At 40.2% G+C, this 63122-nt stretch overlaps 1 protein-coding gene across 3 annotated transcripts; it reads left to right on the top strand.

Moving 5' to 3' along the window:
- The first annotated feature begins 10929 nt into the window (after positions 1–10929).
- On the top strand, positions 10930–43370 carry kita (KIT proto-oncogene, receptor tyrosine kinase a). 3 transcript variants are annotated; one of them, XM_017456259.3, is made up of 21 exons: positions 10930–11177; positions 16725–16985; positions 17558–17842; positions 18029–18168; positions 18660–18828; positions 19352–19538; positions 19673–19788; positions 20134–20248; positions 24057–24241; positions 27686–27792; positions 28911–29037; positions 29408–29512; positions 30064–30174; positions 30548–30686; positions 30825–30904; positions 32380–32513; positions 34313–34435; positions 37241–37352; positions 37905–38004; positions 39448–39553; positions 39653–43370. In XM_017456259.3, exons 1-21 carry the CDS (start codon positions 11123–11125, stop codon positions 39824–39826), a joined length of 2931 nt encoding a protein of 976 aa, XP_017311748.1. In that variant the 5' UTR covers positions 10930–11122; the 3' UTR covers positions 39827–43370. The 3 variants fall into 3 exon arrangements, with proteins under 3 accessions (XP_017311748.1, XP_017311747.1, XP_017311746.1); XM_017456258.3 differs by having other exon boundaries at positions 17555–17842; XM_017456257.3 differs by having other exon boundaries at positions 17543–17842.
- The last annotated feature ends 19752 nt before the right edge of the window (positions 43371–63122 follow it).

Raw genomic sequence — 63122 nt, 5'->3', positions numbered from 1 at the left:
TCTAACATGTTAGGTTATTTACCACTAGTAAATAATATTCAACCTAGCATCCTAGGTTAAATTAACAATCCATATTGATGTGTTAAATGAATGCAGAGTGTGTTCCGTCCATTAGTTACCCAGCCCTTACTAAAATTACTCTTCCTCACTTCCTGCATTATTGGGCCACTCTTCAATATGATCTAACTCATCCTCACTTTAAGACTAACCAATGTCATACTCTTTATACGCTGACCATAATACATCTCCATGTCCATGTTCTGAACAAAGAACATGTTATCTATAATTATGAAAGCTTAAAAAAATTCTTCTTTAGAACAATTACAAACGCAATGGAAGTCATATCAGTCTCATGCAAATGAAAAGTTTTTTTCTGTTGACTTCACTGCGAATGCTGCCACAAGAGCACAAGTGAGATCAGGCACCGATGTTGGGTGAGGAGGCCTGGGGTGCAGTCTGTGTTCCAGTTCATCCCAAAGGTGTTTTAGTCAGGTTGACTAATTGACATTGTTGGTAAACCATGTTTTCATGGACCTTGCTTTGTGCACAGGTAACTGTTTGGGAACGAACCACATATGGGAGTGATGGTCAAGTGTACAAATACCTTTGGCTATATAGTGTATGTATTTTACCAAATAAAAATTATTTTACAAAAATAAGATCCTAACAATCAAAACATTCTTTAGGTCCCAGAAACGTTTTGCATGCAGCAAAAAGTCAAGAAATTTGGAGAGTTTTTATGAGGTTAGTTCAAAATGATGTTCAGTGTGGGGAAAGGTGGGGACTGGGGGATTTAAATGTCTTTAAACAATCTGTCTTCATTCAAGTATGTAATTGGTACAATTAAACCCACCTATTATAAAAAGACCAATCGAGATAAAGACCAGTTGAGATAACAGTTGTAAGTAGTCACATGGCAACAACAAGCACTAGAGAGTTAATGGCAACATGGGCTTTAACATTGCCACACCACTCCCAGTAGCCTATCCTATTACTCTGTGGCTGTTATCTTCAAGAAGAAAGCACAAATTGACCAAACATTGAGCACTTTTTTTTTTTTTTATTCGAGGACTCCAAATACAAAAATTAAAAGCATGAATAAAGTAAATCGTGTGCAATTTCATGACCTTTATTTAGTATTAAAATCACAATTAGTACATCTTGCACATCCTGTACTTTTCAGGGCTCTGTAACTACGAAAAGAAACAGGCAATATATTTCTCTCAGTAGAGTGCCCTGGTGAATAGATGTGTTATTCAGTCATAAAGACATTTTTACACTGATAAGGGACATCCTCATTTCTACCTGAACATTTGGAAATCCCCACTGTTTAATGTGTGACTTTCATACCTTTGGCACCATGAGATATGACAACAAGGTCTACACATGTGAATCTTAGTGAAACCACCATGGTTGGCATGCCATGATGTTGTTATAGATTCTGTTCTAGTTTGACTTGAAAGATGAGGTGAAAGATGGAGGAAGCAACTTATAGCTAATGTTAGCTACATTTGCCTTCTCTAACCACTCGGTAGTCCTAGCAGTGAGCTTGTGGGTGACTGTTTAGCAAGCTTGCATTTTAATTTTGTTATTATATGTGATAAAATTAGCCTTGAATTTGTATTTCAATAATACCTAGATGAATTTATCTATACTCTGATACTACCTAGCTAGCTAACAATAATTACCAAAATTGAATTCAAGCAAAAATGCTAACTAAAAATAAATAGCAAAAAATCCACGCAATGCCCATTAAGAAAACAGGTAGCTTGACTATTTATTTAACAAGTTAACAAGCTGATGTTATCTAAGTTGACCCTACTCATTATTTTCTATACTTCTGCATACATGTGACAACATGTAAAACATCATCAGATTTTCACACAAGTCCTAAAAGTAGACAAAGACAATCAAATTAAACAAACGAGACAAAAAATATTATACTGGGTCATTTATTTATTAAGGAAAACGATCCAAGATGACATATCTGTGAGTGGTAAAAGTATTCACAAACTTTCAAGCACCACTGTACGATTTTCTCTATTGTGATTTTGTATTATATCATGATTACACTCACATGGAACAGGCTTTTTTGGTTTCTGAGTTGTTTTTACATTCCAGTGGAAGCAATAAATCATATGATGGTCTAATATAATATGTAATATAATATAAACAAATGACCCAACCTGCTCAAACAAGCAGATGGATTATGTAAACAACCCGTGCAGCTGTAAAAGTAACATGGTACAGAGAGTGTGTATGGTAGAGAATAAATGCAGTATAATATTAGCAGCAGCATGTAATTGACAATACAGCCTGTATATTGTCAATTTCATGCTGCTGCTAATATTATACTGTATTTATTCTCTACTGTATACACCCTCTGTAAGATTGTAAGCGTTGTAATGATGACCATGTCAGAAACGTCTTAACTGAATAAATAGTCAATTATTAACTAGACTCTCTTTGTTGATGGCAACTATAGCAAGAGATGTTTTTCAGCTAATCTGCAGTCATTTATTTCATCACCGCGGAGCAGAGCAGCAAAAAAATAAAAAAAAAAATCTAACTATAAACTGATATCTTATTCAGAGATCTCATTATGCTCAACATTCTCTTAGTGTTTTCACACTAGTAGCAGCTTTATTGGCATGAATTGTAGCAACTGCTGATAAAGCATTGAGTGGGATAACAAAACAAAAATATAGCTAATAATAGTATTTGAAGAAAAAATTAATACATAGGTAGAAAATCAAACAAATAACAAACAAATGTATACAAATGCAAATGTGTATATATTACATGAATGTGAACTCTATTTACACATTGCTGTTCTATAACATAATTCCATTACAGTTCACATGGGATTAGCGCCTACTTTATTCTTCTCGCTCGTATTTTGGCAGTTATTTACATAATCTGTTGATAATCAATGAACTCTGGGACTAATTTGGTATGGTGTAATGGTGTATGTTTAGCGTGTTGAGAAAATCTCATCTGATGGTTGTGTATTTAGTACAAAAGAAAGTGTTGTTCTTGTTTCTATTTGTCCTGTGCTGCCTCTTCTTATATTGTCCCATTTCTATCTCTAGTCTGAGTGTGGTTCAGTTGGGTTTTGTTTTATTTTTACTTTAGTCAGGTAATCAGCTAGGCTGTCTTGTCTGTTTTACGGGCGGTAACATTCTAGTTTATTTATTTTGAGAATATTGTGACAGTAAGAACTCCACAGAGACAGTAACTTGAGCTCAGAATCAAACCAGGCACCGTGTAGCTGTGAGATGGCAATGCAGTGCCACCCATGCTCAGTAGTGAGCTTCTTAAATTCATAATAATTATTTGCTGCTATGTATGGAATGTTTCACTATTAGATCAAGACGACAGTGCAATGCTAAGTGTAATTTGAGATTTGAGTTGAATTATAACAGAACACAATTCTGATACATTTAGATTTTTTAAAAATAATACTATGCTTAGGCCTGTAGGGTTTTTTGTGTTTGTTTTTTGTTTGTTTGTTTTTGGGGTTTTTTTGGTAATAAAATTTTGTTCATATTAGGTAAATTAATATTTAACTAAGATAATCCAGTCATGCTTATTTGCATTATGTCTCACTGAAAAGCAACTGTAGTAGCCTCATTATCAAAACACAACAACCACCTTTCGTAAACAGTTGCGCAATATTACATGTGGGCATTCAAATAAAGCTTGCAAACAACTTCAGCTGAAAACATCTAACTGATTCTTCCTTCTATCACTCTCTGCCCAGCTTTCCAAATTCTAACAATTTCAAAGACATAAGCATCTTAATGGACCATACACACACACACACACACACACACACACACACACACACACACACACACACACACACACACACACAGGTATTTGGACAGCAGACATAAAACAATGGGGTGTCTTCATGTTCTCTGGGTCTGGGAGAAACGAAGGGACAGTGCTGGCTTTGGGCGATGTTTACAAAATCACATGCACTAGTCTTATAAAGAGGCAGTTAACTGAAAGCCAACTTCACCCTCAAAGTTAAAAAATAGTCTAACGTTATTTTTCTTTTATTAATGCTACTGGGTGTAAGAATTTGAAACTCTCTGGAAGAAAAAAAATGCTATTGTGAGTGTAAAAAGGGAACTGTGTGTGTAATTAATCTCTCGACAGTACACACATTCACTGAGAATTCATGAATTGTGATCTGAACATCATACTACATGCTAATTAGTGTGATAAAAATACAATATAGAAGACAACATGATCATGTCTGTTTACTAAATGATTGGCAGATAAAATAAGAATGAGAATGAGAACAAATATATGAGCAAGAAAAATATCTATACCTCCATCATGCCTGCATTTTCCGCTTATTGGTTATACAATACCAGAGGTGGGTAGCCAAAAGTTTTACCCAAATACAAGTAAAACTGTAAACGTAATAATGTTAATAATGATTGAGTAAGAGTAATAAAATATCCAATGAGAAGACTACTCAAGTAGCAAGTTACTAGTTACTTCAGATCTGATTAAAACAAAGGGAAAATCCTGAATCTCGGACTACATGGAGAACTGTAAGTCACACCTCTCCTTGAAAGTTCTATTTAAATGATAGAAAACCTGGGTTCAAGATGAAGCAGCCTTTCCCAGTCCTGTGATGGGTACAATAACACAACCTGTCATTTTCAATATAAAATCTCTCTCACACACACACACACACACACACACACCAAAAAGCAAACATTTTCACAATTTTCATGTTAACAATACAAACTTGTCAGCATCTGCATTTAAACAAGACAACAGAGAACAAAAGTAGACACCATGGAAAGTGTGTGTAGAGAGAGAGAGAGTGTTTGTGTGTGTTAGTATGTTTGCTTGCTTCTTCTCCCTCTCCAGGACTGGGGCGTTAAAAAAGTGAGCAGTTGTCCAGACCACTGCAGAGTACAGCGAGACTTGTGACCTCATTATACGTGATATAAACGAATTATTAAAACTACATTTATTAATAGTAACGGAAGAACGCCACCGAATGTGGCGACGTAAAAGTACATTTCTGTGATCAGAAATGAGTAAGTGTATAAGTACGGCCAGTTAAACCTACTCTTACGAGTACATTCTTTTCAAAAAGTTACTCAAGTAAATGTAACGCCTCTGTACAATACTCTCTGTGTTACTTTGTCCTACCCCTGATTGGCCACCATGTAGTCTGATTTCTTTCAGGTTTAAAGTTGGGGCATCTGAACTGCCGTACTACGTCCAGTATATATACAAATACCTTGTCTATTCTGCACCAACACCATGGAGTGTGAATTTTATGATTGTGAATTAAAATGTATTTATTTCTTTATTTATTCTTTTTCATTTTTATCATAACCCTTTCACACAGTATGCTTTAACTTATCAATCACCAGGAAATACCAACCTGCAACAGGTTAATTTAATTTGATAATGATAAAATAATGATAATCATAATGAAGAAGCCACACCTGAGTCTACTGAAAGCCAAGATCAACTGAGCAAACCGGTTGAATCAGGTGTGGCTCCTGCTTGATTGGAATGAAAACCACACCGGTCCCTTGTGGATCAGAATAGACACCCCTTCTATAAAATATATGGGGGGACCGTGGCTAGTTGGTTAGCACTGTTACTTCTCACCTACAGGGTTGGGGGTTTGAATCCCACCTCTTCCATGTGCGTGTGGAGTTTGCACGTTCTACCCGTGCTTCGGGGGGTATCCTCCGGGTACTCCAGTTTCCTCCCCCATTCTGAAAACATTCGTTATAGGTTGACTGGCATTTCCAGATTGTCCATAGTGTGTGAATGGATGTGTGAGTGTGTGTGTGATTGTGCTCTGTGATGGGTTGGCCCCCACCTCGTGCCCCGAGTCCCCTGAAATAGGATTCAGACTCCCCGTGACCCTGTGTTGGATAAGCAGTACAGAAAATAGATGGATGATGGATACTATAGAATATATTGAATATTAATACTGTTCATTGGATGAACTTATTTTACTGCCTTTAAATGTGTTTAACGTATGATAGTAAATCTGTGGAAGATTTCATATAGAATTTGATTCTAATGAAGAGTGTTTTAGCATATTTGTGAAGTTGTGCTTATATTAGTTGGCACCAGACTCCTAGCTGAACAGCTGGCAACAAAGAGAATACACATACTCACTGGAGTGTGCGTACACAGCGAGGTCATGTGTCATGTGATTGAGATGATAAAACAGAGCAAAAATAGTTTTTCTTTCTGTTCTTTGCCTGCAGACATGTATAGGGTGGCGTCTCACAGAGTGCACACAGAGGCTCTTGTTTTCTGAGGCTGCTAGTAGGCATGCGTACACGCATACACACACACACACACACACACTCATCTATTCTCTCGGAGCTGAGCAGGCTAGATTATCAATCTGGCCCAATAACACAACCCTACAAACATGTACAAAGAACCAAGCTGTTGTTTTTTTTAAATACAATTTTTTTTTTTTTAACCACAGTTTTGCACTCAAGTCTCCATCAGTGAACAGTGGAGAAGTTCTACAAAACAGACTTCATGTGAACACTATAATGAATTTTCCTGGTTACACAACTGCACTATTTGACCATGTAGTATTAGCACACTTATAAACACGCACTATCCAGTGTTATCCAGATGAATATGGGTTCCCTTTGGAGTCTGGTTCCTCTCAAGGTTTCTTCCTCATATCGTCTCAGGGAGTTTTTCCTCACTATCGTCGTCTCTCGCTTGTTCATTAGGGACAAATTCATACATTTAAAATTTATATTCCGAATTTATATATTCTGTAAAGCTGCTTTGGGACAGTGTCCATTGTTAAAGGTGCTATACAAATACAACTGAATTGTGATTGTGATTCCTCAAACTACTGAGAGATGGAACACAATGTATTCAATGTTCCAAGTGCACATGAAGCTGCTACAGTAATATGATGGATCACTGTTACCTCAGAAGCTTTTTTTCCCCTGGGTAGGATATGTTTTGCTTAAATGCCAGGCTCTTGTACTAGATTGGAGAATGAGTAGCTTAGAGCATGAGAATCGATCAGAGGCTTTATGAGAGGATATTTATGTTTCTTGTTAATCATTTGAATTGGTCTGATTTAATTGACATTGGGATCATGTTTCTCTTAAGGCTAACCACCTGACCTCTTTATTGAACAGATATTTCCAAAAGCATCTGTGAGATATATGAGCTGTGGGTGTATGTGTCCTGTAAAGTTTGAAGTATTCCAGGTTGTGTTGAGGACTTCAAATGTTCCTGTCAATGTACTTTACATTTCAGATAAAAGAAAAAGTAACGCATACAATCATGACAAATAATTGGGGCTAGATGCTCTCCTTGCTACTTTGTTGCATTGTGAAGTAGGGGTTTTTAACAAACCACACAAACAAAACATATGAACATGGAGGGGCAATAGATCATTCAACCTGATCATTACACCCATATGTGGTTCTTCCACAAACTATTGCCACAAACTTGGACTCACACAACTGTATAAAATGTCTTTGTATGCTATAGCATTACAATTACTAAGAGGCCCAAACCTGTTCCAGTATGACGATGCCCCTGTGTGTGTCCTGAGTGAGTCCTGCACAGAGTCCTGACCTCAACCTTACTGAACATCCTTGGGATGAACTGGAAGTCCAACTGCACCCCAGACCTCCTCACACAACACACAACATCAGTACCTGTCCTCACTAATTCTCTTGTAGGTGAATGAACACAAATCCCCACAACGACACCCCAAAATCTAGTGGAAAGCCTTCCCAGAAGAGTGGAGCTATAGTGTAGATAGATTGAACATCTATGGGAGATTTTGAAGCAATATGATAGACAGCACTCACCACCATCATCATCAAAACAACACCCTGGTGAATATCATTTTGAAGAACAGACCTTCATCCTTCATTTTGTTAAATATAGCAATTATCTGGATCATTCATTCATCCATCTTCAGGATCTGCTTTATCCTGGTCAGGGTCTCAGAGCCTATCCTGGGACACTGGGTGGACAAGGAACACAACCTGAATGGGAGACCAATCCATCACTGCAGCATTTTTTAAATATAAAGTATACTCAATCTAGACTACATAAAAGCACAAGATCACAGAACACAGTAGAGATTGTTCACACATAATTTTCAAATATTTTTCAGTCTTCAAGGAGAAATGTCTGCCAGTATTCACCACTGTTCTCTCTCCAGCATGCTGCCATCAAAGTGTAATGTACTGCAGATTATTTAAGTTACAGTAGATATAAAAATGTCTACACATCCCCATTAAACTTGCATGGTTTTGTAATGTAACGTTAAGCAAAAATATATCATTTCAGATCTTTCCCCACCTTTAATATGACATAACATGCAACAAAATTCAAATGAAAAAATTTTTTTTTCTGAAAAACAAGAAAAACAAACACTAACAATAACCTGGTTGTATAAGTGTGCACACCCTTTAACTAATACTTTGTTATAGTCCCTTTTGCTTGTAATACAGCATTCAGTGTTTTTGGGTAATAGTCTACCAAGTTAGCACATCTCATTTATATTGATTAACATATACTGTTATGGGAAAAATAAAGTAGATACTCCATCAATTCTAGCTGCTCACCAGCTTTTATAAACAAACAAAAAACCTCAGGTGACACACAAAAAAACACAACAGATTTCAATATGTTTTGAACAGCTATTTTTCCCATAACACAAACCAAAATTGAGAAGTTTCTGAAAAAACTCAATCCAGCCCATCTGGTACCAACAACCATGCCATGGCTAAAATCACAGAGATCACACTTTTTCTCCATTAAGGTGTTTGAGGTGAACATTATCTGAAGCTGTATGACCTATATCTCCATTATTTTATGCATTGTGCTGCTGTCACATGATTGGCTGATTGGGATTACTTCATAAATGACCAGGTGTACGGGTGTTCCCGTTAAAGTGGATGGTGAGTGCTTGTGTATCGTGTTGCTGTTCTTGCTGTTCATTTATTTAAATTATTTTTATTATAAGCACAATACAAATAAAGGTAGATGCAATTATGCAATATAAACTAAGGGAAAATAATTGAATCATTTAAGCAACACAAATATTATAGTTATGATATTGCTAACTGGCTGTAAGAAAATGAAGAATGAAGAGCTGTTTGGAAGCTGAAAAGGCTGTTCTTACTAGTGAACTGAGACGACTGATATGGTTCACTGAAGCGAGCTGGAATTTCCATCACTATTGATGGTTGCTTAGCAACCTAGCACACAACATGAACAGAGCTGATTGGAAATCATAAACTATAGCAATAGGCCCATTCTAATCACTGGGATGCAACAGGTTAGGGAATGGAAGGTGGAAATTAAGCTCCCTGGTGTTCCCCTGGCTGGAACTTGAGTGGATCACTGTTGTTTTTGTCTCCAGATAGTGTATGGTTGGTGTGTTAGGGGTTTCTCCCATACCCTTTTCCATACTAGTCACTGGATACAGGCACTGCAGTGCCAGGGAAGAAATGGCAGCTGATAACCCAGTATACATTGAAATGTTCCCTGGGATACGCTCCAGGCTCCCCTGTAGGATAAGCGGTATGGAAAATGGATGGATGGGTGTATGGATGGATGGATGGATGGATGGATGGATGGATGGGTGGGTGGATGGATGGATGGATGGATGGATAGTGGATGGATGGGTTGATGGATGGATGGATGGGTAGATGGATGGATGGATGGGTGGATGGATGGATGGTGGATGGATGGTGGATGGATGGGTGGATGGATGGATGGATTTTGGATGGATGGGTGGATGGATGGGTTGATGGATGGATGGGTGGATGGATGGGTTGATGAATGGATGGATGTTGGATGGATGGGTGGATGGATGGATGGATGGATGGATGGATGGATGGATGGATGGGTTGATGGATGGATGGGTGTATGGATGGATGGATGGATGGATGGTGGATGGATGGGTGGATGGATGGATGGATTTTGGATGGATGGGTGGATGGATGGGTGGATGGATGGGTTGATGGATGGACGGATGGACGAGTGGATGGATGGACGGGTGGATGGTGGATGGGTGGGTTGATGGGTGGATGGAAGGACGGATGGACGAGTGGATGGATGGACGGGTGGATGGTGGATGGGTGGGTTGATGGGTGGATGGAAGGGCATCTATTTACCGTTTGGTCGAGATATAGGAAAAAGCGTATGGTTTAGGAATGTGGGAAACTAGTAACACAGAGAGATTGTTTTGAGATGTCCTTTGATACATTACATCACATTATTTAATAAAAATCTATTTTAAAAATAGACAAGCACTACTTCAGCAGTAATTTAAATGTCATAATAGAGAAAAGTATCAAAATAAATGTAAGACCATTTATTTTTATATCATTTCGGTGGGTTTAACATGAGGTTATGCAATATTCAATATAGAACAGAACATATAAATAGTATTATTATTTATTACCATTATTATTACTAGACTTTTTATCAAACTGACCACATTTTCTGTCATAACTGAATTCTGTCTTAATGTAACTGTGTCTGTCAGAGGAGATTGACCTCGATGTTTATAAATACGCTTTAACAACAGTACGTACAAACTTTATTTAAAAAAAGACCTTGAAGAGCTATAATCACACTAATATGAGGCGTAAATAAGATCCTATAATTGTGGCTCTGTGAGTAGTCATTATGGAGTGGATTTAATTATCAGCCGTCGCACTTTCCGCAGAATGAAAGCAGACGCTCAGGGGTATTTTTGACACTTAGTAATTTATGCGTGTCAGAACTCAGCTATGACAAGGCACTTCAAAACACACACGCGCGCTTTATTATTGTAGACGCGGGCGCCCCGCCTACTTTCCTGAAGACTCATAACGTTACGCGCGGCCTTTGTTGCGCAGAAAACAGCGCGGCTCCTTTAAGAGCGCAACACGCCTCGCTCCAGAGTAACAGAGCCACACTACTGTGGCATTACTGAGTACCCAGGATACCGAGCGGACACACACGTGCACACACACACACACACACACATACGCGCGCGCGCGCACACATATACATACATACACAAAAACACACACCTAAAAGAAATATAGATGGAATTATAACAATGGAATACCACTGGGTTCTGTTTCCTGTCGTGTTACAGTTTCTCTTCCGACCAGGTAAGCTGCTGCTTTTTAATCAGTTATACCTGCTGCTTTATAAAGTCAAAAACAAAAAAGAAGGAAGGGAGAAGGAAAGAAAGAAAAAGAAAGAAAGTTCATACGCATGAACATGTTGCACGCTCTCACAGTTCTGTGCGTAAAAATGATTGCGATGCGTAAACTGTGTACCAGTTGAGTCTGTGTGATCAGGCTGGAGATTAAGAGTGTGTGAGAGAGGTTCTGTGCGCGTGTTGTACTCGGTGTGTTTATTTGTTCATGTGCCTCTGTAACATGCGCTCCTCTAGCTGTGGGAATGAGTTTTATTTGTCTGGAAACTTCGAGTCTCTCCGTTACTTCACCATTACGAGCTTTTGCACCTGAGCGCTCTCTCTCTCTCTCTCTCTCTCTCTCTCTCTCTCTCTCAGCACCAAAGTGATGATGAACGCACAACTATAGCTCAGATAAACGGCAAAGTGGAATTAGCACCCACTTGTAAGTGTTGATTGAACTTGACCTTTGTGCCAGAGAAACATTTAACACTGTGCTTTGGCTGATCAGACACTTGTTGCAATAAAAAAAAAAGCACATTTTCTCCTCTCTCTCTCTCTCTCTCTCTCTCTCTCTCTCTCTCTCTCTCTCTGTGCTTTGAGCCTGTGTGTTGAGTAGTTACTGGAGGAGATCGGAGAAACCGGATATTGGCGTGCTTAGCCGCGGGGTGAAAACGTAACGCAGGGCGGCTCGCGCGGCTTTCAGTAAATAATTCATGGCGCGCGCCCATGTCCGCTCCGTGCATCACAGCGGAAATAAACATAGTGTCGTTCTGAAATGAACAGTTAGTTAAGAGTGAGCTTAACACGTTAATGCTGACGGGTAGCTACTAATAGGTTCTGTAGCTTATTCGATGTAGAGAGTCTTAATAGGTTACAGGTTATTAGTTATATAGCCTACAGTAGTTTATGGAGCCAATCAAACAAACAAAAACAGGCGGATGGTGAGGGTAAGAGAAGCAGTGCTGTCAGGTGAACGACCTCATGATTTGTTATTATCGGACTGCTATCTCGACACGAGTGGACACACCTCGGTGTCCCTTTATTTTGCAGTCTGTACTTATACTCAGGATGACCTTGTAGCTTTGAAAACAGTGTTTTAAGTGGGTCTATCATCTGGTCTGAAGCACCGCCAAAATCCTTGTAGACTCTCAGAAACAAAGGCTACTAAAGCTTGCTGCTGGCGTGGTACCCTTATACAAGCATGGATTACTGAACGGGTCTACCATGCAGAGTCCCAGGGGTCCAAATAACTCTGGAGGCCCCAAAGCCAGAGCCTTTTGAGCCAGAGCCTTTTGACTACCCAAAGTAGTCAATGATCCAAACGTCTCCCTGAAAAACTGAAGAAATACCCTACACATGATCTTTAAAGATGCCAAGAGAGAGAGAGAGAGAGAGAGAGAGAGAGAAACCCCCCATCATTACACATTTAAATTGAGTGTTTATAATTTTAGTTCTCAGTAGGACTTTGGGAGCTGAATTGTTATCGATGCCGTTCAACATAGGGGACTTTTGTGCGTCCGTGCCCAGGGGCCCATTGTCTCAGAATCTGTTCCTGAGCTTCTGTATCTTTCACCTGGAAATGTGGGTGTGGTGCACCTTTAAGAGATTCAAAGCGCATACTTTTTAGAGTAAAACTTGAAATATACACCTTTTAGGTAAAAAGGTACATAGTGTAAAGGCACAAAAGCAAAAGTGTACGCTTGAGGGTACCACCACACCGTGACAAGGCATGGTACAGTTCAGTACAATTTCTATACCCTGCTGAAAACAAACAAACAATAGAAAACATCAAAGAAACTATAATGGTTTCCACTACAAATACAAACCATCAGCTAACCATTAAAACCATTACCATTATTGGCCCTTAATGGTATCCACTAGACGTAACATGCAATCAATAGAAAGGAACAAATGACCAGTAGAGACCTACAGGGGCCATTAAAACCAATACTATTCCCAGTATAACCATTAAAACCATGACAAATTCTATGAGGGTTTATATTGTTTTTTTCAGCAGGGTGTTTTTTTTTTTGGCAACTGTTTTAGTTCATGCCACATTAAACAAACAACAACAACAAATGCATAATTGCTAAGCTGATTAGATAAGATGATTGGCCATTTTGTAGCAACAGTAACACAAATAAGTAAATATAGAGTGAAGTTTTCTTTTTGGAACCAAACTGGTTCTTCTGAAGCACCTTTTCTGGCATGTTTATTATCCAGAATGCAGTCAGGTAAGCCGCAGGCTGCGTTATAATGACTTCAAGATAAATGGGATGAAATGGGATGTGCTTTAATAGTTGGAGGTTGTTCAAGAAAGCAGTGCGTTGTTGTATTGCAGAACACAGGGTGCACACCAAGTGAAACAGGTTGTTTATGGCTGTACCACCTTCTCACTCAAACGACGACATTAAGACTGGTATTACCGGATGAAAGGAGGCGTGACAGATCGCAGACTACTTCCAGACTCTTCACGCTTAAAAATTAAATAAGTAATTAGATAATTATAAAACTTCCAGACATATATAAACCGGTGCAGGCAAATCAGCTATTTATAAACTCAATTGAACCAACCAGCCTAAAGCGCTTTCACAGACCAACTGGCCGATTGTGGCTTGGAAACTGAGGTCACGCGAAGGCCATGTAGTTTAATTGAACAGTGAAAAAGTGAGTGAAAAACCATTACGCAAAAGATACATATAATTTTTAAGCTTTTAATATTTAGTGAGCTGCTGTCTAATTTGCATGCATCTTATTGAAGAGCTACGTTCCATACCGCATACCTGCACACTAAATAATAGTTTCTTATATTTTTCACTTGTCTGTTTAGCTTTTGGGTGCATGCACTCAGTGCCACCCGAAAAACCAGCGTGAGCGCACACGGGATAACGCAGACAGTGCGCATTTTTAATCTGACACTTATCCTGGGTGTTTCTATTCCTTCAGATCAGAAACTAATGCTGTTGGTGGCATGTAGGCTAGTGTTATACTAGGCAGTGCATAAAATCAGAAAATAGAAATGTAGCCAATTAGTTGGATGTAAAAAAAAATTTTTTTTTAAGTCTATAGACCTGGTCTCACACTTGCACCTTTGTATAAAACGTAACAAAGGTTCGCATCTGTACATGCTACTTTATTTACATCAAAATCACACCAGATTAAAACATACACTATAAGGTCGAAGAGTTTTGGACACCTGACCATCTCACCCATATTTGTCTTTTCACTAAACTGTTGCCACAAATTTGGAAGCATACAGTTTGTGTAGAATGTCCCTGTATATTGTAGAATTAATATTTTCCTTTGCTGGAACTAAGAGGTCCAAACCTGTTCCTTCCTTACAGTGCCTCTGTGGACAAACTGTGGTAAAAAAAAAAAAAAAAAAAAGTCAGGGCTTGTTAAGGTTGGAGTGGAAGAACTTGAGAGCCCTGACCTCAACCCCACTGAACACCTTTGAGATGAACTGGAACACCGACTGCACCCCAGACCCCCTCACACAACATCAGTATCTGATCTCACTAATGCTCTTGTATCTGAATGATCACAAATCCCCACAGCCACGCCCTAAAATCTAGTGGAAAACCTTCCCAGAAGAGTGGAGCTTATTATAACAGTAAAGGGGAATTAAATTTGTAATGGGATGTTCAACAAGCACAACCATGATGATCAGCTGTCCAAATATTTTTGACCACATCGCGTATTTATTCGTTTATTTATTTACTTATTTTCACCTATGAAATAGCACCGATTATATCTCTAGTCTCTGTGAGTACAGGGAGAGAGTCTTCCTTTAGAAGCATGAGATTCATCAGTGACATGGTTAGTTGTCCAGATCCTATAGTTTTGATGTGGTTGCCAACTTCAGGGGTATTTTACTATCTGTTGGGTACTAAAAGCCATCACTCAGTGGTGTATCCACTGAAAAAGAGAAAAAAAAGCACCGAACAGGAACCCAATCAAATCTCACAAGAGAGCCATTTACTTTAAACCAGGAACCTCTAAACCAAAGTAAACATGCCGGTAGCAGATAATCCCAAAGCATACACACTCATGTATCTGGTGACATATTTAGTGTTGACTGTCTTTCTCACTACCTCATGCGTACACATACACACACACACACACACACACACACACACACACACACACACACACGTCCACAAAGCAGTGAGCCATTATTCAACAACTTGGCTTATATCCTTATCTTTATTTTCATCTTCCTCTTGCTTCACCTCGTGATTACAATAATTACGAATAAATACTAACTAGACATGTTCACACATTAGAGATGATGTACTTGAGAACCATTTAAACACTAAAAGTACTGGATATAGAAGCAAATGACAGAGCTTTTTTTGACCGTTTATAAATGTTGGCACAAATTCAGGATGAGAAAGTTTCACATATGAAGGCTAATTTCTTTTGGCTGGTAGTTTTCTGCAATAATCACCTCACACTAGCTTTTGCGCTGGACAGAATTACTGGTTGCCAGAACGTGCACAATCAATCAACACAATTTGAATAAAATTAAGACCTGTTTAATTGGTTTCCACACTCGATGTTCAAGTGTAACCGTGTGACTGTTTGCTCTGTACGTGTGGTAGCTGTTTATTTTTGCACCATATCGTGAAAAAAAAAAAAAGTTACAGTATGCCATGCTGTCCTTCCGTGCAAATCCTTGTGCAAACATTTGTATCCGTGTTATGACTCTTTCTGCTTGTTTGTCAGTCACATACAAAGAGGATTCAGAAGACGAGTTGAACACTCGAGCAGTTTACTACAGATTCACAGAAATGACTCCAGACACACTTTAGAAGGCAGAATAAACGCGTATTTCATGATGAGCATGTTGATTAGTAAAAGGTGTTCAGAGTTGTGAAGGAGGAACAAGGCATGGCATTTTTGCATTCTTACTTTGCCAGACATGTTTGTAAGCTACTTAAACCGGTGCATGTCATGACAAGGTAATTTGTCATAACATGCAAGAGGAGCTTCTGTCAAATAAGGAAAATGCACATACACACGGTAGTGATCATGTTAGAAATAAAAGTGTGATGATTGATGGAATTTAGAAATGGCTGGACGAAATTCTTGGGGAAATATAAAAGAAGCTGGTATGTAAGCATGTCTGCTCCCCAACTTGGCTTAGGTGAGATTGACTATGATGAATTGCAGCATGGAGCTATAAACGCTACAAACATCTTTTATGAAACCTCTAAGACTCCAGAGGGAAGAACAGATCTGGGCATGTGGTATGTTGTACATGAAATAAAATAAGTTTTATTCTAGTTGTGTCTTTCCAGGTAACCTCACAGAACTCTTGCATTATTCAGTTATTAGTGGGTTGCCAATAAGGTGCTCTAGAGTATGTGTTGTTGTTGTTGTTGTTGTTTTACCCCACTTTCTTCCTCTTGTAAAGACAATTTTAGTTCTGGACTGGTGTACTGCCTATAGGACAGTGTTTTTTTGCCCAATGGACCTATTTGTGTGTGTGTTTTTTTTCTTTTTTAATCAGGCAGTACCAAGCCCGTAATTTCACCAGACGGATCCCAGATCGCGGTGCAGCTGAATGGCAACCTCGTTCTTCGTTGCCATGGCGATTCACCAGTGCGTTGGTTTCGGGAAGAACGTCCGAGCCGAATACTAAGGGATGAGCAGAGGGACCACCAACTGTCAACTATCAATATGACCAAAGCGAAGCCACAGGATCAGGGCAAATACATTTGCATGGAGGAGTCCTCAGGAGAGAAGAGCTCCATTTATGTTTATGTTACAGGTAGGTGAAGCTCATAGTATTTGTGTGTTTGGAAAAAAAGCAGAGAGATATGTCTGAATAGCTAAATAGTAGATGTAGTAGTAGTAGTGTTCTTTAGCTGATTCAAAAGCCTGCTGATGCATGAGTGCATGGACAGATGTGTGTCATATATAGCTCTTCACTTTACATATTATGGTTCCCAACATGTTCTTAAACAGTGACCATCTACTGATTGCTATGGAATGACGTACACAGACTCACACACACACACTTTACTGTTTTTTTGTTGTATAAGCCATCATACAGAACCTACAGTGTATTGTGTACAAGGGTGTCTGCTCTATCTTTTTTATCTGTCCTATTTTGTTTCCCTCCTCGCTCTTTGTCTCTAACAATTCGCTCTGCCTCTCTCAAGCTGGTGCGTTTTCTCTCTCTCTCTCTCTCTCTCTCTCTCTCTCTCTCTCTCTCTCTCTCTCTCTCTCTCTCTCTCTCTCTGTCTGTCTGTCTCTCTCTCTCATACAGCAATGTCATGTCTTAATCTAAGACCCTTGGTTGTGTTTCATTGGTTCTTGATTTAGCCTTCCTCTTAGCAGATCCTGTAAACGCCTTCAGGAAGTCCATGATCCCAGATATCATGGCCGGGGCAGGCGACATCGCCACTATCCCCTGCCTAGCCACCGACCCCAGAATGGTCGACCTGCACCTGGAGACCTGCGACGGACAACAACTGCCCACTGGGATGAGGTACAGCGCTAGTACCGAGACAGGCATTTCCATGTTGAATGTCCAGCCCACCTACAAGGGATGCTATGTCTGCGTGGGATTTCTGAAAGAGAAGATGGCCCGATCTATGGAATATAAGCTTAATGTGCGACTGGGTGAGAGACACAGACAGAGAGAGAAAGACACTGTTTTCTCACCTTATCTTATTATTTTCATCATCTGTATTCTCTGCAATACACTTGTACTTATTACTACTATTTATATAAATCCTGTAAACACTACTTAGCAATCTATGTAGATTATTTGTTCAGTTAACTTTCTTTGTACTGTTCGGCTTTCAGTTCCAGATGCACCGCCCCGTATTTCACTTCAGGAGCATAACAGAGTGCTCCTAACCCAAGGCCAGAGGCTCACGCTCAGCTGTTCCACTTCCAATGTCAACAGTGAGATCAAGATTAACTGGCTCCCACCTCATGGTGTGGTAAGAATGCAGGCAAATTCATCTGTGCACACCTGTGCCATATTCTGTGCACGCATACACACACACGCACACAAGTTTTTTGTAACGGCCCATTTACACTTTGCATAATAACTGCATGATTACTACATGGCACAAAATGAGAGTGAGCACCAGTTTGTGATAGCTCTTTGGTTGCTTTTGATTTGTAGCTCTTAAAAGAGCACATTTCAGCATGTAAATTTTCGAGAACTAGGAGTGTAAAGCTTTTTATGATGCAAGATGTTGCAACTTAATATGTTTCAATATGTAATACAGTGGATTACAGTGTAACCTGTTTTGTTATCACATTGTTATTTGATTCTAAGGGCGCCTTGAGCAGTAGTGGCTCGGAAAAGCGAATCGATGACATGTAAACATAAGCATCACGTGACTTAATGTTATTATCCGTCATCTTTTCTTTACCAAGTCTTTCTGACTGACTCGGGGAATATGTTCCTGCTCTATTTGTACAGAAAGCATCCGTGCAGCAAAGCTCACAACTTTTCACCGAGCCAGTCCTGCACAAACGTACAGCCACCCTCCAAATAGAAGCCGTGACAACCCAGGATTCGGGGAGCTACTACTGTAACGCAGAGAACTACAGAGGAACCAGTACCGAGAGAGTCTGGGTGGATGTCTACAGTAAGGCCACCTGTCATATGACACATAAGATACAGTACAAAATGTCACTTTTAATTTCGCTTTCGTAAGACATCTTGCAGTCAGGTGTGTGTACAGTATTTCAAGTGAATTCTGCTTCACTGACATTAAGACAAATTGATTTGTGGGGGTTTTTTTGCCCCGAATGTGTGTATATGTGGCTTTTGACATTCAAACCTCAGAAACTACTGGATTTCACAGAAGTAGTGCAGTTTATTTTTACACCTCACTGTACGTGAAATGATAGCCTCAAGTCTGTGACTTTCAGACCGGTGGCTTTCAGAAATTCCAATAAAATGAAAACAAAATATTCTTTCTTCTTTCTTTCTTTTTTTTTTTAAACCTCAAGCTGCTTTTTAAAAGTTGATCAGTTGAAACCAAGTAAAGTTGTATTTCAGACTTGGTTTATATGTCAATAGAATTCTATTTTCCATGATGTTTGTTTTGTTTTGTCTACCTTTGATTGTTTCTCCACTTATATGAATTTAATGTGTGTCTGTCTTAGGCAAAGGATTTATGAACCTGACCCATGTAGATAACAGGACATGGAGAGTGCGAGAAGGAGAGAGTCTGTCCCTGCGTGTGGATATGGAAGCCTACCCTAAACCACATGTCTTCTCCTGGAGCTACAATCGAAAAAATCTCACGAACACAACTGACCACGTTATAACCACACACTCACAGGCACACAGGTATGCACACACATGTATGTACATGTTTTCACTTATCAGCGTTTCTTTGTGCTGATAGTGGTGTTGGTTTGTTTGTTTTCTACACATGGACATGGAGATATTTTATTGTTGTTGGGGTTTTTTTTCCTTTACAGTTATCAAAGTCAGTTAAAGCTTGTGCGTTTAAAAGTATCAGAGAGCGGTGTCTACACCTTTCTGGCCTCCAACGGTGACGCTAGTATCCACCTGACATTTGAAGTTCATGTCCTAAGTAAGTTTCTAGGAAATATAGTTGTGTTTTGTGAGAGGAACCAGTGCCGAATTGTTTGTGCTTTATTAATCATGTGACTCACAGCGGTATGTTACTCAGTTGTTACTACAGTGTGAAATAGCACAGAGCAAACAGAAGTATATACAAACTTTGCAAATGAGATTGATTTGTTGCACCATTGACTGTTTAGTTCCTCATCACATTACTGATCGAATGTTGTTCCACTTTCAGATCGTTCAAGGATGTACAATAGTTTATTATAGTGTATTTTGGCTGTAGGTATGAAAATAATGAAATATTAGGTTAAACTGTTTTCTCTCAACACTTACTTTGTTTGATCTCTAGGTAAACCAGCAATTGTATCTCATGAAGGTCCAGTTGATGGGCAAGTGCGCTGTGTGGCTGAAGGTTATCCCCCACCTCAGATCACATGGTACTACTGCGACCAACCCCATGCCAGGTAAGCATGCTCATAGGTTGCCAATTATTCAAACCTTTGGTGCACTGCAAGCTCCTTTACAGTGTAACACAAGATTTGAAAGTATGAACTATGTTGTGACAGTAACAAACTTAAGCCAAATGTGGCATATAATTGGTGTACCAAAGCTATATCCTACAGGTAGAGGGATCCAGAAAGTCTAGAGATGTGATCTAGAAGAATGCCTTGTGCTGGCAGTGTTTAAGCTTAGTGCTGCATGTACAATACATAGTGTGTACAGATAAAATGCTACCACACAGAGCAGAACTCTCCCAATCCAACCAATGTACATATTTATAGTCACAATACATTAATTAAGTGGCCACTACAGTACGGTCATATTTACTGTAACAATTTAATATCACCATAAAAATTAATGTTTACACAATATAGTTGGATCTGGAGGATGTGGTTAATGTGATGCTTGAGGTTATTGTTGCATGTTGACGTAAACACAAGCTGTACTTTCACCGATAGGGGCAATGCCACTATCTGTATCTGTTTAAGTTTTGTCCTCCAAATATGCGTATCTGTATCTGGATTTGGGTTCAACCCAAAGTGGTCATGGAACAGTGATTTGTTTTCTTTTGTTTTCTTTTTTTTTCTTTCAACCCTACCACTATGCCCCTTGGAAACAGTGGAAAAAAACTCTATGTCAAAAATAAATTCTGTAAACACTTCATGCAACATGGTCTTTGTTCTGTGAGCTTCATATTTGAGCTTTCACTTGTGCCCATCCCACTCAGTCCCAATGCAGAGCTTTAGTCTTACTTAGATGCCCTGTGAACCTTTCTGGTGAGCTTTCTTTAAAAAAAAAAAAAAACCCAATCAAACAAATTAATAAAAAAATAATAGTGCACCTCATATCTGTTTCTATATTTATATCCATTTCTTCCATCAGAATACTATATTTGTAATCAGTTACATCCCTGTTCACCACTCAACCTGCTGATGCTGATACTGAGTCTGAGCCACTAGAGAGTGAAGGAAAACCACTGCAAAAATGATAATTGAATTATTACATGAAGGGTTTAGCTATCATGGTGCTTGCTAACTGAGGTGAGGATATAACATGACGTCGAACTGATTAGTTAATCGGCTAACGTGATGCTTGATGATTGGAGCAAGCGGACTGGTCAAATGACTGTATCATGATCGGGGCAATAAGCCTGTGATAGGTGACTAATAGTCATGTGAGTCTGGATGATATTATAGGAACAGTGTGTACTCAGAGGAACAGTTATTCTTAGATGACACACTACTGAGTGAACACCTGGTGTCCCGAGCACCGCCAAACCAAACACCAAACCATAACTTAGCAGATAGTGTGTCATTATGTGTTATGTGTACATTCACTCATTTCTTAAGCACCCATCTGTCTACAAATCGGCTCCCTAACCATACACATATATATACATATGGGGATATAAATGTTTCCTCCTGCAGAACCTGAACATGGGCTTCTATTGCTTTTTGTACATACAATCCAGCAAAATGATTTAAAAAAAAAAAAAAAATTGTGCATTGTTGGGGAAAACTATTTGAATTGGTGAAATTGCAATTGCACAAAATAGTTTTTCACACTCTTTCACAGTGATGTTTGTTGGTCAGTGGGATCTTTTAGCTGATGTCACATGGCGCATTTTGGGCCAAATCTGTGTAAAATTGACTACGTTTACATGGACAGCAGTAATCTAATTATTGACCTTACTCTGATTAAGATAGTAATGTGATTAAGGTGTTTACATGAGTCGTTTTTGGAATACTCCTGTCATGTTCTTGTTTTACATGTTATAGAACATAATTAGATTAACAGCCCGCGTCATTACATCACCACGCCACGCCGTCCGACGTCCCTCCAGAATTTCACGTATCAACGTACAGTTCGTCTTCGTTATGGTACCGTATACAGTTTTGGTGGTTTTTAAAAAAAATTTTTTTACGAACGCTTTAAGTGCAGTTAATTATTTGTCATGCTATATGTGCTAATAGACAACTGCTTGAAGCCGTGGGCTGCGTCTCAAACCACATACTTACCGTCTATATAGTAGCCGAGATACATGTATTTTTCCCCACTACAGGCCTATAGTAGGCAAATATGCAGTTTGGGACGCAGCTGAACTCTCTTGTTGGCCGTAAGATGTTGAGAACTGCTGTGTGTGATCGTGTCCTGTCGCAAAATGCCGTGGAAACTCTCACACGACGTTCATAATGTGATTAAGGTGTTTACGTGTCTGTAATACACGTCCATAATGCGACTAAAACAGGAGTACTCCACATGTCTTAATTCGATTAGAGCTTAATTTGAGTATGACCTTAATTAGATTAAGGTAAGTAAAAATTGCTGTTTACATGGTAGTTTCTTAATCAAAGTATGGTCTTAATCGGGTTAAGAGTGGATTATTGTTGTCCAAGTAAACGCAGCTATTGTGAAAAATTGCGAGCTCCTCGGTATATTGCAGAGTTTCCTCGATTTTGCATTCATTTCTGCAATCGCAAAATCCTGGAGGGACTGTCTACATAGAAGTATTGTATAATATACTGTACTGTAGCACAGAGTACTCAAATCTTGTCATTGTTTACTGCAGTTCCCTTTATTGTTCCCATAAAAACACACAGGGCGACATTTTCATAACTGCTGTTTTGACTTTACTACTTGACTTTTACTACTTTTTCTGCTTTAACCATACCTTTATAAGCTTGTAATCTCCCATTAAGAACTATCCCTGCTTTTATTTTATACAGTTTAATAGGTTTACATGATAGTGACGATATAAATCTTTACTGGATAATCAAAATGCTGAAGTTTCACGACAAGTAAGAATCAGGAGACCAAGCGCCAGAGAGCCAGTGTTGAATCAAAAACATGGTTTATTTTTTGTGCAAAGACAGTCTGGACAATAGTCTCTAGCCTGTAATCTAAACATAAGTTGGATACAGTTGGCTTTTATACTGATGTGTACGTGCAAACAACATACCTAATGCTAATAAGAGAAAAACATAATCAAGGACAGAAACATGTTGACCTAAAAACATTGCAAAGGACACCCATGTATACATCATAAGACCATGAGTAAGCAAAAATCACTTTGAATTGATCTTAAATTATTTAATCATGTTTGAATGAATCATTCAAACATTGGGAAGCAAATCAGCATCAAGGCTATGAGTGACCACTGCTTTTGGAGCACAATTATGTGAGATTATATTAGATTTGAAATCTCCTGATACAATCAGCAATCATTGATGGTTAGTGGGTGCGATACGATGATGCTACTGTATATCTAATACAATTTCTCACAACGTGGTGATGCAAAGCCTTAATTAGTGTAACTGTATGATTCATTTGCTCATACTCGTGGTCAGTTGTTTCCTCACAATAAATCAACAAATGCCAGACATGTTTATGACACAGTGTTTCAGAATTTCTGCATGATAAAGCTTAGGAGAAGTAGGATTGCTAGACCTCCATGTTACCCGTGTTGAGCATGTTGGTACATGTTGGTACATGTTGGTACGTGAATACAGGGACATCAGAAAAGCATTCAGTGCCAGGCTTTCTGTGTAATGTTCCTTTGGTATGTATGTTGGTGTTGGTAACAACAATAGGTATACATGTTGTAACTTGTATGTTGTTCTGTTCATATATATATATATATATATATATATATATATATATATATATATAAATGTATGTATGTATGTGTGTGTGTGTGTGTGTGTGTGTTGACCCTTGACATCCATTAGTGCATGTCCATGACTATTGTTAATTCATTATGTGACACTCTAGGTGTTCTAATTTGTTAAATGCCACACAAGAGGAGGAGGATGTCGTCACTGTAACCATGACTAACCCACCCTTTGGGAAGGGAGCGGTGGAGAGCCGCTTAAACATCACCAAGAACAATTACCCCACCCTGGAGTGTGTGGCTTCAGCCGAAGGCGAGATTGTCTACACGCTGTTTTCCATCAGCGGTGAGAACACAAGCAAACATGTAAACACTCTACACACAATAAAGCACACACCCACTTAAGGCCTGATTCCTGACTTAAAACCAGTTCCGTACATAAAACTGGAAGAAAAATAAACAATAGAAAGGGTTTCCGGGATCAGACGTGATCTCTTAGCAGGTCATTAAATGTTATTAAATTAAACGTTTGTTAGTGTGTATTTGTACTGCTATCCTTTTGATGAAAGACGTGAGCACTAATTATCTGCTAAAGGAGTCCAGTATCCAGCAGTGTTAGCAACAGTAAATGGTGCTAACACTAAATGAGCACTAGGAGCTAATAAGCCTGAACTGAAAATATTGAACGTCAAACATTTGAAGGAACTTCTGAACAATTTCCTTAGCCATTAGATACATATCTCAAGTCACTGTCTGACTTCATCTCCTCTCAAATTGCTCCTCTGCCATTCTATACCAAAATGCTGAAACAGTAGATTTATTTGAAATTATTTTTAGTGACACAATTACAATGTTGTTGTTTTTTTAACAATGATAATGACTGAATTTGTTGAGAACAACATTTTCTATAATGTATATGTAATGTACCAATTATTTAACGACAAATACGAAAATACAGAATCAGAAAGGCAAGCCTATAATTCTGTTTGAAGATCGGTGTCACGATTTCCCCTCGCGCTAAGCACTGGAGCACGCAGCGCGCTCCGAAGAGCTAGCACACGCTTTTGGGTTTTCAGTGACATTGAATTTGTTTACTTTCTACAAGTGCATCTGTTATGGTTTATGTACTGTCTCCGCCCCTGTATTGTCATTGGTTGTTTCCTGTATCTGTCATCATTAGTCTCAGCTGTTTTGCATCTCATTGCACTTTGTGAAGTATTACGTGAGTTTTCCATATGCCAAGCGTTTGTTCCTCGTTTCATGTGTTATAGTTGTATAGTCTTGTTCTCGCCCTCGTTCTTCGATTCTGTTTTGCCTCGTTTATGCCCGTTTGTCGATCGCCGGACCCATTGCCTGTTTTTGACCACACTATTGTCTCACGATTTGGAGTTGTCTGCCTCTCTCTCATATAATAACGTTCTTATCTGCATTTGCATCCGTCCTAATCTCCATTATGTTCCGAAACGTGACAATCAGTTTAGTAGATTTACATGCCATGTGACTAACGAACCAAGGTATGTTAAGTGCAAAAATTTGCATACCCTTAGGAAAAAATTAAGAAGAAAAAGCACAAAAAATGTACAAACACTTGTACCAACAACTTATTGTGTTAGGTTTCAGATGTTCCTTCATTGCATTAAGTAACAAAAAATATTGAATAGTATATTTTAATAATGAATTTTTTTTTTAATGATATCAGTTTAAAATTTGCATTTACTTCTTTATGATGATATATACTCGAATCATTTGTATGCCCAGTAGTTTCCTTTATAACTGCCTCCAGCCTCTTTCTGATCCAATCCGCTTGGCAGTTTTAACTGAGAGGATCCAAGAAGGTTCTCAATGACATCTGTTATAATCTTGACAGATGCCATACACTGCCTTTTTTTTGGAAATATGTTCTGGAGACTGAGAGAGCCATTGAGAAAACCTCCTTCTTTCTTTGTTGTTATCTTGTTGCACTTATATTGTCAAGTTCTTGGATCTCCTTTTTTGCAGATGTTGAAATTTAAAATAGACGTTGTACTTTTTTGTATCCAGAAACCACAAACGATACAAATTTTTGTACTCAGAAGAATAAACAGATTGTGAAACACCTACACAGTTAAGCTTTAAGGCTTAATGCTCTTGTAGTCTCTTTGTCCAACATAGATATAAATCTATTTCCATTTTATGTTCAATTCTATTATAAACTGTCCACTGCAGTTGAGTGGCTGACATGGCTTTATCATAACAGCCATTATTCTGTTCAGCTGTTGTTTGGTTTTTGGCCCATTCAGGCATTACCCTTCATTGAATTTCTCTCAGCTTTCTCACTCTCTTTCTCACACTCCATTTCTCTGTGTTTCAGCTTTGGACTTGGCTGTAGATGCTAGACATCTTTTAGTATAATCTCTTCCCGCTTCATTGATTCATTGCAAAAAGAAAATGTCCCAGATCTCTTTTATTGTTTGTATCTTGTAAGATCCAATTTATTGCAGATAATTCTATTTATTTTAAGTCATCTGGCCAGCGTAGATCTTCAATCCACTGTTTGCTTTGCTTGCACTAAACATTTTCAGCATACTGTTGAATGAAACCAGTAAATGTGTAGAAGCCCAGGGGTGCCAAAGCATCACCAGTGCAGAGCATTTTATCATTCTGGGCTGAAGTTCTGGTTTATTTTCATGTTACCAAGCACTGCTGGAGCATGTAAATACTGCAAGGTGAAGCAAAGTTAACCATGGTCTTGTTGGAATGAGTTTTATCGCAACATTTGACATTTTTTGCCAGCTAGCATCCTTATTTTTTCCAGATTTTATAGTTATTTTTAAATTCAACTGAGTGTCTGCCTGGGGCTCTTAGGTTTCTGGAGTATAAACGCAATGGTGCATTGGGATGGAGGTGGTAAGAAGTGTTTGCACTGGTGCGAGTTCAGGGCCATGGGGTGGAGGTGGTTGCCTGAGTCTGTTCGGCAGAAGTAAAGTATGTAAGTAAGTGGAGAAAGACCCCAAAGTTTAAACTTCTGTAACAGTTGATTTATGTATCAAGCCTGTTCTTTGCAGGGGGCATGAAAGTGTGTGGGTGTGTGTGAGAGTTGGTGTGGGTGTGTGTTTGTGTGTGTGTGTGTGTGTGTGTGTCCATGCTTGTGCTGTAGAAAAGGGATGATATGAAGGTACAGGTTTTTAGAAACAGTGGGACAATGAAGGGAGGGATAGAGAGAGAGCAGTAAAAGCCAGTGACCGGTTTACAGGGGATTATTTCCTGCAGAGTCTGCATTCTCGGATTTGAAATGGAGAGAAAGCTTCTTATGACTAAAGAGCTTATTACACCTCAGAGTACAAAGCAGAAAAACAATAACACTCAAACACACACAGAACCTAGCAACATAGTAGTCGTTAGGAAACGTGTACAAATTCGTACAGGACGAAACCAAAATAAGCTTGGGTCTGTATGTAATTACCATAGTACACTCACTGTACATGTAGATCAAACTGTGAGTTTGGATATGTAAATACAGTAAAGCTGCATTATTTCGGTATGATTTATGTCATTTTTTACAATCTTTGAAATCCTAAAGATCCCTATGTACATAAGGGAATTGCAACCCTTGTTTACGACAAGTATCAGTTACTGTTATGCTTTTAAGAGAACTTATGCATCCTTACATTCTTTCTTTGTTTGTGTGTCTTATATGAGCCAGAACACCAGCCCAACCTAGCACCACACCATCTCTTTAGTGCCTTTCATTTTTGGTTTTCTGATATCTTTTTTTGTTATTGTTTTTTTTTGTTTATTTGTTTTTTTCCAGAACGTACTGTTCCTCATGAGCTTTTTACTCCATTGCTGATTGGCTTCACTGCTGCTGCAGCCATCCTTTGCCTCATCCTGTTTGTTCTCATTTACAAGTACATACAGGTAAGGCTGAACAACTTACACAGTGCAGGGCAGACTGGGCATTGAACTGGCAATGTTACAGTACTGATTTTGTTTAAAAAAAATTATATATATATATATATATATATATATATATATATATATATATATATATATATATATATAATTGAAATAAAAAAGTTGAAGGTCTGTGTCTTGATGATTTTTTTTTTTTTAACCAATTTTGCAAGGAGCGTTATGAATGCTTATTAAAGCCTTAGATTACTGCAGCATGACATTTTACTGCAATTTACCGATGAGAGAAATATAAGTGCTATTTGCAGTACTTATATGCTGAAACTTGCACTAATATATAACTGTAATCATATTAAGAGCACAGCGTGTCCTCCTGAAGATTAAAGGGAACTAGCATTATACTGACGGTTATTTATATGAGAAGAGGTCCTCATTTTACAGTATAAACCATTATTAATCCAAGCCAGACATGTACATTTTGTCATGCATTTCCAGGTTATCTAACTGTAGTTCTCCAGCAAAACCACTCTGTTTTGCCCCATGAGGGAACCCCTGTGATTAATTAGATCTCTTTATGAGCGGGTTCCCGTGATCTTTTATGTTATACACGGCAGTCTTCCCACCATGCATAGCAGTTCAACAGCAACAATAACACACATACACATGGCCACCCGGACACACACACAGACACTATACACGGATACACATACACACCACAAACAAGTTTATACTATGGGTCAGGCCTCAGAGCAGTTTCTATGGTCTGTTGTTGTACTAGAATAGCTATATGTAAAAGCAAATTCGCGAATTTGTCAGTACCATAAATGTATTTAATCAGCCATCACGAATTTGGCTTCTTAAGTTTTGCACTAAAACCATAAGGTTATTGGAAGTAACATTTTGTAGGTAACAGTATATACCATGAAAAAATTGTATATTACTTAATTCCCTATATTATTGCTCTATAACCTATCGCACTACAGGGAAAAGCAGAGGTGCATTGTTTTATTGCTGTAATAATAGAATAATATATCAGTGTGTTTATGTCTTGTTTGGGAACATTTTGCAATAATCTGGCTCTCACTGTGTCCCCTTGCTAAAATCCATCCTATGTACATCTACAGAAACCTAAATACCAGATTCAGTGGAAAGTCATTGAGGGAATCCATGGCAACAACTACGTCTATATTGACCCTACCCAGCTTCCGTATGACCATCAGTGGGAGTTTCCGCGGGACAGGCTGCGATTCGGTCAGTTGGGTTTTGTTTACCATCTCCATCCCTGGCGCCATCAGTCAATAACACAAAATGTGGCTCCCACTTCCTCCTCTTTTTTTTCTCTCGTAGAGTGTTTGTCAATTGTGTTTTATAGCATACTGTACTTTATGTGTGTTTTATGGAAGTCTGGCATTATTCCAAACCTACAAAGAACACACTGCCTGTGCCAAAATGGATGGTAATAGTTAACAAGTTCCCCAATTGATTCAAATCAAAGGTCAGCATCCCAGAACTGTTCCCATGAGAGAACCTGAAGGGAAATGCACACGTGTCTCTGATGTGTTAAATGGCGGACGTTGCTACAACAGATTTATATCACTGGATTGTTTTTCTGCATCCCCAGGCAAAACTCTTGGCTCAGGAGCATTCGGGAAGGTGGTGGAGGCCACAGCATATGGAATGTCCAAGGCTGATACAGTGATGACTGTGGCGGTCAAAATGCTAAAACGTAAGCAGAGTTGTAGAAGCTCATGCTGATTAATGAATCACACGATTCCTGTTAATACAGAGTGATATAGGTTGTGCTAGAAGGGCTCATTCGGAAGCAGTGTATACCTGATATCCAGCTGTCACTCTGGTAAATAAAACTGTGGGAAAACTGACTCTTTCACTTGGTGGACTTAACAGGCTTCAGTTCCAAGAACCCAAGATCAATACTCCTCACAAAGATCAGGTTATATTACCACTAAGAAAAGACTCTAAGTGTTAGAGGACACAACTTACATACCCTTATGTCAGTAACATGATATGTACTTTAGGTTAAGTGTCATGTTTAGGAAGCACAGTTAATGAAAGATTTAAAATAATCTTAACACTTTTACATTCTGAGAGAGATGTATGTGCTTAAGGTTTTCACGTCACTTACCATTAATGAATTCATGAATAAACCGACATTTTATTTTAGTGTTACCCTCAGAATTTAAGATTCAGGTGTATCTTTTGTGTGCCTGTTCTACTGTTTTCATATTCATTTGTATGTCATTTGATGTTGTGCCACAGCGAGTGCGCATGCCACTGAGAAAGAGGCTCTGATGTCAGAACTGAAGGTGCTCAGTTACCTTGGCAACCACATAAACATCGTCAACTTACTGGGTGCCTGCACTGTTGGAGGTGAGAGAGCGAGAGAGAGAGGTCCTTCATTCCTAAATTGCAGAAGCTCAAAAATACACACAGCCCCACTGTAAACATTTACTACTCACACATAGTCTACAGCAAAATGTTTTATTGTGATTAAAATTGTTAGTCTCAACAATGTTTAGTTAAATATAATGGTAAATATATATTAAATCCCAAACTGTAATAATTTCTTTTTGTTATTCCATTGACTGTCATGCCAATAAAGCAGGTAACTGAATTGAATTAAACTGAAATGATAGAATAAATGGATTAGGTAATACAGTTAGCGAATAAGGAGGTAATAATAAAAAAAGTAATGTAAATGTGTGTGAGCTATTGAATTGATTGCTGTTGGGCCTTTCCCCAGGTCCGACTCTGGTGATAACTGAGTACTGCTGTTTTGGCGACCTGCTGAACTTCCTGCGCCGAAAGCGTGACTGCTTCTGCTGCTCCAGACTGGGAGATGACACGTACTATAGAAATGTTCTGTTACATCCAGATTCAGGGTGAGACATGTTTATATATCTGTCTTTTTGCAGTTTCTTTTGTTACAATTAATTTGTATTAACAATTAACTAATTAAAACTGTTTAGTTAAAACTAAAACTGCTGACATGATGTGATTATGGCTTGTGATCATTGCAGTGACGGTAGAAATGGCTATATGACTATGAGGCCTTTGGTTTTGGGAGTTCAGTCCACTGAGAAACGTTCACTACCTAAAGGTATGGCATAGTGAAGAAGAATTGCAACTCTTCTCTTCTTTTCTTCTCTCTTCTGTTCTTTTCACTTCTTCTGAGAAAGCTTTCATGCGGTATATAATATGTCTGTCTCAGGGGCGTTAGCTGGACTTTTAATCGTTCAGGGCTGAGCCCAGATTCTTCTAAATCAAAAAACTTTTAAAAACGTACTTCAAAATAAGCTGTTTCCATTGGACAAATTTATCATAAACTTTGCCTCGGGTGTTATCACTGTTTGCAGGACTACCAGACCGACAAAGTATAAAACTTTTTGGCATCTAGTTTGGTGTTGCTAGCCAAGGGGAGGCACAACTACGGTGAGGTGAAAAAGTATTTGCCCCATCCTGATTCCTTCTGTTTTTGTATATCTCATACTAAATAGTTTTAGATCTTCAAACAAAATGCAACATAAAACAAAGGCCACTTGAGCAAACATACAATACAGTTTTCATTCAATTATTTTTCATTGAAGCAAAAAAAGTTATGCAACAATTATCACCCATGTGAAAAACAACTTGCCCCCTTAAACATAAAATCTGGTTGTTCCACCTTTAGCAGCAATAACTGCAACCAAACGCTTCTGATAACTGGACATCAGTCTTTCACTTACTTCTAGGACTGGGACTTACTTCTATGCTTTGGATCATTGTCTTGCTGCATAATCCAGTTGCGCTTGAGTTTCAATTTAGGGAAAGAAGACCGGATATTCTCCTTTAGGATTTTCTGGCAGTGAGCAGAATTCAGGTTTACCTCAATTATTTCCCAGGCCCTGAAGCAGCAAAGCATCCCCACACCATCACACTTCCACCACCATGCTTTACCATAAGTGTCTTCCTAATAGTTCCACTTTTGACTCATCAATCCACAGAACATTCTCCCAAAAGGTTTGAGGATCATCAAGGTGTGTTTTAGTAAAATTCAGATGAACCATAATGTTCTTCTGGGTTAGCAGTGGTTTTCACCTCACCACTCTTCCATGGATGCTTTCTACAGATGTTTGCCCAGTGTCTTTCTGATAGCGGAGTCATGAACAGTGACCTTTATTGATGAAAGAGAGGCCTGTAGGTCCTTTAATGTTGTCCTTGGCTCTTTTGTGACTTGCTGGATGAGTCGTTGCTGTGCTCTTGGAGGAATTTTGGAAGGTTGGCCACTTCTGGGAAGGTTCACTACTGTGCCGAGTTTTTCCATTTGGAGATAATGGCTCTCACTGTGGTTCTTTGGAGTTCCAGAGCCTTTGAAATAGCTTTGTAACCCTTCCCAAACTGATGTATTTCAATCACCTTCTTCCTCATCATTTCTGGAATTTCTTTCAATTTTGGCATAGTTAGTGACAAATCGCTCAAAATGGAGAATTATTCATGGCTAAAATAAAAATATTTGGGGCCACAGGCTCAGGACAGGTTACGCCCCTGGTTTCTCTCTGTCTCTCCCTAACTCAATTATTTATTTTTCTATTTTAGGTGTTGGCTCTAACACTGACAGTGACGTGTTCAGTGAGGTTCTTCAAGAGGATGGTTTGGCTCTGGACACTGAAGACCTCCTCAGCTTCTCATATCAAGTTGCTAAGGGCATGGACTTCCTGGCATCTAAAAATGTAGGAACTCCATAATTTCTCACTTTTCCTCTCTTCTTTCTTCTCTTCTCTTTTCTTTTCTTCTCTCCTCTGCTATGTCATTTTCTACATTCTTCTGTCATGACCCCTCCAATAGTAGAAACACAATATCCTAGGTGCTCCTACATGAAGCTCAGGGATCACTTATTCAGAGTGTCCAGTCATGGTTCAGATTACCAATGATAGCACTCACATGTCCACAGGCATGTGTGCACATCCTTACAAGCGTGTCAAAACACATACACGCAAACACATTTCTAGGTTCTCAGGTTGAACAAATAGACGTGTTTCATTGCCTATTCCTCAAAATAGTCATTGTGAAAACAACTGACAGAATGCTGTTTATTGAAGTAAGACACACTGCACATTCAAATGCCCTTTGAGAATATTTTTATGACAAACAAATCAGCTATTGCTCGAGAAACTAAAACTTGTTTGATGATTGTATAAACTTATTACAGAGCCCCAAGGTCTCAGCATGTTAAACAGTTTTGACATGGGCTCTTCAGAAAATTTTTTAAGAATTTTAACTTTTAAATGACTGCCCTTTGGGAACAGCCTGTTGTTTTTCCTGAAGCAATGGCTTAAGTGGTTGAGTCGTTGCAGTTTAGACATGTAGCTAATGGGAGTATTCTGGTCCTACATGTGATCTCAGTACTGTAAGTGATATCTGATTCTTCCATTGCATTGAAGGGACTATATTCAGAGTTGGCAACTTAAGTGTTCAAGTGATATAAGACAGATAACAGTAGATATACAAGGACAGTTATACAGAACTGTGTTAAGAGGATGCTTATTTTATTTTATGGCTGATTGAATTTACCTGTCTAACTGCCTTTGAGGTTTCTTTGGTTTTCTGCTGTAGATCTTTTGGGACATCTAGGTGTCCCAGCCTTCCTCTTATAAAAACAAACAACACTTGCCTTGAAGCCAAAATAAACCCAAAGAAAGAAAGTCCATGGTTGAAATGTACTGTATGTTGTCAGTTACAATACAATGCAGTACAAAAGCAAGGGACAATTACAAATTTTACACTAATAGGGTAATATATATATTTATTTGCAGGGGCACAATGACTTAGTGGTTAGCACATTTGCCTCACACACTCTGCAGTGTGTGGAGTTTACATGTTCTCCCCACGCCTTGTGGCCCGAGTTCCCTGGGATAGGCTCCATGCTCTCTGCGACCCAATGTAGGATAAGCAGTACAGAAAATGGATGAATGGATGGACATTCACATATTTTATATTGCCCTCAAACGGCTTTCCAAAATATTGTGTTTATTTTCATTGTCCAAAACATTAATTCCATTCAAACACAAACTTAATATTGAGGTAATAACACGGTCACAGAAATTACATCTCCTTGCTGGAGTGGATGAGCACTTCACTCAAAGCAGTATACAGAACGTTGTGTCAGTTATATTAATCATTGTTCAGCTATGTGGGTTTAGGTTGTTTTTGTGGCATAACATGCAAATCTATTTTGTTAACCATTAGAACTATCTGTAAGAGCTAAAAGTGAATATATGTCTGGGCGTTCAAGCTAGTGGACAAAAATTAGTTTGAGATCTCATTCAGAGTCAACATTCTGCAAAGTATTTCAGAGGCACCACTTAAACAGATCACATAGCAGTTCTAATGAGAGCTCTAATGAGAAGGCAGTCTGACACATTGTTCATGGTATTTAAACCATCTTTTGGAATGTTACCCAATTCTGTATTGAGGGTTGTATATGTGTGTGTGTGTGTGTGTGTGTGTGTGTGTGTGTGTGTGTGTTCAGTGTATTCACAGAGACCTGGCAGCCAGAAACATCCTCCTCACACAAGGAAGAGTGGCCAAGATCTGCGACTTTGGACTTGCCCGTGATATTACTACTGACTCCAACTATGTGGTTAAAGGAAATGTAAGTTGTGCTCCAGAAACAGGAAATTATTATTTAGTTGTCTTTACCTAGTATTTACATGCCCAATATTAAAAGAAGAAAAAAGAAAATTCACCATGAATGAAAAAGGGTAGAACTAAAATCTTAAATAGACAAGAATGTGAATGTTATCACTAATAATTTGAATTCATAAAAGATTAGATTTTTTTAAGTTAATCTACTACTACTGACATCTACTACTTTTGCCACAAAGCCATGCTACAGTCTAATAACTTGGCTCTGGCTATGTGAGTTAGATTTCATCATGTGCAATTATATACAAACCCGACCCTAAAACAACTCGGAAAGGAAACTAGAAATTCTACGCAAGTCAAAACGTTTGGGTTATGCATGTAACCCTGTTCCCTGAGAAGTGAAAGAGATGTTGCGTGAGCTCCACACTGTGGGAAGTGCCCTCGCGCATGACCGGCATCTGAAGCTTGTGTAACATCATGCCTATTTATAGGCCTGCCGTGATCAGGTAACGTGGCATTTAAGTGCGTTGCGTTATACCATAAACGGCACCTGTGGACCGTGCCGTCAGCCTCTATTATCTGAAGCAAAGATGCAATTCACAGGCATGCCCCAGTATGGCAACGCTATGCAAAATCTCGTTCCCTTCTCAGGGAACAGGGTTACATGCGTAACCCAGATGTTCCCTTTCAAAGGGAACTCAATGTTGCGTGAGCTCCATGCTGTGGGAATGACAGTACCCACTCCGTCATACTGAGGGTATGGCCTGTACAAAAAGATCCAAGCCTGAGGGTCACTGCAAGAAATTCGACCCGGGGTGGAATGTATATCTAGGCTGTAATATCGAATGAATGTGTGTGGCATAGACCACTCCGTTACAGCACACACATCCTGTAAGGGTACCTCTTTGGACAAAGCCTTTGAAGAGGCGACACCCCTAATGGAATGAACACTCATGCCCAGAGGTGTAGCGAGAAGGCAGGCCTCAGAAGTGATAGAGATTGCTTCCACTATCCAATTAGAGATGCGCTGCTTCAACACAGCATCACCTCTACTGTCGTGCCAAAGGAGACCAGCAGTTGCTCCGGCCACTGGCCGGAGCAGTAGATGTAAGTACAGAGAACCCTTACTGGACACAGTCAGAGCAATTTCTCTTGTTCCGGTGTGAGGAGGGCAGAAAGCCTGCGACACTACTGGCTGTGCAGCAGACGTAGGCACTTTAGGAATATAATCCGGTCTAGGATATAGGAAGGCCTTGGCTAATCCAGGGGCAAAGTCAAGACAGGAAGGGGCAACAAAGAGAGCTTGTAGATCTCCTACTCACTTAAGAGATGCTAGGGCCAGCAGAAGAGCCACCTTTGGAGTCAGAAGCTTCTCTGAGGCTGACTCTTAAGGGCTCAAATGGGGAACCTGACAGACCTTCCAGGACCACAGAAAGGTCCCAGGAAGGTATGCCTGGTCTGCAGATGGGCTTCAGCCACCTTACACAATGCATAATCCTCGAAGTTAGAGGATGTTGCCCCACAGAGGCTCCACCAATTGGGGCATGGCTGATTGAAATGCTGGCCACTTAGACCATGATTATAGAAGGAGCCAACCCTGCTGAGAAATGTCTTCGTAAGAACTCCAAGACTGTAGCTATTGTGCAGTTCACTGGGTCTAGCTGACATTCCTCACACCACCAGACAAAAAGTTGCCACTTGAGTGCATACAATTTCCTTGTGGTTGGTGCTCTAGCGTTTAACATGGTCTCTACAACCTCAGTTGCGAGACCAGAATCTATGAGCTGGTGCCTCTCAGGAGCCAGACCCACAGTTTCCATAGTTCCGGCCGAAGGTGATAAATCAGCCCTCTGGCTTGAGACAGTAGATCCCAGTGGATGGGGATCTCCCAAGGAGTACTGTCCAGCAGGGATATTATCTCCGAGAACCATATTCGAGCTGGCCAATATGGTGTTACTAGCAGCAGACGTAGATAGTCTTCAAACTCTTGCTAGAACTTGTGGGAGCAGAGCGATCACAGGAAAAGCGTACAGATGTAACCTCAGCCACATGTGCACCATGGCGTCCAGCCCCAATGGTGTGGGAGGAGTGAGGGTGAACCACAGCAGGCAGGGTGTTGTCTCCTCGGAGGCGAACACATCCACTTCCGCTTAGCCGAACCTCTGCTATATTGATTCCACAACTTGTGGATGGAGCCGCCAATCCCTGGGCCTCAGCCCCTGACTCAACAGGATGGCTGCCCCCACATTCCAGTTGCCCAGAATGTACGTTGTACTCACTTTATATGCTTGAGAGCTGCTCTCCGTTTTTGGCTCCTTGGAGTCAGAGAGGAATTTTTTTCTTGGCTGTCCTTAGCGAAAGGAGGAGTCGCTCCCAAATCAGGCTGGGAGCCTGACCCAGAAGACAGAGCAAGAGATTGATCAGCACTTGTCTCCGGCTCCTCTTCCAGATCCAGTTCCCCAGGACCTGAACTGGCTGGCTGCCTCGTCATCGGCCGGCCCAGATCCGTGTAACTCGGAAACCCAACTTCTTTCGGCTGTGAAGAGAGCGAGCCGCGAGCGGAGCTGTCTAATTGTAAGGCGTTCACAATGCGCACAGTCAGACCTCTCGAGTGCCGTTTTTATATCATGCGACGAGCTTATTTGCCATGTCACCTGATCACGGCAGGCCTATAGATAGGCATTATGTTACACAAGCTTCATATGCTTCCCACAGCGTGGAGCTCACGCAGTGTTGAGTTCCCTTTGAAAGGGAATTTACTTGTGAATCAACTCAGAATGTAACACCAATCTAACGACTCTATCTTGTGCAGGCCCGTCTGCCAGTGAAGTGGATGTCTCCCGAAAGTATCTTTGAGTGTGTGTACACATTCGAAAGTGATGTGTGGTCTTACGGCATCTTGCTGTGGGAGATCTTCTCTCTGGGTAAGCTTTTATTATTTCTGCACATGAATCCAGATGTGAGTTAACAGACAGAATTTTAAGAACATGACATAATTTAATAATGCAATTGCTAAGTTTTATTGACCACTGGAGCGAGTGACCGGTTTCGAAATATCATCTATTAAGAATATGCATTCAAATAAACATAGGCAACCTTGTCTAATGTACTCAGCCTGAACAAGCAATACGTGTGTACCTCGTCTGTTTGGCTGGTGAGAATAACTGAATATGAGTTACATCGATTGCACCATGTACAGTATATATTCATTGCATGGAGCAATGGACATTTGAGGAACTGTGTGTGGTTCTTTAGCTTTAGCTTGATAGTACTCTTAGACTCTGACCTGTTTGTACTAGCATAAGAATATGTCTCTGACAGACATTACAAAGAAAGTCTGTCATTCTGGATAAGGGCATCTGCCAAATGCTGAAAATGTGAATTTTTTTCAGTGTTTTAAAAGTTCTTAGAAGTAATAGTGAACTGGAACTGGAACTGACCTTATCTATGTACTTTTTATTGCTTGAAATATTCAGGAAGCAGTCCTTACCCAGGTATACCTGTAGACGCCAAATTCTACAAGATGATCAAGGAGGGATACCGAATGGAATCACCTGAGTTTGCTCCGAGTGAAATGTAAGTGTGTGTGTGTGTACATATATGTATATATGTATTAACTTGTTTTCCTCTAAGGGTCTTTTCATTGTAGGTCATATTTAAACTTTGATATGGCAACATGACACATCTGGTCATGTTGTTGGAAGAAGAAGCAGTCTTTGTTTGTGACTTCTCCAGTTTCAAAATTATTCAACCCCCTGAATAGAATCCCTCACAACAGCACAAATATGCAAAACAGGTGTTGTCTCAAGCACACCTGATATAACTAATCAAGGGCTTCATTAGTTTCACCAGGTGTGCTTGAGCTGGAACTCATGAACTGGCTAGGGGCAGAAAATTTTGAAATACCGGGACGAGGCAGAAAAAGGAAGCTAATGACTGCAACCAGTTTACTGAGAAGGCAGGTTGTGAAAAACCCTCGAGTGACTGCAAAAGACCTGCAGCAAGACTTGGTGGCAACAAACACTGAGGTTTCAGTGAGCACAGTATGGCGCATAAACGCAGAAGGTTTCCATGCTAGAACTCCAGGACGTACACCACTACTGACCCAAAAGCACAAGAACAGTCGCCTCAAAATCATATTAACAAGCCACAGTAGTTTTGGGATTCTGTTCTGTGGAACAATGAAACAAAATTGGAACTTTTTGGCACGATGGATCAGCGGTATGTCTGGAGGAAGAAGAATGAAGAAAGAACACTCTGTCCACAGTCAAGCATGGTGGAGGTTCAGTAATGCTCTCAGGGCTGCTTTGCATCCTCTGGCACTGGAAACCTGCAGCTTGTGGAAGAAGAGATGGATTCATTGAAGTATCAGGAAATCCTAGGATAAAACATCATGCCATCTTTGAGGAAGCTGAAGCTTGGGTGACATTGGACCTTCCAGCAGCATAACTCAAATTCCACCAAGGCTTGGTTGCGGAAGAAGTCCTGGAAGATTCTCCAGGGCCATCACAGTCACCTGACTTGAACCCCATAGAAAATCTCCGGTGGGATTTGAAGAAGGCGGTTGCATCACACAAACCCAAGAATATTACTGAACTGGAGGCCATTGCTCATGAGGAACGGGCTGAGATTCCTCAGGAACGCTGCAAGATCTATGCATCTCGTTTGCAGCAGGTCATAACAGCAAAAGGGTGCTTTACTAAGTATTAAAGATGCTTGCCATAAAGGGGTTGAATTATTTTGAAACTGGAAAAATCATTATAAGTTGCATTTTCAGTTGAATTTGGGGAAACCACTTGTGTTGAACTATTTCAATTGCTTTTGTTTGATATGTTCATTGCAAACAGCTGAAAGTCTGTAAATTTTAACAGTAAACCTGATTTGCAATGGGGATGAATAATTTTGATCGAACTGTTTATGTCTTTAACAGCATGTTCTGAAGTGTTTTATTCCTCTTATACTATAGCATATACAGTAATGTGTGTCATGTATGTTCAGAATATATACCTTTCTTTTTAGGTATGAAATCATGCAGTCTTGTTGGGATGCAGACCCCTCCAGAAGACCCTCATTTGGCAAGATAGTGGAGAAGGTTGAACAGCAAATCTCGGACAGCACCAAACATGTACGCCATTTGATGTCCACAGACAGCCATCTTTAGCATTCAATTGCCTTTTGTTAACTTATCTGAAGCAAATTTTTCCCATTTTCTTACCTCCTGTAGATCTATCTGAACTTCAGCTCCAGGTTGCCTGTTGTCACAGCTCTCCGTGAGGAGCCTTTTTCTCACTCCTCACGCCGTAATTCAGGAAGCGGTCACATCACTCCCACTCAGCCTCTGCTGTCCAGTGATGATGTTTTTTTGGAGGAAGAAGCTCCCAGGCAGCCACGGGCATAAAAAAAAACCTCCTCCACAATGCTGGTTCTTCTACGAAGTCTGTAAGCCTTTCAGACAAATCCAGGCTGAGTGAAATAAGCGAACCCTGGAACAGAACCCTGGGCAGAAAAAAGTCACATCATCTTCACACTCTCTTCCCTTTACTGATGTGCTTAGGGAACAATGTAGAGAGTACTTTCACTCTTTTCACATTGCTTCATGATCAAGTGACATGGGATGGTGGGACATGGAAGTTTTAGGGAGAGTTTTACATTTTCATGCTGTTTGATATTCCTGTCGGGTCGATTAACACAGTGACTCCTTCACTTCTGCACAACAGGCCGAACCTGGTCCTTTTGTGGTACGATGAATTTTTAACTCTGCATAGGTACTGGGGAAGTTTATCATATATCAAGCTTTATTTTCATGAGCATAGCACATTCATATTAACAAGATGTTTAAACCTTTCTTTAAAAGTTAAAACATCGGTGTTTAAACCTTTGTGTGTTTTCATGACCATCAGCACAGGTGGTAATGTGGCATAGAGCAGTGCAAACGTGTCACAACTGCCGAGACTTGAATACAAGCATGTACGTTTTATTTTTCGAATGCCAACAGTCCAAAATCAAGAGTCACTGAAAACATACAGGGGGATAAATATACAAATACCAAGCTAATGCAGAGATAAAACGTGTGTTGAAATGGGGGGACAAATAGTTAACACCGGGTTGTAAGAGCTAGGAGTGTCTTAGCCCTGTGTCTGTGCTAAGAGGGGGTCAATAGGGTCGGTATTGCGCATGCATTTTTACAGGTCCCACAATGGGTTTTCACACCCAATTATGCCCCATTTCAATGTAGCATGTTCATTTATGGTCATGAAAATAGAAAGAGCACAACTGTGAAAGAAATGGCTTGCAACCACCCAAATATACCAGCTTACCCAGCAATTTAAGCTTGTGCTGATGTAAAATAGAGCCTTATGCCATTGTTCTTGATTTGTAGGTCAATACAAATGGTCAGAAAAGCACTTTTAAAAATTTTGATCAATCTCTATCTTGAATGTAGATGCTCTTTCTTAGCAGTATATACACCTAAGTCCTGGAGTCTTTCATTTTGAAAGTGCATATTGGTCTTGTGTTTTGTATGATGGGTTGAGGCCGCTTTAGGGCAGTTTAGTAGAGATACACTGCTTCAGAATTATTCAGTTGCAGATTGAGACTATGCTTTGTTTATATTCAAATCACAAGCTTAATAATTAGGTGAAGTACATGTTTGTGCATGTTATTTTCCTCTGGTCTCTACATTTCTGGTAGCTTCAATGAGTACAAGAACACAATAACTACGTATAGACTCACTTCTTTTTCTTAGGTTATTAGTCATAGATTTAATATTTTTTTTTTTTTTTGCTTTTCTTGTTGTTAAAATGTAAAGAAAAGACTTCTTATTGGACTTCTATTAATATTTTCAGGGAACCTATTTAAGTAGCATCTCAAAGTGTTAAAGTGCAAATGACGAACTTTCTGGGCTGAATAACATTTCAGCTTTAAGAGCAGTATTATGCTTGGTTTGTTATGTGAAGGATTTTGTCTAGTACTGTGTGAAACTTTGAAAACCAAATTTGACAGAGTCCTTCAAGCTTCCCAAATACAAGATACTGTGGTAGAGGTAAAACCGGCAAAGCTGATTAAAAACAAAAGACTTGTTTTTAAAAGCTCAATTCACCTTCTATTTCTACTCATCTACTTCTACTCTTGTCTCTACATATAAATGGCTGAATAGTATGAATTTGATTGAAAAACAGAGACTGTTGTGAATCTCTCATGACTCCCATGCCTGTAGTTTAGGTGCTGCTGCCTAGACTTAGAATTAGTTGAAGAGTCCAGTAGCATTCGAAACGTTGCATATTTTGTTAGGAACAGAGAAATGTCTCATAAGACTCCACTTTAAACATTTTAAGATGTTGATATGGAGGCAGAGTAATGTGTTTTTGTAGATATGTACATATTTAATTAAGCTGTTCATAAAAAGATATTGTACTGTATATTATCCTTTCTGTTCACATGTTTATAAAGAAGTTACCTTTTTTTGTCATTACATACAGTATATGAACAATAAGTGTTGCAGAGAATATTCACTCAAGCTTAGGACATTAGACTTAGGTTAAGAAGATGCATCAGAAAACACCAACACTTTCCATACAACACCAACTGTCGTGCCTCACGGTTAACCCTCAGATTAGACTTCTGCTCTTTTGCCAATAAGAAACTTGAGGAACAATACATGTGAAAGAGTGCTGTTGAGGAAAGAGCTAATAGAAAGCTACTGCATTTCAGACATGGATGCCAATGGGTGCACACTCTCCGTAGGAACAGCCAATGGGCGACATCTCAGTGGATCCACCAGTGGAAGGGTAGCTGCTCTGAGGGAGAGCCAATGAAATCGTTCTCATTACTTGTTGACCTACCAATTGGAAAAAGAGCAGCCCTGCATTAGAGATGGAGAGTTTATCAGAATCCTAAGACTATGAGCAACAGACTGAGTGATTCAGATCGTGCCAGGTAGACCTTGTAACATCAGTAGTCAGACACCCGTCAGTAGCTCTCTTTCTGTTCTTTGTGTCCAGCTGCTTCCTCCAGCGGAAGTGTCACTTCCAGGGCACTTGAGCTGGGGAGATCCCAGCCGCTCTCTATCCCACCTCCACCGCTTCCCTCTCACCCTCTTCCCACACTGCGACATTGTTCTGTGGGGCATCTGTCTGCATCTGTGTGTGTGTGTGTGTGTGTGTGTGTGTGTGTGTGTGTGTGTGTGTGTGTGTGTGTGTGTGTGTGTGTGTGTGTTGTAGCATAATGCAGGTCATTTTGCTGGTAAGGCACCAGAGCACTGATGAGCTATCATTTATACAGCTTGTGAAATACACTGTATACCATAAACTGGCTCCTGGCTGCCAGTTTGTGGACATGATACCACTCCTGTGCTGTTGCTTGCTCTATTGTAATATGTGTAAATGATGTAATGTCACTATTTTTAGGGCAATGTGGTACGTTCATGCTAATGCTGTAAATGTTTAAGTGCAACTCTTTTTTTCTGTGTGTGTGTGGTTTTCATACTATTTAATATTTACTTTGCATATCCATTGCATAAATGTTACTTTACTAGTTCCACCCATTGACTGTGTGTATGGATTAAGGTCTTTACATGTAAATAACAGGTGGCTTAATTGCCTATAGCAGATGTGCAACTTCATTCACATTTGGTACACCCAGTATACAGAATACCATTCATCTAATCACATGTAAACTGATGTAACGTCATCATGTGGTAATAACTATATGATAATGCATGGATTATCTCAGTAGGTCTGTTTTTGGACAAATTATTGGTGATATTTTTTGTCCCTTGAAGAGAAGGTTTCCTCTGTGCACTTCATCATTGTATATTTATTTTAAGGGTTTTGTTTGTTTGTTTGTTTTTTTGTTTTGTTTTATTGTGTAAGATCTGTCATTTGTGTCTGTCATGTCTCGTTATTATACACTGTAAATAAACCATTGAAACATAAATGATTCCACACAGTGTGGGCTTTTGTGGTCTTTGTAATAAGGTAACATAAAGTAAACAAGAACTTAATATCTTTGGCCCATTATAATAATTGGAAAAATGTGAAAACAAGTTTATTCAAACAAACACAGATCGTTTCATATAAACATGCAACATATATCATACCCTGTTCCTGGAATGGGGTCTGGACCCACCGCAGCCCTGACCTTACATTTAACAACTGGATTTTTTTCTTAAAACTCAAACATAACCCAAAAGTAAACTTTTAAACATGGCTCAGTGCCCATGCATGTTTTTATTCCTGAGGTTCTAACATCTTGTTTTATGTTAAACCCCTAACCCAAAGAGTGTTCTCCACTTTATGACCGTATTCCTTTAGGATGTCATCTCAAATTGAATTACCAGTGTGCTTCATTGTGCACAATTTTTTGGGATATGGCAAGCCATTTGTGATCTTGTTTTGAACAGTTGGACTCCATAAGCTTTGTGTTTAAATGCTGAATTTTGATTATACCCAACTGTAAATCCTATCTGTTGAACAGGGGTCTGGCCCAAACCCAGGGCTGGACATCTGCTTCCACCTAGTCACAGAAATGAAAAAGAATTAATGCCTGGATGAAACACTGTTGTTACAAGTGTTGACACTGGCAACATGGCAAGATCCTGCCTTCCAATGTTTATTTAGAACTTGATGCTGTGTTCTGAAAAAGGTCCTTTCACACAGATGAAACTTTGAGTTAAGAAATCCCATCTCTGCTGCACTGTATCCGGTGCTTATGGCTCTCCTCCACTGTCTGAGCTCATTGTTTGTTCGTCTATCTGATAAGAGAAGAAGGATTTCCCACTATTGAAACCTGCCAAAAACACACAGTGAGTAAGCAGCACCTGAAGAGTCTGTTTGAATTCAAAAATCAGTTGAGAGACAGAGAGTTTACCAGCATGTCATGATTTGAAAGATAAGAAACACCTGTGTAAAACCTGCGAACTTTCTCTAGGTCTTTTAATTGTTTTCTAGTGTGGGAGTTTCACACCAGGAGGTTGAGAAAGTCCCTTGAGTTTAACTTGGATGTGCACTAAGTCATCAAAGATGACTGGAACAAATTAAAACTGAAGCTGTACTGGAACAAAGCAAAAGGTCAACTTCTATAAAGTTTTCCAATATTATCTGCAGAGCTGAGAGGTAGAATACAAGCAGCCATCTTATCAAGCTACTCAAAGTGAACAACAAATTATAAACACAATGTCCAGATATACAAGTTGTTCCAGGATCAGCACTGTTTCACCCTTTCTCGCTGGCGTTCCATCCCACCAGCAGAATGGAAATTGACTTTTTCAATCAAAGTATTAACAAATGAGTTATTTTATCGCTGCAAGTCTGTTTTAAGATTAATCAATACACTGTTGGGTTTCTGTTTGTAGAGTATCCTGACTCTGTGTTTAACTGCTGGTGAACAGGGCATGGGAAAGGGGCAGTGGGGTTGGGGCACAGAGATCTCTGGTATCTGTTGTATCTGTTGTATCTCTGGTACAGAGATAAAACAGACAGCACAATTAAAGCCTTTCTGATAGTAAAACACCATATACAACTGTCACAATACAATTATAACATTTAAAAAAGAAACATTTATGAAAAACTGAAAATTCTTAAAACACGGGCACAACTAAAACAGGCGAAAATACATTTTTTTAGCCTCTAGTCAAAATAATTTATTAGCCTTTATTGTTAATATAACCATAATTTTTCTTCATACTTTGAGTCACCTTGCAAACATATCAGACTTAACACAAGTTCAGCAGAGTTTCTGGTTACCATAAAACATGATCATTCAAAGAAGGCAGTATCTTAAGTACAATATTGGCTCAAAGGGGGGAAAAAAACTAGCACATACTGTTGGCACAGGCCACTGGGCACAGGCACGTGTTTCTGGCCATAGCCACAAAATTGCATCTGAACACAACTGGTAAAAAAAATAATAAAACATCAGCTTACTCCTAACCGAAGCAGCCAGGCCCCATCATGATTCCTGTAATTTATGCTTACACCTATATGAAAATATACTAGTACTAATATACTATATATACTAATATACTAGTATACTATTCAAGAAACTTCACTCTCTGAAGCTCTCTAAGTCAGTTCAACTTGAGTTCAGTCACTCATCTTTCTCAAATTTTATGGATTAAAATTGGCAGCAGTAAAGAGAAGTCATTTGATTCTGCTCTGCACAATCGCTTTATTTGTTTTACTCATGCAGGCTGACCAAGGTGCCTATGAACAAATGTTAATGTGTGCTTTCCTGTGAACTCTGCACTTCGAGAAGTATGACTGGCTGCATGTGATACCCTATAGCAAATGACCTCTTTAAAACAGCCTTTATGTTAGTGTATGGGTGTGTGTGTGTGTGTGTGTGTGTGTGTGTGTGTGTGTGTGTGTGTGTGTGTGTGTGTGTGTGTGTGTAAGTTTGAGTGCACATGACTGCATATTTGTCTCATAGAGAGAGGGAGAGAGAGAGAGAGATCTCGTTTAATGAGTGTGTTGCTTTCCTGTGGTTTCTGCGGCTTTGCTGACAGTTTGACCTGCACGTTGTGTACAGAACAGTAGAGAGATGGTGGAAGTTGGAAGGAAAGGAGAACCAGCAGTGAAGCAAGATGGAGTGAAGAGATTAAGAAATTCAAGGTGGATGAGTTCATGCCCATTTGGTTGGGGCGAGGGGGTACATTCACAAGGACACAGCACACTTTTCTGCTTTTGCATAATATGTATTAACTGCTGTGCTTATGTAACAGTTCTTTTCCATTTGTTTACCATTACTGTGCTGTCTATCAGTTTGTCGCACAAGTCCTAACCCCACAAGTCCTTTGGCCAAAAACAATACTGTGCAATACAATATCATAACACGTGGGCCATATTTACAGACTCCATCCTTGGGTCCCAAATAAAATAAATGAAAATGATATCCAAATTAAGTGTGTAGGTCTTTTAATTTTTAAATATAATTATAGAGAGCCTCGGGAATAATTCTAGACACCTTTATGAACAGAAATATATTTCAGCAACAAGTTCCTATGGCGTAAGTTTTACTTTGAACTCCCTTTCCTTATTGCTTATTTAATACAAATGCATTTTACCTACTTTATTTTAATATAAATGCCGTGTTTGCCAATCCCTTATACATAATAACTTAGGAAATCAACAGCATGGATAACTAAAACTAAACAGCACATTTACTCATCTGCTTACATTCAAAATTACAACGCCACTATTAGACATCTGTAAAGTCTTACTCATTGAGAAAATGAAAAAATTGCTGAGAAACTACAGACACAAGCCTCAAAAACAAAAAGAGATACAGTATGCCATGCATACAATCACTAACAAAACAAACAAAAGAATGTCTAATGAGGGCTGGTATTTGTTTTCGTTCACTAAAATTATGTTCACAGCATGCTTTCCATGAATGATCAGTAAACGGATAAACATCTCTATTTAAAGCCTAGCATGGCTGATACAAATTTGGAAACGTTGAGTCAGGAAACTGGATTGATCCTCAGATTTTTGATGTTAGTTTTGCACACGTGGAGTATTTACATATCAGATTCTTGAACTTTCTTTTACATTCACACTATCCTGCTGTTACCTAGATGAGGACGGTTTCCCTTCTGAGTCTGGTTCCTCTCAAGGTTTCTTCCTCATATCATCTTAGGGAGTTTTTCCTCTCCACCGTTGCCATCGGGTCGCTCAATAGGGATAAATCCACACACTTAAAATCTGTATCCTGTGTTTAAATGTTTCTGTAAAGCTGCTTTGAGACAATGTCCACCGTTAAAAGCGCTACACAAATAAAACTGAATTGAATTGAATTTTTCACTAATAAGAGTGTAACTACAGAAAGACTTTTCCAATCCACGGATGGGAAAGACCTCATGTATATAGACAGGAGAGAAGAAGGAAGAATAAGCCTTGGAATGTTTTCACCTCTGATCTTGTTTGTTCTTGGACAGAGACCCTCTCAACTCCCACATGCTGAGACACAAGGAATAAGAAACACAACATATTCATTTAAGATTAGAGAGGTTAGAGAATCAGATATAAACATGATGAACATAAAACTTTAGCGAATGGTCATAGAGTCAAGGGGCAAATCATTTAAGACTAATATTAATTCACTGATCAAAACATTTTCGATAATATTACAGCTCTCTGGTTACAATGTGCTTTCTTACCAGATATCTTCAGCGTGCACATCAAACACCAGGCTGAAAGAGCTTGTTCAGTGACAATGAAGAAAGTGAAGAAAGGAGGATCCCGTGAACAATGGAGCTGTCAGTCATGTGGTTGTGTTTAGGAATACCAGTAAGGGTCGTATGCTTCTGGACATATTGAAACACTGACGGTGAACCTTCACCACTGCTCTGTGTCTTATGATAGCCTCTTCCCCTATTCACCTGGTAGTCAAACTGAATCCTGCTTCAGTTGACTGGACTCAGAGTAGCATTTGCGTCAAACTCCATGATCCTCTGAATAAACACAATCATAAATTGAGAGTGATGTGCCTGTCTGTCCAGCAATTTTTACACCATGATGTGAGCCTATTACACGCTTGTTGCTCAGTTTTGCTCAGTAATCACTTGTTTCTGTTCTAAACACCCCTTTACAGGAAAAACCACATACAATCAATACAAAAATTTGATCATTTGTTTTTCCACGTGATTACATGAATAAAATGTGATCACGTAAAAAAAAATAATAATAATAATTTTAAAAAATATTTATTTCAAAAATCAGGTTATGCCCTGAAATAGCATGTGTGAATTCAAATAAAAACATTTGACATCATGTGAACAATATGTGATCACAGAATCAAGAAAAATTTAACCACATGTGAAAAACTAACATGTGGATAAAATGTGTGCTTTATTCTGTTTAACGTCTTCATTGTCTTGGGAGGTTTAAACACAGATTACTTTAGTGTGTGTGTGTGTGTGTGTGTGTGTGTGTGTGTGTGTGTGTGTGTGAGAGAGAGAGAGAGAGAGAGAGAGAGAGAGAGTTATGTAAGAATTTTTTTAATGTGTACAAAGGTGTGGGGGAAATGGCTGTTTTCTTAAATGTTCTTGGAGCTGAAAAATCACTGTAGTAATTGCTTTAGCATAAATAAAAAAGCATCCTCCACACGATCAGATGTCCCCTGATGTGTTTCACAAGCTCTTCAAACCACAGTCTAAGGAAAAATGGCTGAAAGTTGCTCTGTGCATAATCAAATTTAGAAATAATGTTGCATTCTTTAAGAGAATTGAGGTGATAGTGGCAAGGAAAATCCCTGAGAGGAACCAGACTCATAAAGAAACCCATCCTCTTCTAGGAAGCATAAATAGTACTAAATGTGCTCAAAGTACTGCATTCAGAGTGTTGGGTATGATCCTATGGGATGAATAGGGGACAGTCTTTATGATCAAAGCAGTGTTTTTTAGAAAGTGCAAGACTACAGTGTCCTGGTGAGATCAACCACTGATTCAGGAAGGTGAATCCTAACTTACTTAATTAATCCGCTTCGTCCCTAATGGGAAATAAAGCTGTGGCAATCTGTTTCTATCTTCTCTTGCCTTGAGCAGCATTGCCTTGTGCCTCAACCCAGGTAAGACCCATCTGTTTTAACTCAGTGCATCTGGTGTGGAATTGATACACGCCACTTGAGTTTTAGTGACACTGATGTACAAACCTGTCTGTTTGGATTGCTGCTCAGTCTGTTAGTCTTCTCCTGTAAACAGGCATATTTCAAAGAGGGAACAACAAGATCGTCAGCAAAGTCTAGGACTTCTAACTGGGAAAAGAGAGACTGTTGGATACCCCTGGGCTTATCTGATGTAGTCTTTCACATGATTCAGTCAATAGAGACCCAGAATGCTAGGCATAATACTTCACTGTTGTGAACCTGACTCCACCAGGAAATAGCTTGAGAGATTATCGTTAACGATGGCACTGCGGTGAGTCATTGGCATACACAGTGTTTTGGAGAAAAAGTTGATGCATGGACACCAGAACTATTACACAAATTAATGATTTTAAGGAGGAGAACAGTGAAGTTAATTCTTTCAGACGGGTTGTAGTAAATATAGTAAATGATCCCATTTGCGCCACTGTTTTGGTTATATAACTCTTTAAAAATAAGCATCAGTCTGTCTGAAGTAGAAATAACTCTCTGAATTTTCTGTTTAATGTTTTAAAATTTGTCATTGGAACAATACATAAAGTCATTGTTATTACATATTGCTGGTTTTCATGCTTCAGTGGCTGCACTATTTCTAGTTAGCTTCGTTACAGCACTAAATAAAAATCTAGGATAATTTCTAATGTTCTATTCAGGTTAAGAGATAAGCTCATCTATTGGCAATAAGTGTGGCATCATTTACATCCTATCATGTGAGTGGTCTTTTTAAAAATACGAGGTTGATCATTATATTATCAGTGTACTAAAGATCTAGACTTTAAAACAAGTGGTTCATCAGATCAACAAGAGCAGCCCCACCTGAGTCAATACACTGCAGCTGTGCATACAGGTATACTGCTGTACAAGTACAATTTGTTTTTCTGAGATCGGTTGTTAATGATAATAACAGCCTTAAACTTTCAGACATACAATGGATATAAACAGTCTTAAATGGCAGGTTTTCGTGATGTAAATGAAACCAAGATAAATCCTGTCAGATCTTTTCCCATCTTTAACGTGCTATAGCAACCAACGCAATCCAAGTGAAAATGAAACAGAAACATTTTAGGGAAAAGAGAAAAACTTACAATAACCTGGTTGCACAAGTGTACACGCACTCTAATAATGGGGTAAGTGAATGTGCTTCGAATGAACCAATCACATTCAAACTCATGTTCAGTAGTAATGATCATACAGCTGTCATCACTGAAGTGATTATGAATTACTCCTAATAAAGATCAGCTGTTTCTCTATAGGATTTTCTTGACACATGGTTTTTATTTGATTGCTAAAGCTAAAAAGCTTTACAATGCATTGGGATCTCACTGTTGAAAGGTATCGATTGGGAGAGGGTATGAAAGTATTTTCTAAACATTTAATGTACCATGGACCTCTGTGAAAGCCATAGTCAACAAGTGGAGAAAATGTGCCCCTACAGTGACCAAGAATAGGACATCCTCCCAAAATAGATGAAAGAACCAGATGAAAACATATCAAGGAGGCTGCCAAGAGATCCACTGCAACATTAGAGAAGCTGCAGGAATATCTGGCAAGTACTGATTACTCTCTTCTGCATGTTCTCTTCTCTACTGATTACTTCACATATCTGGTCTATGGGGTAGGGTGGCTAGATGGAAGCCATTCCTCATGAAAAATAAATAGAAATCTAAGCACACCCAAGTGTCCAAAACCATGTGGCAAATTGTGCTACAGTTTCATGAGACCAAGGTAGAACCTTTATAGGCATAATTCTAAAAGATATGTTTGGTACAAATTCACAATCAACCAAAGAACACCATACATGGGGTGAAACATGGTGGTGGAAGCATGATGCTGTGGGGATGCTGTCTTTTCAGATGGGTCTTAGTCAGGATAGAAGGAATCATGAATAGCTCCAAATTCCAAATTCAGACCTCTGATAGATAGCGGAAGATGAAAAAAAATAATAATAAACTTCCAGCATAATAACATCCCAAAGCACAAATCCAAGTCAGCAAAGGAATGGCTTTAATCAGAGCCCAGATCTTAATCCTATTTAAAACCTACGGAATGCCTTCAAGAGAGCTGTGCACAGAAGATCATCACAATTTGATAGATCTGGAGCATTTTTCCAATTTTTCCAAGGACAACTGGAATAATATTGAGAAATCAAGATGTGCTATGTTGATAGATTCCTGCCAAAAAAAACTGAGTGCTGTAATACAAGCAAAAATACTTTAACAAGTATTAGTTAAGGGGGAGCACACATATACAACCAGGTTATTGTATGGTTGTTGTTTTTTTCTTTTTTTCCCCCATAATTTTTTTCTGTTTCTTGCTCATTTGAATTTTATTGATTACTATATCACATTAAAGGTGGAAAAAAAATATTTATTTTGGTTTAATTTTTTCACATCACAAAAACCTACAATTTTAACAGAGGTGTGTAGACTTTTTTATCCACTGTACAATATAAAGGACAAAGTATAAAGGTACAGTCATGTGAAAAAATAAGTACACCCTATGGAAATTGTGGCTTTTTGACATTTTTGGACAAGCAAACAGTGCCTTTTAATAAAGTTGATATTCATGAACAAAATCACAAGGAAAAATTTGCTTTTTCAATCATTTATTCAACAAAAATATCAGTAGGTATGATATTCTTCTGTGGAAAAAGTAAGTACACCCTGGGCCTTAGAAGCTAATATTGCTCCCTTTAGCAGAAATAACTTCTTGTAGGCTTTTTGCATAATTGTCCACCAGGCTTTCTGGAATTTTTGACCACTCTTGTATGCAATATTCTTTCAGTTGCAAGATGTTTGAGGATTTTCTTGCATGTACTGCCTGTTTCAAATCCCCACACAACATTTCAATGGGATTCAAATCCAGGGTTTGACTAGGTCATTCCATAACCCTCCATTTCTTCTTTTTGAACCAATTCTTGGTGGATTTGCTAGTGCGCTTAGGATCATTATGCTGTTAAAAGGTAATTTCAGTTCAACTTCAACTCTCAGACAGATGGCCTCGCATTATCTTAAAGCACGCTTTGAGATGATGCAGAATTCATAGTTGAATCAATGAATGCAAGCTGTCCAGTCCCTGAGGCAGCAAAGCAACCCCAAACTCTAACATCTCTACCACTGTGCTTCACAGATGGTATGAGGTGCTTCTCCTGAGGTGCATCTTTGGTCTGTGTCAAACATGTCTGCTGTTACTGTGGCCAAACAATTCTATCTTCGATCCGTATATCCAGAGCACATTATTCCAAAAAGCCTGGTTTTTGCCTATATGCTCATTAATAAACTGTAGCCTTGCAAAGGTTTTTTCCTGGCACGCCTCCCAGGCAGGTCAAATTTGTCAGTCTCTTTCTGATTGTAGAAGCATGCACTTTGATATCAACTTTGAAATTTTGGGATTCTTGGGGAATTCTTTTTGCATCAGACGGCCTGCTCTTGGGATGAATTTGCTGGGACAGCCAGTTCTGGACAAATTGACAGTTATTACAAATCTGCACCATTTGTAGATTATTTTCTTACAGTTTATTTTACATCATGTGGACAGCTGGGTGTGTGTGCGTAACTTACCATGCTCTGGGCAATGTTCTGCAGGGAAACCTTGGGTCCTGACAATCATGTGGATGCCAACTACATAAACATTTTTGCATACCAAGTACACCCCTTCATGACAATGGTTTTCCCGAATGCCAGTAGCCTTTTTCAGCAGGATAATGCACCCTGCCACACTGCAAGTTGGAATGGTTCAGGAATTGTTTGAGGAACAAAACAAAGATCTTAAGGTGTTGACTCAGCCTCCAAATTCCCCAGGACTCAATCCAATCGAGCATCTGTGGGATGTGCTGGACAAACTAGTCTGATCCATGGAGGCCCCACCTCGCAATTACAGGACTTAAAGGATCTGATGCTAACGTCTTGGTGCCAGATACCACAGCACACCTTCAGAGGTCTTATGGATGCCTCGACAGGTCTGAGCTGTTTTGCTGACACAAGGGGGGCCTACATGATATGATCCGGGTGGATTTAATGTGGTTTATGAGAGAATACTTTATTAGAACGCTGACCATTTGGTATATGTGATTTTCAGCTAGTCTGCCTTCCATTTGACAAAAAGGCATTACAGGGCAAGGAATGTGATAAAGAGCCATGGTAGTCAACATTGATCAGCTCGTCACCCTTGTTACAACACAGCACTCCTACTGGAATTCCTCAGTTCTTGGACAATGTGGGATGAATTATTGGCTAGCACCATGCACACTGCATCCAGAAATAGTTCACCCCCAAACCACACATGCAACTGATATTCTTTCCACCATACTCCTTTTTCTTCAATCAATGATTTAAGCCTGATGATGAAGTGTATATGATCACAACCCACATGAACAGGTTTTGGAAATGCATGGTTTTAAGAATATTCATAAGAGTATTTGGGTTATTAGTTTTAAGAAATGTGTGTAGGGTCTATTATTATGACAGATTGGCATATCCCACTGGGGAAAACCTGTTTTTTTGGAGTCAACAATTTATTTAAATAGGTGCAATGTGTTAAACATGTTGCTTGACATTAACAGAGATCAAATGCGCCATTAATCCCCTTTGCCAAGGTTTCCTAATGCTCTGGAAAGGTCTGGATCTAATCTGACACTTTATTTTGTCCCCATCACCCTCATGTTCTAGCTTTATGCACAACATTCCTATTCCAATATTGCCTGCATAAAATGTGCTCAAGCTCAATCTTCTAAGCGAACAAGAAAATTAACAATGTAAGAATTGTGTCTGTGTAATTAGTAAATAAGATGACAGTTTTTTACAGATGAAAAAACAACAACAAATTTTTGAATATTGTGTCTGTGTCTGATGTTTTTCTATGTGTTTGTGAAAAGCTGGAAATGTGCTTGAATTTTTTGCAGACTTGATCTAGGGATTTGTTGTATTATTTTCAGATTTTAGTGACTGTGTTGCATAAATATTTTGTCTGTTTTAGTGAGGAGTGTTGTACCAGATGAGTCATGTATTACCAGGAATGGCAGATGTTCTTACAATTACTACCGTGCTTACACATTGTGCATGAATTATGAGTGGTACTTGGTATATTGAGTATTGTTCATGGTACTTTGCACTACAAATGAACTTAAAAACTGCCAGCTGGGCCATTAGAATGTTCTGGTTTATAACAGGTTTATTGGTTTGGGGGTTATTAGAGAGATTGGTATTTCTATAGATTTGTGAGTGGAAGTGGAGCCGTGGTAGAAGGCCCCTTAGAACATGAGCTCCCAGGGAAAAATCCAGAAATCCTCAGCAGAGACATATTTCTGAGGTGTTAGTTTAGCATAATAATTGTGGAGCAGTCATGAGAATGTCAGAAGAACTCTTAATCACTGCAGAGGAGCGTGTACGTAGCCTAAGGTCAGATGGATGGGTCACCATGTGATGTGGAGTTATTACAGACTGCTATTGTCCCTTGGAGACTCAGGCTAAAAACATTTAACGGTGGTTAGAATTGTTTGTGGGGGGGAGGGGGTGCTGTAAAAGCTTTGCGTTTTAACCCCTAAATAAGTTCTGATGCAACCAGTTGCCATTGGAAGGCACATAATTAGTTGACTGGATTCCATAAATGTATCTATCAGGGTTTGGGGCACAGTGACTTAGATGTTAGCCCATTTGTCTCACACCTCTGGGGTTGGGGGTTTGAATCCTGTGGTTTGCATGTTCTCCTGTGCTTCAGGGGTTTCATCTGGGTTCTCTAGTTTCCTCCCCTGTCCAAAGACATGCATTGCAGCCTGATTGGCATCTCTAAATTATCCGTAGTGTGCAAATGTGTGTGCGATTGTTCCCTGATTGCTCCCCCACTTTGTGCCCTGAGTCTCCTGGGATAGGCTCCCCACGACCCTGCTAAGGATAAGCAGTACAGAAAATGGATGGATGGATAGATTGTTATACACAGAGCTTAATTTGGGCACCTCTAAAGTAAAGCCTATAGTTACATTGCATGCGCTTTAGAGTGTTTGACAGCGAAAAGAAAGCAGTTATCATTAACAGCATTTTTAAAAATACGAACACTGACAGTGAGAAAATTGAGCAAAAAGGCAAGAGTCCAAGAGGGTGATTGACAGCACGTCACCGATGAAGCAGTTTGGTGACCGTTCCCAAGACTTGCAGTGATAATGCTAGCCTGATTGTGGAAGGTTTTTAGAAGCACTTATAAGGCTAAACGTTATCAACCTGCGCATGTCTTTGAAAGTGAGTTTGACTGTCTGAAATTAAATAGAGTTACCAGCACACGTTATCCAGGCTTTTAGGGAGCACAGGTCTTCAAATACACAAAAAGTTCCAGAAGGACTGAGGCAGTTGTTGGCTATTGTGAATACCATACCATAACCATATCTCGAATGGAGAGTGAGCAGGGGTTTCTCCAAAATCAATCTCATTTGTAGCTCACAACATGCATCCCTTCTCATCTCCACCATTTTGTCTCTGATGTTTTTGAGCATTGTGGGTCCACCGCTTACAAACTTCAATCCAGAGCCTTTTGTGCACATGGATACATAAGGGACATGGGGGAAAGGAGGATGACACTGACATGATAGCTTTGTGCTATATTTTGTGTTGGGTGTTCTTGATTCTTTGTGCAGTTAATGTTAGTTTATTGTAAGTAAGCCGACTGTATGAACCATAGCTTTGCTTACGAAGTGCTTTGGGTAAGTGTGTTTTGTAGCTAACTGAGGCGACAGCACATTAATTAATAGAATGGGCAATCCATAAATGATCCCTTTTGTACTGAGAATACTCACTATTATAAATTCGTTACATCGTTGCACCAGTTTGATCAGTGTGATTACATAGGCCTACCTATCAGCACTAGAAGCACTTTTAAGTGCTTGTATGGTCAGGGACCAGGACCTTTCGCGTACCAACCGGCCTACCGGATCACTACTCTCTTATTGTTCTGGGACCGGCAGATTTACAAATTAAGCACTGGTTGTACATATTGTGTAAATCAAATAGTCAATATCCCAACTACATTCATTTCAGTTCCAGGTTGTAACACTACATAATATAGAATATGTGAGGGTGGGGAATATTTATACAAGGCAAACTTACTTATGTTACATAAAGGGGAGTGAGGCCCTTAGAATGAGGGTACTACCACTTCCTACATTCTGCCCAGCTGTTGAGGAAGTGTGTGAGAGTGTGTACATGTGCATGTGTGTTAGTGTGTGAATCTGTGGTATGTGTGGATGGTGGAGGAAGAGTGAATGTTATAGGGGCAACACAAGGTCAGTTCAGACTGCTGGCATCTCTCTCTCACACACACATGCGCACATGCACACACACACACACACACACACACACACACACACACACACACACACACACACACACACACACACACACACACACACACACACGTTGCATCTCTCACTTTCTCCCTCATCTTGGTGATGGAGGGATGCGTAAACCACAAAGTAAAGGTACAGAGGATAGATGGATGAGAGAGAGGAGTGGGGAAACTGGTGCTCTGTTTATCTAGATGCACTCAACTTCCTCTGGCACTGCCACAGGGGTTTTGCAAGAACAGAAGCACACACATGTGTACAGTACATGTGTATAAATTCATACACACATACCAGCACAGGCACACACACACACACACAGTTTGCTGTAACAGTGTGAATCCAGTGAATCGATTTGGCATGCAAGAAATAACTGTTGTAGGCTACTCAAGACTAGCTGAGGTGTAAGAGAGCAAAGACACAACACCTGGACAAATAGTGTCTGAGTAAAGACCTATCCCATGTCTTCATTCCTCAGACCAGATCAAACCCAAGACCATTAAATCTTTTTCAAAATATCCATTTTGGCTACATTCAAATAATTACGTCATCTCAGATGGCAAAGGGGGTGAAAGTACTTTCAAAGATTTTTGTTTTATAGAACAAACATATACATAAACATGAAAATAAACATATGCATTAGGGCTTTATTTCTGCCTAATCAGTTGATGCATTCAGAACAAGAGTGTATTTTCTTTCTTTTTATTATGTCTCTCTGTGGATCTCAGAGCAAGCTCATTTTTTCAGTTTCACTCACGTGTCTAGGTATTGTTCATCACCAAGATTATCTTCTCCATAGGGCATCTGTGCCAAATGAAGATAGTAAACTGACAGACAAGTCCAATATAATAGAATGTAATCTGCCTCTGGCAGTAAATGGCAAAATTAACCACCCAGTGTGCCTCAGCTGTGACTGGTCTGTTGTCTCTATAGCTCTATTTTCTAACACAAGTCCCATCATCAAAAAACTCTAGATGATTGATTTGGCAGTAGGGGTTTAAGTCACAGACATTTTTAACCTACAGTATAGTAAAGCAAATAAGATGTTGTGGCTCAAATAAGAGGCAGGAAAATTTTCAGATGACTTCATTTTGTACTAAAATCTTTTATTGGGTGCTATTTTCATGCACAGCATGATTCTGTGTCATAAATTTGTACTACTTCATTGACAAACCACAAAATGGCACACAGCACTTTTTCTGTGCTTTTGTCAACAAAACATGTCATTTTGTGCAGAGAAATCTGTTTGTTCTTTTATTCATTTAGGCTCTGGATTGACAACAAACTGTGAATATAATAATATATGAAATAGAGAAAAAAAATGAACCGAATAACTGAATTTGTGGTTAAAATTTTCTTACACCCATAAATATGTTCAGTTTTTTTCATGACATGTAGGATCATGCTCACTGTGTAAGATCATAGATGTCAGCAGATGGACAGAATATATCTCCCTCTCTCCTTCTGTGGAGCCACACATGTTTTTATAGGGATGCCAGTGATCCTGACCCTTTCTGCTCTCCGGACCTGTCAGATCCATCCTGATGCCCTACCTCTGGATGGAGCTCTCATCAACTGGAGGCTACAGCCTGGAGATTGCTAAGGATGGTACCGCTTGAGGTACCATGGAAATGGTTTTGGACCTTGATTCCACATGGACATTCTCGCTGTTGTTGCTGGGACTGCGGTTACTGCTATGGCCTCAGGACTGAAATTACCACATGCAGTTTTGCACTCAGGTCTCCTTTAGTGAACAGAGGACTAGTTCAACAAAGACTCCATGTAAAACCATAATGAACTTTCTTTAACATTCACACTATCCGTTGTTACCCAGATGAGGACGAGTTCCCTTCAGAGTCTGGTTCCTCTCAAATTTCTTCTCATATCATCTTAGGGAGTTTTTCCTCACCACCGGCTCGCTCAATAGGAATAAATTCACAAACTTAAAATCTGTATCCTGTGTTTATATGTTTCTGTAAAGCTGCTTTGAGACAATGTCCATTTTAAAAGCGCTATACAAATAAAATTGAACTGAATTGAATTGAACATTGTGTGTCAATATGCCAAGATAATGCAAAGTAATACAGCTCTGCACTCATCATATATCATCATGTATAAGCAGGGACCTTTCAAACACTGGGCTGTCCAGTGAAGTAAACTAAGAATGACAATAAAACTGAACTCAAAACGCAGTCCTTTGTGAGCCTTTGCAACTGCCAATGCATCTTTAATGAAATGGACAGACGATCGTTCTGGAATGGAATGCACCCTGGCCAAACTCATGTCCATTATGTTGAGCTTCTGATGCTGACCTTATTAGAAGCCATTCATGCTTTTGTTTTCAATGGTGAATAATTCATTTGTGAAGTGTGAAGAGGCAATAAATAATGAAAGAGGGTCATTAGGGTGTTGGATACAGTGCTGTGAAAAAGTATTTCTTCTGTTTCTGTGTATATCTCATAATAAATTGTTTAAGAAATTAAAACAAAATCTAAGATAAAACAAAGGCAACCTAAGTAAACACATAATGCAGTTTTTAAATGATGATGTTATTTATTGAAGCAAAAAGGTTATCCAGTATCAACTGGGCCTGTATGAAAATGTATTTGCCCCCGTAGTTACTAATTCCCCAAATCTATGAAACTGCATTCATAATGGGGTTCAGCTGGACTAGACACAACCAGACCTGATTACTGCAAACCCTGTTCAATCAAATCAACACTTAAATAGAACTTTTTCAACAGCATGAAGTTGGTTAAAAGGTCTTACCCAGTAACACACTATGCCAAAGTTGAAAGAAATTCCAGAAATGATGAGGATGAAGGTGATTGAAATACATCAGTCTGGGAAAGGTTACAAAGCTATTTGAAAGGCTCTGGGACGCCAAAGGTACACAGTGAGAGCCATTATCTCCAAATGGAAAAAACTCTGCGCAGTAGTAAACCTTCCCAGAAGTGGCAGACCTTCCAAAATTCCTCCAAAAGGACAGCAAGGACTCATCGAGCAAGTCACAAAAGAGACAAGGACAACATCAAAGAACCTACAGGCCTCTCTTGCATCAATAAAGGTCACTGTTCATGACTCCGCTATGAGAAAGACACTGGGCAAACATCTGTGGAAAGCATCCATGGAAGAGTGGCGAGGTGAAAACCACTGCTAACCCAGAAGAACATTATGGTTCATCTGAATTTTACTAAAACACACCTTGATGATCCTCAAACCTTTTGGGAGAATGTTCTGTGGATTGATGAGTCAAAAGTGGAACTATTAGGAAGACATGTCCCGTTACATCTGGAGTAAACCAAACACTGAATTCCACATAAAGAACATCATACCTATGGTGAAGCATGGTGGTGGAAGTGTGATGGTGTGGGGATGCTTTGCTGCTTCAGGGCCCTCACAACTTGCAATAATTGAGGGAAACATGAATTTGGCTCTCTACCAGAAAATGCTAAAGGAGAATGTCCGGTCTTCAGTCTGCAAATTGAAACTCAAGAGCAACTGGATTATGCAGCAAGACAATTATCAAAAGCATCGGCGTAAGTCCACCTCTGAATGACTCAAAAAAAGCTCAATTAAAGTTTTGGAGTGCCCTAGTCAAAGTCCTGTCTTGAACCAACTGGCAGGACCTTAAACATACAGTTCATGCTCAGAAAACCTACAGTGTCTGAACTAAATCAGCTCTGCAAAAAAAGAGTGTGCCAAAATTCCACCACAGCGCTATGAAAGACTGATGTGCACTTATCGGAAGGGTTTGGTTGTAGTTATTGCTGCTAACGGTGGCACAACCAGATTTGAAGTTTAATGGTGCAATTAGTTTTTCACAGTGGTGATAGGTGTTGGATAAAATGTTTTGCTTCAATAAAAAAAAAAAAAAACTATTGTGTGTTTATTCAGGTTGCCTTTGTTTTTTGTTGTATTTCGTTTGAAGATATAAAACTATTTACTATGAGATATACACAAAAACAGAAGGAATCAGGATGGGCCAAATAGTTTTTCACAGCACTGTGTATGGGGGTGTGAATAAAAATGTGTTGCGAGTTTTGTAAGCATGAAAAATGAAACACTTTTATGGTGAGATCTAGCTGTACACAGTGTGTGCGTGTATGTGTATAAGTAAAGCTGTATGTACATAACATATCTGTATGATGTGTCTCCACCACTAGTAAAACTATAATGTGTGGATATTTTACTTATCAACATGAATAAAAAAGTATTTGAAAACTAATTAAATCACAGCTAAAATCAATAATACAAAACTGTTATTTTATGTTTGTATGTAATTGTGCATACTGTATGTATGAATTTGTGTCTGTTAGATCCAATCTCTACACCTATGTATATTTCCATAACAGCACAGTTTACCTGCACAAAAAAACCCTGAAAACATTTAAATAAATAGTCAGTTTATCTTATGAGCCAATGCAAATATGTCACGGTTCGGATGGTTGAGCCAGAAGCAGATGCAGACGCAGATGCAGATGCAGATGCAGATAAGGACATTTATTTAAAGAAACGTACTAAGAAACAAATACACTATGAAAACTTGACTAAACACACTGTGGCAAGAAACAAACATCGAGACATGAACAACGGGAGTCTAAGACAACGAAAGACAAGCTAATAGTGCAGACAAGGACTATATATACCCATGAGTGCTCATTAACCAAAACGTGAATCAGGTGCAGGTGGTCATGTGACATGTAGTGCAGTGCAGTGGCTGATGGGAAGTGGAGTCCAGAGCTTCCTAATACGTGACAGAACCCTCCCCCAAGGGCTCTTCTCCCGGAGCGCCCAAAATTATACGTCCTCCATCTGGTGGTCCTGGCCCCCTGGAGAAAATGTCCCCCACAAAACCAGGAGGCCGGGCGGCTTCTACAATGGCACAGGGAGGCTGAAATATTTCCTCGGCAGAGCATGAAAGCGGTGCGATGCCCCCAGCTGAACTGGAATGCTGAGAGAAGTCCCCCATGTGGCCAGGGAGAGGAGCGTGGGTCTCCTTGAAGCAGAAGGGGGGAACGCTAGTTGCCATGGAGCAAGCGGGCTGAGCGACGACCTCCGCTGAACGGCGAGCCTGAGCGACGACCTCCGCTGAACGGCGAGCCTGAGCGACGTCCTCGGCGGAGCATGACGGCAGAGCGACGTCCTCGGCGGAGCATGACGGCAGAGCGACGTCCTCGGCGGAGCAGGAAAGAAGAGCGACGTCCTCGGCCGAGCAGGGAAACAGAGTGCTGTACTCGGCGGAACAGGGAAACAGAGCACTGTACTCGGCGGAGCAGGGAAGCAGGGCGATGTCCTCGTCGGAACATGAAGGCAGAGCACTGTACTCGGCGGAGCAGGAAGGCAGATCGACGTCCTCGACGGCGTGGGGAAACAGAGCGCTGTAGTCCGCAGAGCAGGGAAGCAGGGTGACGTCCTCGTCGGCGCCTGAAAGCGGAGCAACGTCCCCAGCTGAACTAGAAGGCAGCGCGAAGTCCCCTGTAAGGCCAGGGAGAGGAGCGTGGGTCTCCGTGCGGCCAGGGAGAGGAGCGGGAGTCTCCTCGAAGCAGAAGAGGGGAACGCTATCTGCCATGGAGCAGGAAGGCTGAGCGACGTCCACAGCTGAACAGGGGGGCTGAGCGGCGTCCTCAGCTGAACAGGCGGGCTGAGCGGCGTCCTCAGCTGAACAGGCGGGCTGAGCGGCGTCCTCAGCTGAACAGGCGGGCTGAGCGGCGTCCTCAGCTGAACAGGCGGGCTGAGCGGCGTCCTCAGCTGAACAGGCGGGCTGAGCGGCGTCCTCAGCTGAACAGGCGGGCTGAGCGGCGTCCTCAGCTGAACAGGCGGGCTGAGCGGCGTCCACAGCTGAGCAGGGCAGCGGGACAGCCTCCTCGGCCGTGCAGGGCAGCGGGACAGCCTCCTCGGCCGTGCAGGGCAGCGGGACAGCCTCCTCGGCCGTGCAGGGCAGCGGGACAGCCTCCTCGGCCGTGCAGGGCAGCGGGACAGCCTCCTCGGCCGTGCAGGGCAGCGGGACAGCCTCCTCGGCCGTGCAGGGCAGCGGGACAGCCTCCTCGGCCGTGCAGGGCAGCGGGACAGCCTCCTCGGCCGTGCAGGGCAGCGGGACAGCCTCCTCGGCCGTGCAGGGCAGCGGGACAGCCTCCTCGGCCGTGCAGGGCAGCGGGACAGCCTCCTCGGCCGTGCAGGGCAGCGGGACAGCCTCCTCGGCCGTGCAGGGCAGCGGGACAGCCTCCTCGGCCTGTCCCTCTGAGGTCGCCATGTTGACCTCAGGTGAGAGCTCCACAGCTGGGACCTCCCCGTAGGCCTCAGGCTGGAGCTCTGCGGTCCTCATTGCCCCCCCAAAAAAAATTTCTGGGCCAGCCTTCACCTCTGGACTGTGCAGCAAGGTGTGCCTCCCCTGCAGTGGAAAGCCCCAGATGCTCAGGTTACTTTGCTGGCTGTGTCGCAAGGCGGACTGTGGCGTGAGCGGAGCTTGGCGGTGCGTGTCGGCGGACTGTGGCGTGAGCGGAGCTTGGCGGTGCGTGTCGGCGGACTGTGGCGTGAGCGGAGCTTGGCGGTGCGTGTCGGCGGACTGTGGCGTGAGCGGAGCTTGGCGGTGCGTGTCGGCGGACTGTGGCGTGAGCGGAGCTTGGCGGTGCGTGTCAGCAGCCTTGAACGGGAGCTCAGGGACTGGAGGCTGGACCTGGAGCTCAGGGACTGGAGGCTGGACCTGGAGCTCAGGGACGCGAGGCTGGAC

The sequence above is a fragment of the Ictalurus punctatus genome, chromosome 25 (assembly GCF_001660625.3).
Source record: "Ictalurus punctatus breed USDA103 chromosome 25, Coco_2.0, whole genome shotgun sequence".
Classification (NCBI taxonomy): domain Eukaryota; kingdom Metazoa; phylum Chordata; class Actinopteri; order Siluriformes; family Ictaluridae; genus Ictalurus; species Ictalurus punctatus.
Note: the sequence above shows the minus strand (reverse complement) of the source record. Positions and strands in the feature narration are given on the sequence as shown.

What these genes read in the sequence shown, in the direction of transcription:
- kita (XM_017456257.3), top strand. Translation starts at nt 11,123, where the DNA reads ATGGAATACCACTGGGTTCTGTTTCCTGTCGTGTTACAGTTTCTCTTC. An exon ending in ACAGTTTCTCTTCCGACCAG is followed by an intron (nt 11,178 to 16,724) that starts GTAAGCTGCTGC and finishes TTTTTTAATCAG; the next exon opens with GCAGTACCAAGCCCGTAATT. An exon ending in TGCGACCAACCCCATGCCAG is followed by an intron (nt 20,249 to 24,056) that starts GTAAGCATGCTC and finishes GTGACACTCTAG; the next exon opens with GTGTTCTAATTTGTTAAATG.